Source organism: Coptis chinensis, chromosome 8, assembly GCF_015680905.1.
Source record: "Coptis chinensis isolate HL-2020 chromosome 8, ASM1568090v1, whole genome shotgun sequence".
In the NCBI taxonomy this organism is placed as follows: domain Eukaryota; kingdom Viridiplantae; phylum Streptophyta; class Magnoliopsida; order Ranunculales; family Ranunculaceae; genus Coptis; species Coptis chinensis.
In genome coordinates, this window is record NC_141463.1 from 82,191,177 (window position 1) to 82,263,265 (window position 72,089).

Consider the following 72,089-nt stretch of genomic DNA (forward strand, 5'->3'; position numbering starts at 1 on the left):
TTCAAAACTTTGAGTCTTTCAATCTTTAATATATGTTTTGAAGTTTGAACTATGTCTACTTTTCTTAAAAATTCCCTTTGTCATGAACTATACCATCCATTACTTTTGTATTATGTTATTACAATATTGGCTATTATAATAGTTATATTAACATCCATTGTAAGTTGACGTTGATTCTTTTATACCTATGAAAAATGATTGTATAGGATCTTAATGTGAGCTAGGTAATCTAATTAAAGATTTCTTGGTCAGTATGAGTGCCATCAATAAATTCAAGGATTCACCTGCTGTGGGTGCTATTTACTAAAATTGCATAGAGCAATTCGAAGTCATAGAATAAGATGAACGTCTGTGTCGGAGTCTTCTAGATATTAAAATGATTAATGCATATGTGACCTATTTTCTTCTTCATGAATTGCATGTTATCTATAATGTGTTTCTTATTATGGTAAGGTACGTCTGTAGAGTGCCATAGTTACTTTCGACACAACTCAAGAAATAGACCAATGATCAAGAGAAATACTGAAAATCCTACTTCAATTTTCATTTGCATAATTTCACTTTTCACTTTGTTGTAGTTTGAGATTTTCTTAAAAGGTGAACTATGTTTTCAAATGGTCGAGAATGTTAGATTTTTGGCCACCATCTTTTTTATAGTGTTGAATACTTGAATGCACAACTTGGATTGTTATTTTGTTTGTTTCACATTTAATGAATTGAACTTGGGTAGAACTGTAGAAGCCTTAGTCAACTTTTTATGTATTACGGTCGGTTTTGAGTAATTTTTGCAAACAAGCCTACATAAATAATATAGTGTATTCAAAACATTTGCTATAGTGCTAAAACACTTTCTGATTGGTATGTGTTCTGCCGGTCTCATGCATATTAGATAATTGCCTTTATAGTAAGAGTAAAGTGTATATTTGCAGGTTTTTATGAAGGCATGTCCCTCAGAGAGATCATTCATTCATCTCAAAGTTGAGTTTACAACCTTTCATACCGGCTCCCATCCAAACCTAAGCACATCACTATTAGTTCACACTTGATGTAAATTTCACAATTATAGTTGGAAACAGAATAAACAAAAGATTGATAGTTCATGCGAAGGATTTGCACAAACCAACACACAAACTTTAGCATTACAATTTTTCCTACACTTAGACCTCATAATTTATAGATACTCCCAATTGCAAATCATTCAATACCCACAAATTGTATTGGAAAATGCATTCAAAGAATAAGCACTTGAAGTTAAATTCATGATTAACTAAACCTTCAGCCCATGTCAGGAGGTGCAAGCAAGCCTACCCAATACATTAGAGCATCCATTTTTTGTTTGGTAAGTCATAAGAGCAATCAAACAACCTAGGCATTGGAATCTCATGTTATTTAGGACATTTCAATGCCTGATAGAATATTTTAAATTAGAAACCTCTGTATTTGATCCCTATATGATCATAGGAATTGTTGGGACTTTGTTATAACTGGGGTCAATGTTGTAAAATTCCTATGAGTACGAGAATGTCATAATGAAGATGATATTAAGCTATAAGTTACTCGAGTTGTCCCTCAATTGCAGATACTTGCTTCAGTCAAACGTCAAAGAGATCACACAATGTCTACGTAAACTGTTGGGTTGTAAAAGGGTGACCGAGTGAGAAAGGAGTTAAATTTGACGCCTGCTAGAGAGTTATAATCATTTGATCACTATAAGGCAAAACATGAATCCAATGTCTGATCATGGAGATCCTTGATGGCATATTAAAGTAAAGTGTGGCAGAAAAAGAGATCACCGACCTGTCATTCTGAATGTAGAAAATTAATATCTCAAATTAATATGAATAGTGCATGGGAACGAAGAGAACTGCATCTATACATATGTTATGGCGATCAAATGACCACATAAATTACAAACTTGGGTTGAACTAACTCGAAAGAAAATAATTAACGGAAAATCAGAAACCGTATGCAAATGCAATGAACTTAACTCATCAAAGAATAATTAACGGAAAATCGGAAACTGGATGCAATTGCACTGAGCTAATTACCTCAAAGAAGAATAATAATTAATGGTAAATCAGAAACTAGATGCCAATACATTAAACTAACCTCAATAAATAATTAATAGGAAATCGAAAACTTGATGCAAATGAATTGAACTAACCTCAAAGAAGAATAATTAAAAGCGAAATCATAAACTGGATGCAAATACATTGAACCAACCTCAAAGAATAATTAACGGGAAATCGGATACTAGATGGAAATGCATTTAAACTAGCATCAAAGAATAATTAACATAAAATCAAAAATTGAATGCAAATGTAGTGAACTAACCTAAAAAAATAATTAATGGGAGATACAAAACTGGATGCAAATGCATTGAACCATGCATCCTCAAAGCTTAGTTGTATTATTTATAGTGGGACTGGAATGTCTCCACAAATATAGTTTTACATTTAAAATGGTGTTTATCATATTTCTAATTTTTGTATGATGGAGAATGTCTTGCTATTCAAGTAGATTCAATATGATCTTTGTTTTGTTGGGCATTCTCACAAAACTTCGATCAAACTTATATTATTAAACAACAAAAAATAAATCAAAGGGTTTAATCAAGGATAATGGGGTTTTCACTTTGTAAATATTTTTTTGAATAATTTAATATAACGGCACCCGTTCGTAAGACGGGTTCGAAAACTAGTGTACATATATCAAACCGAATACAACTTTGATACAAATCAGCAAAATGTACACAATATAAAACTTGGGATCAGATGAGAATATTCGACAAAAATTAAACATGCATGTTGGCACATATTTCTCATATCAATTCGAACAAAATCTGATCACCTTCGGCTATTTGGGGATTGTGGATATTGCTCTCCAGTACACTCACTTAAATCAATTCCGATATAGCATTATCATGATGATCAAGTAAAATTGTGCAAAAATTCAGCACCATAGGGGTCTAATTGAAAAGAGATCGCACCTAACATTAAATTTTCGAAGTGGGGAACCATGACTTCTTTTCAGTTAACGAACTTTCAATAATCACACCTATTTCGATTTTCCTCTTTTTTGTTCACACATCTTATTCCTACCCAATTAGTACTCTTGCTCTACCTCGTTTTCTTGTTGATAGTAATAATAGCTTCCTTTCAATTGAAGTGATCAACGGTTGTCACAAAATTATCGACACTTTCCAGGCAAAGATTTAAAGTGAATGTTCGATGCTCCCACTGAAAGTTTGAAATGTGCACCGTTTGAAAAATGGAGATAATGTTTATCCAAAAAAGGGAAAAAAAAATGGAGATGATAACATTTGCTAAGAGTAGATCACTTAACTTAGTTGGTAATTAATAACATTTCCCAAGAGGTATATCACTTTACTTGGTAACGCATACGATCCCGAGTTGGTTACGATTTTTGCATCACAAATTTGTTAACAAGATAAAATTAACTAACTACCGTAATATCAATGCCATGGCCATGAATTACTTAATTCTCCATTTAAAGATGTTCATCCTTACGAAATTTGCAGCTCAGGACTTCCAAGTGGAATTTTATAAGCACCTACGCGCCGAGTTGAACAAGTAGTAATCTCAAACTAATCGAACAAGTCAACTTGCCTAACTAATTTTCTCAACGTCCAAATCTCTCACTTAGCATTTGTTTTGTTCAAGGGAAAACAATTGTTACTTAAACGCGTCGACTTGTAATTTAAATATTAAATTCATTGACCGGAGAAGTAAGAAAAAGAATAACATGTAAATTTTTTGTGAGTCAAGATTTTTAGAGCAGGTGTAATCCAAGTAGTACACTTAGTCGAGGATTACACATTCATTTTCTTTGGTTGTTCGAATTGTTCAACATGCACAAAGACACGCATGGAAAGTGTAATTGGAATATCCAGATCGACAGGATGTCTGGAGGTCACGAAGGGATTCGCTTGACAGGCTACCTAACTCCACACTATCCTTCTAAATGAATCAGTATTGAAAGCGACCAATTGTCAATTTCATACTATTTGGTTAAATTACTTGATCCGTTTTATATTCCTAACTAATCATTGAATATATAGTGATATACTTTAATCAAGCATAGGTTATATAAGTCCACCTTTAACCGAAACTCGTAGACTTGATTGAAAGACAACAGTAAAATAACAAAAAAGAAGTTAATAGACATATTTCAACAAGAGTAGGCTCATAACAACCTGATTAGTACCTATGAAATCAATATAGAATTGAAATAAAATGTGCACACAATAAAGGTAGAAATTGATAGCTTGCGATTAACTCCAATACTCCATTCCATTAGTGATTAAGACCAAATATTTGGTTCGCATCCAACAAGGCAACAAGTTAGTATGTACGTAAGAAATGAGTAAAAAGGCAATAAAGGTAGGGTCCAATGGTCGGCTATAAATTTTGGAGAAGAGCTTCATCTTATAGTTGGTATTTCACAAAGTCTTTTTTTTTTCAAAATTAGATACAATCTATATGACTTTGGAGACTCGTCTTCACTACTTTTGGATGGAATTAGGATTCATGGTGGGAAGTTGGAAATAACATAGAGGATGTGTGACCAGTTTGCATTTGAAAATTACTTACTGGACTGACCACAAGCTAGACCCCTGAAGATTCACTCTTAGACATGAATTGCGTCGGAGAACTTAAAATTTGGACAATTCAGTTACTTTAATTTTCACTTGCCGAAAAGTACAGGAAACTCCCAGCAATGTCGGATTTCAGTGAAAACTCCAAGCTTTGTCAAACTTTCGTGAATTTCAATATTTTTTAGATGGAGGATCCACAGTACACTTGGCTAGTTGACCGTAGCAGATCGAATAATTTAAATTCTATAAACTATCTGATGCCCAATATACAAAGCTTCGATCACCATGCATATTCGTACGTAAAGAAGATGAACGAGTAGTAATATACCATATATGCATTCATGCAATGCGCCACCAGGGACCATTTTGCTTTTTGTAGGTCACAGTCATTCTAGAATATCAAATGAAAAGGTCATATGGCCGGAAATAAAAAATAACAAAGAAAAATATATATACATCTATACGCATCGACTCTTATATAATAAAGTTCGATTCTTAACAAACCTGCTATAAAGCTTTGAACAAGAAGCTATAGGCATATAGAAAATGATGAAGATATTTATTCAAGAAGGAAATGGAACCTTTTGACTCCTCTGCCTGGCATAGTAGATATAGAATTTGCGTTTCTTATTGTATTGAACATGACAAACTAAGTAGAGAGTTTATGTATTCATGCAAAATGTGACTTGAAAAATGACTTTACAAATAATGAAGCCTTTTGAAAATTTTCACCAAATTGGAGACTTCTAAAGCAAGTATTTCTCATGAAATTGTTAGTTTTTGGGAGGCTATCCAGTGGTTGTACCAACTCCTGTGTAGAGTTGAACTAAGTTGTGTTCCAATTCAGACTTTAGAGATCTTGACGCCATATCTCTAAAATACAAGCTAACTGCCCATTTCTAACGACCCCCTCGATCTTCTCTCCTTCTCTCTTTGCTATATATATAGGAGGCTTCTTTCTTACACTCTGCACTACCATCTCAACCTTCATTTAGCTAGCAAGGACTTAATTAATTGTGGAGATGGAAACTTACAGTTATAACATCGTCAACCAATGGTGTTTTTTCGTATTCCTAGGCACTGTTCTTCTCTTCTCACATGCTGCATCACTCGCCAATGCAGAAACTCAGTACCATAACTTTGTTGTATGTTTTGTTATCCTTCTTCCGAAATATCTTGTTTTTGCATTTCTATATGGCTGATTACTCATGTTAGTAGAGCTAATCAACTTACTCTAGTTAAGTATATATATCTGTATATGTACAATGAGAACGATTTTATTCGGCCAAGTTGAAGGTTGATATTATCCATTTCATTTGTTTAACGTGAGTTATCGATGCATAATCCAATTGGATTGAATTTTGTGTATGATAACTTTTAGAACTATTCCCGTTGTGTATTTTAATTTGGAGCTAACTGTTATATTTTCGAATAGGTTCAAGAAACACCAGTGAAGAGGCTGTGCAAATCCCACAACATAATAACAGTGAATGGACAATATCCTGGGCCGACTTTGGAAGTTAAAAGTGGAGATACTCTAGAAGTCAAAGTGGTGAACAAAGCCCAGTACAATGTCACGATCCACTGGTAACAATATTCTTGTGTGATGCGTTTTTTTTTTTATAAATAAATTAATTAACTCATCCCAAAAAGAAAATAGTTTCATTTTGACTTTCTCATATCAAATATTTATGTACTGAATGCAATATACGAAATTCCTGTTTATTCTTTAACAACTATTTTCAATTTAATATATAGTTCAAAACATTCTGTCCCGCGGCATAATGAGCGTTTGCATCCAAAATTTATTTCGTTGAAAATGTTTTCAGTATGATTATACATTTATACCGGCATGTAAGCACAACTAGCTAGCTTCTTGTAGAATTTTTCCATTTTCTTTTCAAAAAATGTATCTATTATTTCCTTCATTGATTGCTGTAATTCTTCTTCAGGCATGGTGTTCGGCAAATGAGAACGGCATGGGCAGATGGACCAGAATTTGTGACCCAGTGCCCAATCCGACCAGGAGGGAGTTATACCTACAGATTCACCATTGAAGGACAAGAAGGGACATTGTGGTGGCATGCTCATAGTTCATGGCTTAGAGCTAGTGTCTACGGAGCTTTAATCATTCATCCCAAGCAAGGAACTCCATACCCTTTTGCTAAGCCCATTAGAGAAACCACCATTATGCTTGGTAATCTCTCTTAATTATTTTAATCAGCTCTCTTATTTTTAAACAATTTACAAAAAACTCTGTCACTTTATAGAAATTAGAATTCACTTCATATTATTTAAAATAATTTAGAAAACTTCTTTCAACCCTTCCTAATATTTTTATATTAGTTTTTAAATTAGAACTAGAATTCAAAAAATCATACTATCCCATAAATATTAGAGCGACAGGTTAAATACTTGAAAAAACACCGATGCGTAGCATGGTTCACGTTATTTCATAGAGTAGTATCACAATTATCTTGTTTAAAATTGTTTATTCCATGAGTTTATTCCATGAGCATTACTCGGTTAACAAGCCATCCACCTTACAGCGAAAAAAAATAAAATAAAATAAAATAAAAAATAAAAAATAAAAAATAAAAAAAAAAAAAAAAAAAAAAAAAAGCCATCCACCGATAATCATATATTGGAGCCCTGACTTTCCAAAATATATCGCACGAGATTTTGGGAAGTATCAATCCGAGAAATTCGGTTCAAGGTAAGTTTGAAAAAAAAGGAGGTAAGAAATTTTAGGATACATATCGGAAAGGTTGATATTTGGAGTTTGGACCCTGATTTTGCAATATATGCCGCTGATACTAATGTATTTGTCAATATTTCGGGATGTTTCTGGCCATGAGCCCAACATGCCATGTTTACAGGGTGTAAATGAACCGGCCTTATCCATTTGATGTTGTATGAGAAAGACCGCATTTTTGTGACTATGTACCATACATCTCACTCAAAATTCGACCATATTTATGTCCTACACTTTGCCGATTAGTGCTCTTTATGCATCCACAAATTCTACCTAGTAGTACTCCTAGTGATAATGATACAATTTTGATGATCAATATTGCTGATAAACAGGAGAATGGTGGGATGCCAACCCTATTGATGTTATAAATGAGGCAAAAAGAACTGGAGCAGCCCCAAATATTTCTGATGCCTACACAATCAATGGTCAACCAGGAGATCTCTACAAGTGTTCCAGCCAAGGTTAGTTCAAGTTATAAAGATTGTTTTGACTTTTTGAAGCTATATTAAAAGGGACCAATAGACTAGGCCGGTAAACCTGCAAATCAACTCAATTACTCTGATCAAATTGTGTATGTTGTATTCTTTTGGTGCAGATACTGTGGTAATTCCAGTGGACTCCGGCGAGACAAACCTCCTCCGAGTCATTAACTCAGCCTTAAACCAAGAACTCTTCTTCTCTGTCGCCAACCACCAACTCACTGTCGTTGGTGTCGATGCGTTATACACTAAACCTTTCACTACCTCAGTCATTATGTTGGGCCCAGGCCAAACCACTGACGTCCTTATTAACGCCAACCAGTCCCCTGGTCGTTACTATATCGCTGCACGCGCTTACCAAAGTGCGATAAATGCACCCTTTGACAACACCACCACCACTGCAATCCTTGAATATGCTTCAGCTAAGAAGTCCAATTCCTCGCCTATACTCCCAAGACTTCCTGATTTTAACAACACCGCAGCAGCATCTGCCTTCACTACTAGTCTTAGAAGTCCTAGGAAGGTCGACGTTCCAACCCAAATCGACGAAAATTTGTTCTTCACTGTTGGTTTGGGACTTAATCCATGCCCAAAAGGTCAAAAATGTCAAGGACCCAATGGAACTCGTTTTACTGCTAGCATGAACAACATATCATTTGTGCTTCCATCCACATATTCGATACTTCAAGCACACTACAGTCGAGCTAGTAATGTGTTCACAAAAGATTTTACAGCAGCACCACCATTGCAATTTGACTACACTGGGAATGTGAGCAGGGCACTATGGACACCAACATCAGGGACCAAACTGTATCCACTTAAATATGGTTCAAATGTGCAAGTTGTGTTGCAAGGTACTAGTATTTTCACAGTTGAGAATCACCCAATTCATCTTCATGGCTATGATTTTTACATTGTTGCTGAGGGGTTCGGGAACTTCAATGCGAAAAGTGACACCTCCAAATTCAATCTTGTTGATCCACCTATGAGAAATACAGTTGCAGTACCAGTAGGTGGATGGGCAGTTATACGCTTTGTCGCTGACAATCCTGGTATATTACTTCATTTACAAGTCTCATTTTCATAATTTGGACTTTCACATAAGTTCGGTATGGCTGCTAATTTCCTACGTGGATACAAGGCCAATTTATTGGTTATTTACTGCTTTGAGTTACTACTAATTTTTGTGCAGCCATTAACATGTACACTATCATGTACTAGTTCTTTTAACAGTTGCAACTTTGTGCGCATCTTTTTCAATGAAATTAACAGTTTATTTGCTGTTTATGTTGCAAAAACAGGAGTCTGGCTGATGCATTGTCACTTGGATGTTCACATTACTTGGGGTTTGGCTATGGCTTTCCTGGTTGAGGATGGGAGTGGAGAATTGGAGACTCTAGAATCCCCACCTGTTGATCTGCCAGAATGCTAGGATCATCATCATCCACTTCAGCAGTGATATAAATTATGTTGCCCATGATAAGGGTCAGCTTTGGTTCTAGTAATTCATTGTATCGGTTCTCTATCGTGATTCTGTCTGCCCACATTGGGGGACCTTGTTCTTGTTTTGTTTTTCTCTGTTTTGGTAGCAAAAGCTGGGGTTGAACTAACCAGCCTGTTTGTTAGTTTGTTGTTTTTCATTTTAGAAATTAGAAACATTATGAGTGAGGAATTTCAGTTTTTTTGAATAATTTTCAGTAACATTTTTAACACTTTCTTATCTCAATTGTTTAGCCATCATTCGTCACTGCCTTAATATGGAGCCATTCAAAAATTCCCATAGCCTAACTCAAGGCCTCAAAATATCGATATCGATAAATATATCGGTGTACCAAAAACCGATATATATCAGATATATCCATTTTTTTTGTGACTAGTCCAATTTATTTAAAATATCAGAAATATCAGATATATTAGAAATATAATATCAAAAATATCAAAAATATATTGGAAATATCGGATTTATATTAAAAAATGGTCCAAAAGTCAACCGATATATCAATTATATCGGCGATATAAAGTTTTATATCGGAAATTTCGATATATATCGAGAAAAAAAATTCTATATTCGGTAGATTTATGTCGGAAATATCAATATCGATATACCAAAATACCAATATATCAGATATATCGGTGTATTTTGGTCCATAGTCTAACTAAGCAGATTGCAGGGCAATCCAAATGCCCAAAACACATACAACTATGCAACATTCAAAGGCCAGGGCAAGGATCATCAGGCCCACATAGTCATATACAACCAAACTTGTGTAAGCAACATTCTAAACCTTATTAATTTGAGTGGTAGCATATACTAAGACCATCACATCAACCATTTCAAATCATATTGTTTGCTGGATTGACGCAGGACATGTTGTTTCACTTGTTTGTGAATACAAGGATCTCGTTTCAATTTGGGCCACAGCCACAACCAACGTAACACCAGACAAAAGTGCACCATATATGGGCCCAAGTAGAGCTCACTGTACTCATCTCTATAGTACAAAATATCTCGATATATTGCGATATTTGGAGATATCTATCCAGATTTCAGAAAAAGATATATAAATATCACGATATGTTCAGAGATATATACGACTGTAAATATCGGTGATATTTCAATAATATTTGCGATATTTATAATATTTTACGATATTTTACGATATTTAGAGATATTTGGCGATATTTTGTATATATAATCATTTTATTTAATATTTACCATTATATTTCAAATAAATCTCAATTAGTAGAGTATACCATAATTAACATGGACATTTAAATTGGACCAACCTTTTTTCTACCATGAAATACCCTTCATAAAATATTAAAATCAATTATTCAATGCCTTTAAGAAGGACTACTTAGTCATTTCAAAATTTACTACCATCTATACCCTTAAAATTATATAGTGACTTAAGGACGTATGTGTAAATTCATGTGGGAAATCAACTATACGCCCCTATTCAATTGTTCGCGACTTACCCAGCATTGATTGTCTAAATAAATACCTTTGGTGAAATTAAAATCGATAAACCAACCGTCTCTCTTCCACTTTACGACTTCCCCTCATTTGCAAACAGACAACACACCTGAGTCTGCAAAATCCATGTCGAGGTGGTATGAAGAAGTTCCCATTTCCCATTCAGTAAATCAGACTTGAGTGTCTTTCACTTGACTCAATGTTTCCAGTTCGTTTGCCATCCCCCTTCTTTTTCTCACTCCAATCTTATCGTTTCTATTCAGATATTGACTCTGGGGCTGTTCAAGATCTTAACTTTGTGGTGATTAAGCATGTTTATTTGTTAATATTAGTGTGTGAGCTCATTGTAGATTGTGTTTTGACAGAATTATTTTAAGTATGATGATTTGTCAGTATAATGATTTCATTTTGATTCATTTGCTTTCATTGTCTTCTAACTTTTGTGAGGCTTATGAGTTAAGCTTTCTCCTTATTGTAGTAAAAACAATTCGATTTTAGTTAAGCTTGGTGAACATGTATTACTTTGTGTGTATAGATCTTGCATTTTAAAACTATTAAGAATCTAACCGATCAATTTAGACTTCGAGGTTTTGAGTTTATTTTTCTTTGTGATTGCAGCATGGTGTTGGGCATGTGGGTGACCCTTTTCATTGTCGTCGTAGTGAAAGAGATGAAACGAAGGATCATTTCCAAAGCCCTCATTCAGTCCTTGGCCCAAAGAATGGAATGTTGTATAAGGTACATCATCTATTTCCTTGGTTTAATGAAGTGGCTAGGTTTGGTTGGGGTGGTGGTGGGTTAATAAGGAATGAAAAAAAAGGGTGCTTCATGGTCTGCCTTTGTGAAAGAAATGCAGGGACGTCCAACCTTTAGGTTGTTCCACTTAGGATATCTTCTGTCCTTGGATTCCCAATTAGAGCGCACATACATTTTTATTCGTTGCATACTATTGATTGGCAGAGAAATGTTTTTAATAGCTGTAAATGTACAATTGTTATTCAAGCTTCTTACTTCACGTATTGTTAACTCTCTTTTTCCCTGATTCTTTTTCTGCAAACTATTTCTAAAAGGAACTAGCATATGCAACAGGTAAACTTTCTCCACTTTCTTTCTCTTTGCGGAACTGTGGCAAGATATTCTATTCTTATCGTCTTTTTTGGTCGCTATGTTCTGCTATTGGTTTTTTTTCAGCACCCTAATTTTATTTTGTGATTTTTGATGTCTTTGCAACAAAATTGTTGTTCGCTTTTGCAACTTTGAATGCTACTCTAATGCTTTGACTATTTGTTATTCTCACTTTGACTATGAATTCATTGAAGCATTGATTGGATGCTCTAATCATTTTAATGAAATTTTTTAATTCACTTTTGCTTTTTCCCGGCTCCATTACCCTTTGTGGTGAATGTTTCTTGACCTCCTCTTGATCTACATCTTCTACTTTACATAATGTTATATCTTCTTCTTCTTTTTGTCATTTTATTTTCGATGTGCGTTGTGCTTTATTTGATTGGTAATATTCAATGCCATTTTCAAACTTAACTTGGGTGGAGATGGAAGAACAACCTCAGAAACCGTTTAAATCTCAATTAGGGCATACTGATTAGGTGGGGAAGGTAACTAGACTACAAACTTGTGTCTCTCTTTTATATTGAGTTTTAGAAATCATGAACTTAGAAGTTTGGTTTAAAGCTCTTACAGGTGAGCTAATTATAAATCTTTTAGTTTACATTTTTGAGAACTGGTGGTTGTTGGTTAATTATTGTGCATGCTTATGCCTTCATCATAACTTTTAATTCATTTTGAGTCTTAAAACTAATTAGAATTTCACCTGTTTTGGATATCTCAGTTACCGGGATCAAATAACATTATGAAAACCAGAATGGATTTCATATATGTCGGTTTTGTCCAACATGTATGACATACCTGATATATTGAACAATCAATCACTTATCTAAGAAGTGCCATGGTTTCTTGGTCAAGAGGTTGTGTGAAATATACTACATATATTGAGTGTGGGCCGCGTGGATATCTTCCTTTCTTTGATAATCACTGTTCTGACTATTGTACAACCTAGCATTTGTTATAAGTATTATGAGAGTGTTATTTTATTTCTCTGTATCTATATACCTACTCACTTGCATGTCCCTGGTTTTTTCCTTTTTCTTTTCAGTTCTTTTATTCCAAAAATCTGGTACTTATAATGTTAAGTTGGCTAACGCAACCACCATTATCACTTATGGTATCTATGTGAGTCATAAGGGAACTGTTGCTACTAAAGAATGAGAAAGCAAGGAAGGTGCTTTCTTGGCTTGGTCTCAAATGCATGTATATTCCTTCTACTTTCTGTTCTTTCACTTGGTCTGTCATCTGTTGGCTGTGTTTTTCGCTTTTGTGTAAAAGCATCTTTGGGATGATCACGCAAACTTCTTCTTCTACTATTTCAATATATTCTTAGATGCATTGTCTCGAAGATATCTTATTTTACTGCTTAGATTCTTAAACTAAAGGAAGGCGAACCGAATCCGTTTCTTAGAGAATTGACAACAGTCGCGGTCGTCGAAGTCAATATTCCTCAATTGCCCGGTTTAATATCCATCGATATCTTTAATACAAAAGGACATGGGAGAAGAGTAAGTTCCTTTTCATGTGCGTTTAAAATGAAATGTTACCATTTCGCAATTGATTGTTTAAATTGTTACCCCTTTTACTTGTAGATATCCCTTGAGTCAAACGAAAGCGGTTGAAAGTTCACGGTTCCAAGCACTTGGGAAATGCATTTCGAAGTCTCGGTGTGCTTTTAAAGAATTTTCTTTGGATTGTTTTAATCATGGTAGTGATGGATATGATAAATTAGATTCCTCAAAAAGCACGAGACTATTGAATTTTCTCGCGGTGACAAAGTTATTTGCACTCACGTAGGTGAAAGAGCTATTAATCCCCCACCTTTTTTCTCTCTCTCATATGTAGTCAAAGTATGTTTTGTGAACTTATTAGTGATCGACTCTCTCTTCGGAGACTTGAGAGGTTGGATTGACAAACAAAAAGAAAGATTGGTAAAAGAGGAAAGGAAGCAAAACTAAAAGTTCTTGCTGCAAGAGATAAGGTAAACAAAACACTACTTTGTGGAAAATTCAGCACTCTAAGATATACTTCTAAAGTTAAGTTGTGTACAGGAACGGTGTTTGAAGCAACATATAATGCAGGATGACATTGCAAAAGAAATCATTTCGAGAAATGGTGCTCCTCTTTCTATATCAGAACATGAAAGTCTTATTTCAAGAATAAAAGATGAAGTAGCAAAAGCGCGTGCAGAGAAACTGGAAGCGATAGAGTTTGGTGCCAAAGTGTATGTTCACCATTTGTTTCCTTTAACTTTCAGCAATTACTTTGCTTAAAATTATTCAGTATTCACCTACTGTGATTTATGCTTGACCAGATATTGTCTGGTAGTTGTTACATTGACACTGTTCACATAGGCGGAACTTTATGACCAATTTCTGCATTTTTTTGTTTCTTGGGGTTCATCTTTGCAATTTCACAATAGACCATGAATGTAAGCCTTTAGTCAGGATTTATGGTTTCTACATTACCAGTTGTCAATCTTTCCTTCTGACCTCTCGAGATTCCTCTTCTCATGACATTTCCAACGACTGCATCCGCACAGATGTCAAGTTCTAAGATCTTAACATCCATTTACACAATAGAAGAATGAGCACAAAGTAAGAGCAACTAAAATGTAGTCTGTTTGGAGGCTCCTTTTTAATCCTTCAATTGCAATTGCCTGTTATTACAAATTGAGTTTCTCAACTATTGCCAACATGAGAATAAAATGAAAATACGAATAGAACTGATGTGCGAAAACATGTTCGGAGGAGTTAAACATCTTGGCGCTTAGTTTTCAGCTTTGTTTTATGTATCTTAGACTTATGCAGGGGAATTTTATTACGATAATAGCTTTGATCATTTATGTATATTACCTTCATGTAAGTGTCTACATCAGATTCTGGGACAATTCCAGCTTGCTTCTCCTTCTTTGAGTAAATTAAACAAACATCAAGAATATTATTTTTTAGAAATAAGTACACTATACTATAGATCGACCATAGTTCAACGTGTACAATGTACATAGTCACATAGATACCTTGAAGGCTTGATGTTACCACTGACATCTTTGAGAATACTTATCTTGCCTTCTTCTAACTTGAAACCAGATAGAAACTACTTTACGCATTGCAACGACCTCCATTACTAGTGAAATTTTGACAAAGTGCAAGATTTGAAAGGCATTCATAGAAATCAATTGGTAGTTGGTAGTTGGTACTATGAACTGAGTTAGAAAAAGAGAATAAAAAGCGTCACATATACAGTGGTGATAATGGGCATCTGGCCGAGCCCGTAGTCCAACAAGGCCCAGAAGCAAGAAATAGATGGATCTCACCCATAAATTGCTTTTGAGCAAAGCCCAAAATATCGAATTCTACAAATATTTCGATGTACCCAAAAACCAAGATATATCGGATATATCGGAAATATATTTTTTTTTTGTTAACCAGTCAAAATTTTGTTTTGTATGTCGATATATCGGAAATATTGTCGATTATATTAGAAATATAGTCAATATACCGGTCAAAGTCAACAATATTCAGTCAAAGTCAATATTATCGGTCAAAGTCAATAATTTATATCAGTTATATTGTATATATCGGTCGATATATATCGTTATATCAGAAATTGCAAAATATATTGGACAAAAATAGATTCAATATTCGGTTGAGATATATCGGATATTTTCATCTACCAAAAAAACAAGATATATTGGCGATATCTCGGATATCTCGGCGATATTTTGGGCCTTGCTTTTTAGAGAGTTCCATAATGTAAGTAGGGGCTTTCCATGGACTACTTTACACTTTGCATCCACTCAAACATTCTCATACCTCACTTCCACTGTAGGCAATTTCACACCAACTCTGCAAGAAATAAATTTGAAAAAATGTTGAACCCGGACACATCTATTCAAAATAATTATATTACATGCATGCTTTGCCGGTATTTACATAGACAAAATATATCATGAATGAATACAATTAATGAAATTATTGCCGCATAATAGTAGTTTCTAACTAGCTTGTGTACTATACAATTGCATCGTCTGTCATTCACATGCATTGTATGTTTCGACTTAAAAACTTAAACAATTTGCATTGCGGTTTGAGTTTCGCAACTTGGATAAACAAAGAGGGAAGTATATAGTAGAAAGGTATGTGCATTGTTTTGAAATTTAATTATTGGTTTAATAAATTTTATTAGTACATTCGAAATGGAATTTTTCTACTTGGTCGGAGGTGCTCATACCTAATGGCGACATCAACTCGATTAATCATGGAGCGAGCTCGAGATCATTTGAAATTGACACGTCGTTGATGTTTGAGAAAGATCAACATGTGTAACACCGCTCTACTCTATAGTTGTAAAGTCCTGAATTATTATTAAGGGTATTTTCGTAAATTTCCTATTAAATCTAGGTCGTTTATGTAAGTTGGTCGTCGGGTTTATATTTCAACCGTAACGTAACTTACTAAAACTTAACTCCGACTCATAAAGGCACTTTAGTAAGCGACTATAGGCGGAAATTTGGCAAAAATGTCGGTTAGCGTTTTTTTCGGCCGAAGCCGGGGCACGAAGTTAACAGCTTACACGCATGAGTGGGTTATTGTCATAGCCTGCGGTGAGATAGAATATAGCAGATTAAATTTAGCGGGATAGGCCGAAAAATAATCAAGACGCTAAGTCGAATTAGTGGGGGTTAGCGTTGATTAGGACCTTAAGCTTAATGTATTGGGCTTGGGCCTAAATATATTGGCCCAACTAGAGAAAAAAAAAAAAAACCCGAAATCGCGAAACCGAAAATCGCGGATCGATTCTCTTCTTCCCCAATTCGCTATTACAAAACCTAGGAGAGAAATCTAAAATCGCCCGGTGATCTAATTGATTTCACCCAAAAATTCAAACACCCAATCACTAACAACACTCAATCAAGTGTGAAGAGTCAAATTGATTGGAATTCCGTCATACCGCCGCTGCCGAGTGAGTTTAACTTCGTTTCAAACAAATTTTTAAAACTTATTTCGATAGTTTGTGATGTATTACTGAAATTAATGGTAGGGGAAAGTTTAATGGCGGCAGTAGCTTGTTTGGAGAGGGAGAGCTTGCGAAATTGGTGGAGGAGAAGCTAGAGTGGAGCGATTTTGGTGGAAGCGAACAAGCTAGGAGGCGATTTTGGTTCGATTCGGTAAGAATCTTCGGTTATTCACTCGGTTTTGAGCAGTTCATGCCAGTTTATAATTGTTTAAGAGTAGGTTAAGTAATGAACGATTGATAAGGAAGACAACAGTAAATATTGCGAGAATTTAATGTGAAATGAATAGTGGAATTTGTTGTTGTTGTCGGAGTCGAGAAAAATCTTAATCGTTATTGAACGCGATATAATTGGCGTTATGGAGCCTGCAGTGGCTCGAAATAGCCCGTAGAGACCGTCAGAGTAACAGTGCCAGAAATGGCCTGTAGCTCTGTTAACGGTAGTTAGATGGAAAGTTATCCGAAACCCAATTCTTAACGTCGAGAATTCTTCTCGACTTACACTAGATAAGAATTCCTCGTTGTTCGATCAATGCTAATAATCGACGTATTTGTATATGCTATTATAGGAATGAATTCGAGTGGATTGGGTTAAGCGGGATTGATTCAGTTAAGTGGGCTGGAGGAGAACGGAGCTTGCTAAGGTAGGAACCTACATACCAATATATAGTCTGCTTATTTTCATGCATGATTTGAGTTGTTTAAAATGTTAAGAAATAGTTTGCGTATCAACCATGCATGTATATATGATATTCATGTTTTTGCATTGTAGTTTTCCTCGATATGAATTAAGTATATGGATAGCTTTAAATTGAAATGGTTTTCTCAGAAAATCGGGGGGTAGCGAGGGATTGTTTTTCGGTTAAAAGTGAAAAACTGGTTTTGGGGAAAAGGTCGCGTCTCTTGTCTCGATAAGGAGACGAGAGATGGATTTTTGTAATCGCGGGTAAGGATTACCCGGTTGTTTGTAACTAGGTGCGAAGTTCTGGATTGGTCCCGGGATGGTCGTGTTATTTACGATGATTCGCCGTTTGGGAATCATCGGTTGTTATTTACTATGACTGGCCCGTTTGGGAGTCATAGGTTGTTACGCTTTCGATTTCGGAAATCCGGGAACTCACACCTATATAATCAACAGTTTTAAAAGAAAAAACTAGATATGTAACTAGAGTATTTGAAAATAATCGGTAATCTGAGTATATATATATATCGATATTACTATGTTTATCACGAGGAGATTTAGAAAAGGAACCGTGAATTCTATAAAAAGGAACCGTTGTCGCATTTCGGGAGATAGGTTAAGCTCTAGATTCCAACGGTGGTGTACACCTTCGAGGTGGTGGGCCACCTTTAAAGGGATGCATCCTTGGATGTAGTCCGGGAATTCCTTTTCTACTTTTTAGATAACCATGCTTGTAGTGTCACATTTGTATGGTGATTAGCTTGAGTGGGGTTAAATGTTACCTCGATGAGGTTTAGGCGAGGAGAGTGAGAGTTTAGTCCACTCACGGATGTGTATGTCGGGATCCTGGCAATCTGCGATCGTCGAACGGTTGACCACCGTAAGTTAGGTGACGACCGTATGGGGGTCGTGGTCACAGGCCCACCCGAGCCCTAAAAGCTTTGGGGATTTTGTGTGTACGAACACAACAACGGCATTTCATCTCCCGCCCGGTAAAATCGGGAAAACAACGGTGCATGGTTCACACCTTTGGGAAGTCTTGAACCGAGATTGCCTGCGGATCGGGTCCGGTACCCGGTCGTACCCTCACCATTCTAATAGGATGCCGCGGCCACAATAGTTGTATGATGGTTGTGAAAACTATATTTTGAATATTAAAGAAGCATGCCGATATGATTTATGCTAGCTAGTGATGTATTTATATAGTCACGATATTTTGATTCGTATTATAAAAACCTGCATGTTTCGAATGATTTCTATAAGTAGAATATGTATTGGTTATGTGCGTTTCTACTGGGCATAGTTGTTTGCTCATCCTACTTAACATTTCAGACGAACCAGTTGCAGATGAGGCTTTTCCTAACCCTAGCGATGAGGGTTATGGGGATTTGGGAGGATTTCCGTATGCTTGACGAGGACAGAGTCAAGTTCATACTTTTGGTTGTATAGAGATAGGCTAGTTCCTTCTTTGCTGTATATATTGAGAGCTAGCTCATTTTGATGTATTTATTTGATGTATTGGAGTGTAGTTAATCTTAAACCTTTGGATATGTATATGGGTATCACGCGTGGTGGTGTATAGGGTGGAGATTTTGTATATATATGGTGGTTGGAAGGGTATTATGAAGAAAGTGGTTATGACGGGTTTATGAGCGGGTTTTAGGGTTTCTTAACGCCGATCAAACAAAGGAAACTCTGCCGAAATTTCCGGTAGAATCGGGATAGGTGTCGGCCTCGAGATTCATTCCACGCCCGGGATGTGTGTTGGGCCCTCAGTGACAATAGTCTAGACTGAATTCTTGAACAATGGTATTTCTCATTGCTATTTTCGGATGATTTTGCACCAACAATATAGATTTGTATACCATTTCTTCATTTTGAATCCATGGATATCCGTCACGATCATTATGCGCTGGTGTATAAGTTGGTAATCGATGAAGAACCTACACTCCATCAAGAACGTTGGAGCACAATAGTCTCATGTTCTACTGAATTGCTTATATGAGCTTTGAATTGGATGTCATACTCCGTGTAATGTTTTGTTTGTAAAATTCTCTATTCTTTTTGGATTATGTAACAACTATTTTAGTGCCAAACTCACATATGAAATTAATATGTAGCAATTATACGACTTTGTAAGATTCGTTATTAACAACATTTTCAAACAAAATAGGTTTGAAAAGTTATGCCCAACTATCAATTATAATCGGAATAAGAATTATTTGTCATACATGTTAATTTTTCCTTTTTTTCGGATGAGTGTATATCTATTACAACTATATGTGTGTTAATATTCACATACTCTCCAATAAGATTTATTTGTCATTCATGTGCAGAGCACGTGCATTTTGCTAGTATAAATAATGTATCACGATATATCAAGAAATATCTACAATATCTACCATATTTGTCGATATTTTGGATATATCTACAATATTTGCATGTAAAACAATATCAAATATCCCAAAAAAAAAAAATATATCTACGATACACATCCAGAAATTGAATATCGATAAATATCTATATCCTGGTATTTTGTACTATGCTCACCTCACCTCTCTTCACTCTTCACCAATATTCTTCAACTTTGTAGTGTTCGAAACTTGGAATTAAAACAGTTCAAACTGACCTACCCAGTCCAAGCCCAACATAATACGTCCAAACCCGACCCACGTCACCATTCAATCCAGCTAAGAAAGTTAGTTGTTTCACATAAACCTTGGTAAACAAGTTTGAATAAATAGTAGCCAAAATGGAAATAAAAGTGGTCACAAGACTCACAACCAAACTAAAAACGGAAAATCTTCAGGACCAAGAAACGTTTCGTTGGTGTTTTCAAGACTCATAAACACCAACTTACCAAATTTAGCGGCCAGGGCATTGCCACGTTGACAAAATAATAAATTCTTGGATATATTTCAAGAATGCTATAAATATCATCATTAAAAGAGTTATTTTTCTTTTCTTCTCCTCCAAGTTTCGCTCTGTTTTCCCATCTTTAAACGTCATCAAATACCACAAAACAAGAACACGTACAGAAACGAGACAGACGAAAAAACAGCAAATAATATAAAAAAGAAAGAAGCTTAGTAGAGAAGGAAACCATTTTCAACGACCACGTCAATGTGCATGTCTTTAGTCGAAAGGTGTTTTAGCCTTTTTTTCCTTTTTTTTCATATGTTTTGTGAATTTAAGTAAAGATTAAATCTTTCGGGGTGTGGTACAGAAAAGGGTATGCGTAGAATTAATTTTCAGAATCATTGTTAATTTAGTTGTTGTTTTTGGTTTAGAAAGTGTTTAAGTAGTTCTTGTAATATTGGGTTTCTTCTAATGTATATATATATTTTTCTCTAATTGTTAAAGTAGAAAGTGAATCAACTTAGAATCTTGCTTTTTCTTCTACGTATATTTTTTCTACATAGTTTATATTCTTACTTGTTCTGTTGGCATTATAGTTTGGAGTCAATGGCAATTTGTATGATGGATAATAACCCTGATTGTTCTTCTTTCAGGAAGAAAAGACCGCGAACTAGTTGTAATGTTGCTGAAACATTGTTAAAGTGGAAAGAGATCAATAGTTCAGACAATGGAAGCACAGGAATTCTTAAGCAAACTGCTAAGGGTTCGAAAAAAGGGTGTATGAGAGGAAAAGGAGGACCGGAGAACTCTCATTGTAATTTCAGAGGTGTTAGGCAGAGAACTTGGGGAAAGTGGGTTGCGGAGATTCGTGAACCGAATAGAGGAAAACGTCTTTGGTTAGGTACTTTTAATACTTCTGTTGAAGCTGCCAAGGCTTACGACGACGCTGCAAGGGCAATGTATGGGATTAATGCACGTCTTAATTTGCCCGAGTATTCTGATTCTGAATTAAAGGATTTGTCCTGGTCTTCTGATAACGAATCCAAGGGTCACATTGTTAAGGTTGAGCCTGATTTTGGTAAAGTGAGGTCTGCAAATTTTAGGCCTGCTATTGATAATGATGTTCTTGCTACTGATTTTGTGAAGAAAGAGTTTAATCAGGATGTGAAGAATATGTCATCTGATGATTTAATTGGTTCTGGATGTGAGCAACTTAACTACCAGGATTTCTCAGTGAGCGACATGATCGATTTGGAAAAACTTATGGATGAAATCGGCTATGGCTCTCCACAAGATGAACTTGGAACGATGAAAATGACTCAGGATTTGAAGAATTATGATGCAGGTCAGTTAGGCTTCAGCTATACAGACCAACTCCAATATGGACTACAACCGTCAGAGCTGTCATATCAGTTACAGAACCCGGACGAGAATGTAAGCTTGTGGAACTTGGAGCAGGCAACCCCAGCCGTGGACTACAGTGGTTATAATATGCTGAAGCGGGACGACAAATTGGCTCATTAACTTCAGTTTCAGTGTTCAGATTTTGGTTCTTAGAAGGTTGATTAAAGGATTTAAAGAAGTAGTATAGTGATGACAGTTACAGCGATTATTACATTGGCTTTTTTATATGCCTTACTTGCATTTTGAGCGGATTCTCTGTAGGATATTAGATGGAGAATACAGCTACATTTCATTCTATGTGAATAGGAATACAATTTTGTGTCTCATACTCTCATGTGTTTCTCTTTGTTAATACAATGAAAATGTTATTACTTGTTTGTTACACAAAAACCAGCCACTTGTTTGTGATTATATAAAGCCATACATGTTTCATGTCTTAGTTGAAGCGGTACTTGATTGTGTAGAAATCAGGAAGGGCGTGGTGCCTATCGCCCTACCGGCCTACCCTGACTCGAGGAAATCTCTTTTTTAATTTTTAGTGTTCATTGTCAATTAACTTGGCTTCCCTTTTGGGACTGTTTACTTGTATATTTAGCTGCTTATTCTGATTAGTTTGGAGATTCTACCTACTTTGTTTGCAGGACAAGGGTGAGAATTTGTAAGAGGATAGATAATGAACTAATGAAGGTTGTGTTTGTGTGAATTAGGGTTAAGATTCTATGGTCTGCTTGGACCAAATAAATCAGGTTGCTAGAACGTTGTTATCAAACATCACGGGGGAAGGTTGAGAACTCTGCTGGAGATCTCAGGACCATCTTGTGGTTATCATTATTTTCTGCCCACTTTGAACAGTGTGACTGTGCTAGTTTTGATATGAAATATTTATTCTATAAATTATACGAGAATGTGTATTCGGTGCCGGCTTAGTCCAGTGATCAGTCCAGAGATGAAATATTTTGATCCTTCAAGTTATTGGATAGAACCAATGTATTAATGCCAGATGTGGAACACCTCCTACTTTTATGGTCTGGAGCTAGACAGCCTACGATGTCTTACCTTGTTTCTTCTGCAGATTGTGGTTTAGTTACTATGAGGCATCCATATTTGGGGATATTTTATGATATTTTGTGTATGTAACAATTTTATTAATATTTACCATTATATTTTAAATAAATATAAATAATGTATTATCAATGATATTTGTATGTGAAACAGTAACAATATTTTAGTAACAAGAAATATCCACAATATCTATAATATTTGCCAATATTTTAGATATATCAATGATATTTGTATGTGAAACAGTAACAACCCCCCGTTGAGCTTCACTGAGTACTAGTTTCTACTGCAATACTATCTCAAATTTGGTAATATGCATTTCCTATCAGGTTTTTCGCTCTCACTGCTGCACAAGCTTCAATTAGTGGCGCTCCAAGTATTAGGAGCGAGCTTTTCATATTAGGCGGGAGCGCTTATCTCGCTTTCAGGTTGCTGCTGTTGTCAGTTATCTTGTTACAGGATTTATTGCTTGTTTTGCGGGGATGGTTGTCGTTCTAGTACGTAAGCAAATTCATTCTCTGCAGGTGATTGCTTTCTAATTTACAGCGCCAGCATTATCGATCTCCAGTGCTTTGAGGCATAGTACAAAATATCCCGATATATCCCGATATTTGGGGATATCTATCCATATTCCAGAAAAAGATATATAAATATCACGATATGTTAAGAGATATATACGACTGCAAATATCGGTGATATTCAACGATATTTGCGATATTTTACGATATTTGGAGATATTTTACGATATTTTGGGATATTTTGTGTATATAATAATTTTATTTAATATTTACTATTATATTTCAAATAAATATAAATAATGTATCATGATATATCAAGAAATATCCACAATATCCACGATATTTTTCGATATTTTAGATATATCCACGATATTTGCATGTGAAACAATGTCAAATATCCCCAAAGAGGGGGATATATCCACGATACATATCTAGAAATTGAATATCGATAAATACCCATATCCTGATATTTTGTACTATGCTTTGAGGTACTAATTTATCATTGCCTGAGTTAGGAATTTCACAACTATTTCAAATTTATATTAATCTGATTTTCTACTATGACAGGATTTTCATACTATGACAGGAATTGCGAAATAGTTACAATATTGCCAAACTTTTGTTGAAGTTGATAGAGATACAACACTGTAAACATAGAGCTAGAAGGAAAAGTTGTATATCAGACGAAAAGGAGGACCATAGAATATAATACAAATTGTATCTCCAGAGTAGTAAGTGGGCCGCGGAGATTCGCGAACCTAATAGGGGAATCGTCATTGGTTAGGTACTTTTATTACTTCAAATAAAGCTACTAATGTCTTACGAAGAAGCCGCCAATGCAACATATGGGATTATTACGCGTTCAACTGTTCTGAATAAAAGGATTCGATGTCAGCGGATTCAAATCCGTCTACAAAGCAGTCAAACTCGTCTTCCGCTGAAGAATCCAAGAGTCACCTTGTTAAGGTTGAGTGTGATTATGGCGACGTGAGGTGTGCAAACCTTAGGCCTTTTTTTTTATATAATAATAATGCTGTTCTTGCGACAGATTTTGTGAAGGAGGCTAACAAGGGAAGTATTATTGACCTGACTGGCAAATTTTGCCCGAGGGGAGCTAAGAAATTCCTATGTGTTATTGTTTTAATTCAAATTTTGCCCGACGCCTGTCACAAGCAAAAGCTATATCTAGGCAAAAGTAATATTCTTATGGAAAGTAACCCCACTGACAACCTAGTCATTGTATTGCCTAACAATCTAAAATTCTCAGTATGTTGTATTAATTGATTCGAAGGCAAAAGGTTACAGCCTGAAATCCCTGAATCAATTGGTAGAAGTGAATATACATCAATAAGCTTGACAGTGAAAATCCTTTCACATCGCCTGCCAAACGTTGCCCAAAAAATGTTTGGACTGGACAGGCAGAGCTGATGCATCAAAAATATGCGAAATGAGTTCTGACTGCAATTAATTTTTGAACTTATTTATCTCAAAAATTACAACTCAAACAAAAAACTATGCGTCTTAACGTAACCAGATGATTCTTGTGACAACAATTAAAAGAATACTTTAGAACAATAATAGATTCCATTCAAATTAATAAGTCCGTTCATAATGCTTAGGAATATAACCTTCAAGTGAAAGACGAGGCCTTCCACTGCTTTCCGGAGACTCACTTTCAGGGAAAAACAATTTGCAGTCACCTGCTAAGGGCACATTCACCCCACTTAATTGCATCAGATGAGAACAAGATCGCGATGACCATATGCATTTTGACTCTTCAAATTCCCATACTTTTTTCAACTTTCTTGTCTCGAGGCTGTAACAAAGGAGCATTCTTGGGAGTTGAATATACATCATTTGCAAATCCTCATCGAAAGAACAAGGTTTGAAGAAGTCCTCCAATATCCAATAAAATTTCATTTTAATGCTACCATAAATTTCAGGATGTTTAGCTATAAATCGCACAAGTTCTGCTGTGTGTGTCAACTTCCAGTTGTCACTATGATTTTGATCCTCTTCAACACAAGCGCTTAATTCGCCAGCGAAATTTTCCTTGATATACTTCCATATACGGAATCCATCTATGTAGCTGTAACAATAATGTATACATCCTTCTGACTCCCACAAGAATCCAGGAATTACCCACTTGTCTTGCGTTTTCTTTGGCAATTCTGTGAGCTTGAAGATATTATTTTCAAAATTGCAGACAAGCATATGGTCCTCCAATATGCAAAGCAGCATTCCGTTCCAGAATATGGGTCGGACTAGATACATAACTAACACATCCCTAGTTAATAAGAGTGAAGAGTTCAAGAATCTTGCTGTATGCTTTATCCATACTCCAGTATTAGATGAAAATATTTCAAACTCTATGTACCCAGTTCTGTTTACTTCATCTCCCCTATACGCAAAAGGGTCTGCTTTTCTATATATAAAAGATACCACTTTGTAATGAGAACCATCAAAGGCAAGTCCTGATACAACATATCCTTTGAAATCGGGTGCATAGTGCCTTAGAGGAAGGGAAACCCATTGGTTAAGCGTGGGATTACACACAAAAGTACGAACTTGAACAGGATATTCATTATATTCGCAGAAAAGAAGCAATCCATTAGACGATCCCATGCATTTCATAAATCTGCTCATAGAAAAGCCTAGAGAATTATGCTCATGGACTTGTTTTTCTCCTCCTTGTTCTCTCGCGTTGAGAAATATTACCTGCTTGTCCGACTGGAAATCTATCTCGTATAAGTAAATCAATGTTGAAGCACTTGTGCGAGTACTTAATTGTCGAACGCGTGAAATTAAACTACGCCAACCCTTCGAGACACACTTCATCCTAACCTGTGCTTTGAGTGGAATACGGTCGAATATTTCTACTACTAGTTCTTCACACAAGTCACCGAACTCCACCTTTTCAAGACCACTCATCTTTTCTTTAGCTTCTTAAGTCGGCTAGAGTTAGAGATGAAATACTGGATCAGTAGTACACCTCGAGCCAAAACCGCGGCCTGCAAAATTTCTACGCTTTGTTGCACTTTTATGTATATGACCTAGGGAGCTAGCGGTGCCACTTTTTTCTGAAAACCTGATTTTTCCAAATTCCTATCCGATATTTTTTTCAAATTTTGCAATGATATTTGTGTTCAAATATCCAAAATTCCGATATCCGATTTTTCTAAAAATAATTGGATCGGAATTGTATATCAAAATCCGATCTTATTTCCGATTAATTTATGAATTTTAACATATAATCGTCTATTTCATATAGTTACTAAATTAAAATTACATATAGTTTACAAACCAAATAAAAACTCTAGAGAAAAGTAGAACATTGTCTCTCTCACAATTTCAAGAAATCAATATTGTCATTCTAGTACGTGTCTCTCTTTCTCCTATCTTCTTATTTACTGAATTAATGCAGAAAAAATTTGTTGAATGAATGCGTTAAAATGTCTATATTGTTTACTGAATTAATACTTTTCAAAATGATTACTAAATAAATGTATTAACTAGATAAAAAAAATGGTTATCCTAAATGAGAATCCGATTATATAATTCAAAATTCTGATTTACTTCCGAATTTTACCGATTTTGAAATTTTTGAAAATTTTCCAATTTTCAAAACTTTTCGAATTTGGACAAGAAATTACCATACGAAAAATAATTGGATCGGATTTGAAAAGAATATTACCATAAAAAAAATTGGGAAATTTTCCGAAAGTCCTTAATCCGATCCGTAGTCACCCCTGTAAGTACCCTCCGTTCTACACTACAGCACACGTGTCCACACAACAGGACGTTCTACTTCAACTCATCCCACAACATCAGATCGTACTAACGACCCAACACCCAGGTCGTCGTCAGCATCAGTTACAGCCATTTAGGGAAGGATATCAACTAGCGTAATCTTAGAGCTCAATCAACGCCACAATCAAGAAGTCAGTAACTTTGTAACAACAGAGTAATGGCGAATCATCAAGATAGCACACAAGGTGAATCTACAACTCATAACGGTCCAAGGACACATCTATAAATAGAGAGAGATGAACTACGTAAGGCTTGATTCAAGTCGACCTCGAGAAACTTGATACGTAGGCAACTCTTATTCCAAGAAGAGTGCAGTCATTTCCTACCCAACAAATTATCAAGTCGTAGTCCTAAATAAATCAACATCTACATTGGCACCGTCTGCCGGTTCGTTTCCTTAAGAAAAGAACAACCACTCTTTTCTCAAGCCCACGAAGCTGGTTAGAAAAACCACAATAGATCCCAACCTACAAGCATTGGCAGACTAGATGAAGACACTCCAAGAAGCTTTCATCACTTTGCAACAAGAAAACCAGACAATGCGAGAGCAGGCCAACTCCAACGCCAACAATGGCACCCGCGAAGGAAGCGGGGAGCACAACACATTTCTTAACCAACCAACACCACCAATCAGCATTTAGAAGACTTCGCGCAAAAATTAGAGAAGTCAAACAAAAGAGCCAGCGCGATCCAAATTGCTCAAAAGATGCTAGAAACGTACAAAGCATCACCATTCATCCAAGATATCAAAGACAAACAACCTCCTTCAGAGTTCATCCAACCAAAGTTCCCACTGTACGACGGTACCTCTTGCTCAGGTGAGCATGTAGCTCGCTTCAGTCAAATCCTTGCACTCTACAGCCATCCTGACTACGACTACCTGAAGTGCAAACATTTTCCAGCCAGTTTAAAGGACGGAGCTATAGACTGGTTTTACACACTCCCTCCCGATTCGATCAACAACTTCGACTGACCTTTGCGACATTGGCGAGCGAGTTAGATCCATAACGTAAAGAAGCGGCGCCCGACACGGATTCCTTATTTCAGCTCAAGCAAGCTCATGGCAAAACAATCCGAGCCTTCCTAGGACGTTTTAAGAAGGACCTTCTCTCACTGGAATCAGGACTCAGTGACAGTTTTGCAATTTCTGCGTTCACAAACGCCTTATTGGACGACTCCGACCTAGCAGGGTCCCTCATGCGCAACAAGCCAGATACCCCAGCCGACCTATATCATAGAGTCGACAAGTACATCAAGTACGAAGAGTGGATGGCCAAGCGCAAAGGAAAAGAGGTCCTCGCAGTTAACAACGAGCCAGACCCCAAGGAAAGCAAGCAATATTCAGCCAACAACAACAACAAAAGATCCAGCTCCAGCAAACCCTCATACACGAAGAGAGAATTCTCCAACTTCTCCAGGACGCCAAGTCAAATCCTGAAGAAAATATATACAGCACCATACTTCAAACCAAATATCAACATGGTGATAGCCATACCAGAGCGTCCATACTGTCATTTCCACAAACTCCACCACCACGACACCAATGATTGCTGGAGCATCAAGCACTACCTCCAAGACCTAGTGGAGGAAGGCAAATTAAAAAAGTTCTTGCCAGAAAGCGACCTAAGGCACAAGCTAGATGCTAAACGCCACAGAAGCAGGAGCCGCAGCAATGAACGACCTGCGAACAATAGGAACAGAAGCAGGAGCAGATCAACCCGACGATCTAAATCTCCAGGTCGGTCAAGGCACAACAAGAGACAGCATTCCTCCGACCAAGATGAGGACAAAGTAATCAACATAATTACAGACACTCAAACGGTGAAACCTCAGGTCGGGAGAAGCGCAGAAGAGTGGGAGCAATCCAAGAAATCTACCACCTCTCACACAAAGCCGAGATGATCAACCCCACCGACCCTAAGAGGACAACAACAATTTCATTCACAGAAGAGGATCTAGATAAGGTGTGCCTACCTCACAATGATGCCCTAGTAGTGCATGTCAAAATCAACGGTTGGATAGTCAAAAGAATCCTTATCGATCCAGGGAGCTCATGCGACATACTTTTCTATCAAACTTACAAAGACATGCACCTGCCAGACTCGGTGATCATAGAGTCCAATGCACCGCTCTATGGGTTCAACGATCGTACAGATGCCATTGGAGACGTGATACTATCAATCTCCATTGGCGAAAAGGAGGACATGGTCAAAACTTCAACACGCTTCAGTGTAATCGATGTCAAGTCGTCCTACACTGCCATCCTAGGACGTAAATGGATCCACAAAATTCAAGCAATTCCATCAACCCTATACCAAGTCCTACGATTTCCCGGACCACAAGACATCATGGAACTCAGAAGCAACCAACTTGAAGCTTACAGATGCAATCAGGTCAGCACAACGACCTCAAGCAAGCCGCAGGTCATCGAAGACAAAAACGTCCCAAAGAAACAAGATCCTCAAACGTCCAGCCCTCCAACACCTGCAACAGACAAGCTCAAGGGGAAGCAAGCTCAAATAGAACCATGAGAGAAAGTCAATTTGGGCACAACTGATAACCCAAAATTTGTCTATGTAAGGGCTGATTTAGACCCCAAGCTCAAGGAGGAACTTGTCAAATTTCTCTCTCTCAATAAAGATGTTTTTGCTTGGTCGTATATCGATATGCTAGGAATCGACTCTCAAGTCACTTGCCACAAGTTAAATGTTGATCCAACTGTCAAGCCTATCAAACAACAACCTAGGAAACTAGCACTCAAGTTTCAAAAGGCCATCAACGAAGAGATAGAAAAGCTCAAAAATGTTGGATCCATCAGAGAAGTCGAGAACCCGACCTGGCTAGCCAACATTGTAGCCATTCTAAAGAAGAATGGTCAGGTACGACTCTACATAGACTTCACCAACGTCAACAAGCACTGCCCAAAAGACAGCTTCCCCCTACCAAGGATCGACATACTGGTAGATCAAACTTGCGGCCATGAGCTTTTGTCATTCATGGACGCATATAGTGGGTACAACCAAATACCAATTGCAGAAGAAGATCAGGAAAAGACGTCCATCATAACCGAGCAAGGTACGTTCTGCTACAACGTCCTACCATTCGGCTTGAAAAACGCAGGAGCGACCTACCAAAGACTGGTCACCAAAATGTTTAAAGACTTGCTAGGAGACACTATGGAGGTCTACATAAACGACATGGTGGTCAAAAGCGAAAAGGCAGGCGATCACATCTCCCACCTACAAGAAGCCTTTGAACGACTTCGACAAAACAAGATGAAGCTCAACCCAGCCAAATGCGTATTTGGAGTAGCCTCATGGAAATTCTTAGGTTACCTCATTTCACAAAGACGTATTGAAGCAAACCCAGAACAGATACGAGCTCTCCTTGAAATGTCAGAACCAACGACAAAGCAACAAATCCACAAGTTATCTGGCATGGTTTCAGCCCTCAACAGGTTCATCTCAAGAGCATCTGATAAATGCAGACCATTCCTGCAAATACTCAAAAAGGGAGCAACATTCACTTGGACAGACGAGTGCCATAAAGCCTTCACCGACCTGAAAGCTTATTTATCAACTCCACCCGTCTTGTCCAAACCAGAAGAAGGAGAAACACTAGGGTTGTACCTTGCAACTACTGACTTCACAATCAGCTCAGTTCTCTTTGCAAGCATGATGACGTCGAAAAGCCAGTCTACTTCACCAGCAAGACGTTGGCAAATGCAGAAAAGCACTACTTTTCGATGGAGAAAATAATGCTTTCTTTACTCTACGTACTCAGCTCGAAAGTTCTGACCTTACTTCCAATCTAACAACATCAAGGTCATCACTAATGCACCCATCAAACAGATATTGAGTTCTAACAACAAAAAAGCCCACATGGCCAAATGGGCTGAAGAACTCGGAGAATATCACATCAAGTTTGTTCCCAGAACGTCTCGCAAAGGCCAGGTTGTTGCTGATTTCTTGGCAGATTTCCCCATCGAAGACATTAACTGGGTACCTGAGCCCATCACTTCACTCCATCAACTAGCCACCCCAGACACATGGCACCTCCACGTAGATGGCGCATACAATAACAGTGGTAGTGGACTGGGGGTTGTGTTAACGTCACCAGAAGGAGCCCAACTACAAAAATCAATCAAAATCGATTTTGCAATGTCCAACAACGAAGCGGAATACGAAGCATTGATCACAGGTCTCCGCATGGCACAACAACTACAAGTCTCAAAGCTTAAAGCTTACAACAACTCCCAGCTAATCGTCAAGCAGATCACCAAAGAATATGTCACGAACGGAGCAAACCTGGCAAAGTATGCTCAAGTCGTCTATGATATCATTAGCTCGTTCAAAACATTCTCCTTAGAACATATTCCTCGAGAGGACAACAGACATGCAGACAGCTTGGCTTTCCTGACATCCAAAACACAAGAGGCATGTCCGACCACAGTCTACATTGACATTCTAGAACGACCTGCTTACCATAAAGAAAGTATCAACAGCCTCACAGATTTCCAGCCCTCATCCGAAAAAGAGATCAATCAATCATGGATGGGCCTATTCCTCAAGTTCATCTTACATGGTGAGATCCCATCAGAAGCAAAGAATGCTCGTGCAATACAATTCCGAGCCCCAAGATACACAGTGATCAACGAAAGACTGTTCCGCAAATTAGCAGGAGGACCCCTCCTAAGGTGCATAACTCCAAGGGAGGGACAACTCATTTTCAACGAAATCCACAAAGGTGAATGCAGCAACCACGCAGGAGCAAGATCTCTGGCATATAAAGCAATAGCCCAAAGGTATTATTGGCCAGGCATGCATATTGAGGCAAAAAGGTATGTTCTTAAATGCCTCCAATGTCAAATTTTTTGCCACAATCATCCAAGTCCAGCAAGGGAATTGATCAACATAGCCAGCCCATGGCCTTTCCACATGTGAGGGCTAGACATCATGGGACCATTTATCCCACAAAAGAAATCAGGACAAAGAAATCAGATACGTCCTAGCAGCCACAAATTACTTCACCAAGTGGGTTAAAGCAATCCCACTAGTCCAAGTCAAGGAAGTCAACGTAATCAACTTCATCTGGACCAATATCATCACTAGATTTGGTCTACTAAACATCCTTGTCATGGATAACGGAACCCAATTTGCCGGCACACAAGTCAAGGCTTTTCTACAAAAATGGCGCATCACTCAAGCATTTTCTACACCTAGATATGCACAAAGCAATGGACAAGCGGAGGCCACCAACAAGGCAATCAAAGAAAACCTCCAAAAGAAGTTGGAGAGCAAGAAAAGTCAATGGCCAGAGCAGCTCGAGAACATTCTATAGGCATACAGAACAACAGCCAAAGCTAGTACAAATGAGTCTCCTTTCACACTTTGCTTCAAAACGGAAGTGGTGATACCATCAGAACTCACACTCACAACCACACGTTTTGACATAGTCGAGTCAGGAGACAATGACAGCATTTTGGCAAAAGAAGTTGATCTCCTAGAGGAAAAAAGAGAAACAGCTGCAATATCCCTAGCTCGGTATCACCAAACAATCCAACGATCTTACAACAAGAAGGTCATCCCAAGATCTTTTCAAGCTGGGGACCTAGTCCTCAAAAAGACACTAGCTCCAACCAAACTCGACCCAACATGGGAAGGCCCCTACATTGTTGACAAAGTCGTTGAAAATGGCATATACTGGATCAAAACTCAGCTCGGTGATAGGCTTCCCCGACCTTGGAATACAGCTCTCCTAAAGCAATTTTATCAATAAGTTTTTCTTTTCCTCTTTCCAAATACATAAGTCGATATTAATAAAATTTCAACAACATTTCAAGTACTTATGTTATTTTTACATTACTCAAGTACAATGCATCTCGCACTACGCAGCCCGACCTAAGATATCACAATGTCAGGTCGTACATCAAAGGCGGAATCCAGAACGACTCAACAACAACAACAGCCACGCAATGGTTAATTTTCAATCAATTCAAACCAAGGTCCCCCAAAAGGACCCTAAACAAACTTAACACCAACGCCAGGGTTAAGTATGGTTCAACTGTAGTTGCCAATCAAAGGCCAATTATCAGCCAAATTCAATCAAGGGGACACCCAAAAGGACCCCAAGTCAACTTACGACCTCACAAATGGTTTAAGATAGACTAAAATATAATGGCCACTCAAAGGCTAATTATATCAATCAGAAGTTCCCCCAAAGGGAACGAATCAGGGCGTACACCTGGGGACAAGACGAAGCATAGGTGCCAACTACGCAAATACATCAGGTCGTACTCAAACGCTCTACGACCTATTACAAAAAGACGACCTAGCAAAGTCAAGCAGTTCATCAGGACTAGTACTATGCAGCACAGGTCGTCAAACAACAAATCAATAGCAACAAAAGCAATCACATGCATACTTCAAGCCAACTTTAACAAGTAAGTAATTTAAATATTTCTACTTCAATACAAAATCGGTTAGATACCGAGGCCCCCAAGTTATCATGGGAAAACGACCTCAGTATCCCCATAAAAAAAAATATTGTACCAGTATCAAGAACAAAGAGTTGTTTAAATATTGTTCAACGGCCTCCCAACCCAAGAGCAAACACAAGACGTTCAGAGTCAATTCACACAAGGAAGATTCTCCACATTTAAAGGGTCCAGATCACCACCCTCTACAACACCAGAACCATTAGCGTGATCAATAACAACTTCAGAAACATCCAAACCAGAAACAACGGGAAGAACATAAGGAACAGCTGGAGCAACCGGTGGCACAACAACTTGGTTAGATGGCAGATCAGATGGTCTACTAGCATCTACACCAGCATCTATAGCAGACACTGTTGCAGCCCCAATGTCAATAGACATCTTAAGGCGATCATACGTATCCAATACTTCAATATAATCATCCATCAGCACGTAAGCATCACCACTCTCCACCAAGTCCACCAAGCCGTTATATGTAGTCTTAGCTCGTTCCACAACGGAACGCAGCCTCTTGCACTCAGCGACCCATTGCTGAACCTCCAGCTTTGCAGAGTCCAGTACGGGTTGCAACAGAGCCACTTTGCCACCCAACTGTTGCACTTGATCCCTCAGCCCTGCAACCTCAGTTCTCTCCACTTGCTATTCAGCCACCAACCTGCTACAAGCTTGCTTGCTGACATCCAGCTCCTTCTTGTAATGATCGGAGATAGACGTTATCTCTTTCAACTTCCTATACATTGCCAGAACCTAACAAACAAGATAACAAATATAGATATTAGAGTAGATCAAAATCAACAAGGCCCAAAAGGAGCAATCTCAGAACGAAAGAGTACTCACATAGCACAACGACCGTTCCATCTCCACCAAATTCACTTCCAGACCCTTACTATCCAGCTTGCGCCTATCCCCGTCAAGCACAATACTCTCCAACAACGACCCACCAACCAACTTGGACTTGAAGCTACAATCACCATTCTCAACAAACTTCTTCAGCCCACTATAGGGGTCCTCATACATAACCATCCTATCAAGGACAACACTGTCACTCTTCTTACTTGGGTCCGGACTTCCTGACCCCTTCCCATGCTCAGCAATAGGCTCAGTCTCACCAACTTTCTTCTTTCCACGGGCCTCAGCTACCCCATCATCAGCAGCCAAATCAATCAGGTTCATCTTCTTTAGATGACCCCGATCTGAAGGTGGTGTACGACCCTCACCAGTACTAGGTCGTTCCTCAGACTCAGTTCGGGCCCTCTTAGCCCCCTCCGACTCCACCACTTCGAAACGCCTCTTCAGATTAGGCTTCTAGAACTAAGTGGGAGCATCACCCTCCCCACCAGCACTTCCAGCACCCGTATCTCCAGAAGAGAAGCAAGTGGACGCAGAATGATCTGCATCACCAGAGGAGAAGCGGTTGGATGCAGAACATGCCACATCCCCCAGCTCAGAATGTTGGGAAGCCGAGCGATTTGCGTCACCCAACTCAGAGCGTCTGGATTGCATCACTCCTCCAGCCATCCTCACCGCCCCAGAACGGTATTCAGCAAATCCTCCAGCCGACCTAGGCGCCCCAGAACGGCTATCACCAGCACCTCCAGCCCTTTTTCCCTCCAGAAACAGGTGCTTTCTTTTGGCTCTCTCTCTCCATGGAAGATTCCGAGCTAGAATCAGAGATAACAGCCGCAGATTTGCGAGCCCTCGCCTTTTGCTTCAGCCTCTTACGGTTGATCTTCTCTCTTCCACGCCTCTTAAAATAATGTGCAACCTCCCCCAACAACGCCTGTTTATCCTCAAAACTCAAACAAGCGAACCTTTCAATAACATCGGCCTTAGTACTAAAACAAATATTGATCTCTGCAAAAACAAACGTGTAGCGTCTCAGTTTTTCAGACAATTGTAGCGTCTCGGTTTTTCAGACAATTGAATATTCAGATAAAAGAGCTCGATCCAAATATTCAACCGTCTAATAAACCAAGACGTGAGTCCAAACTATAACTAAAAATAAACCCCCTTTTGAAAGCGTCAAAGAAATTTCGTGAGTCAATTTCTAACATTTCATAAATTTACAACCTGCTCTAACCTGAAAAATCAAATAACACACTTCCATTTATCATATTAAGACCTCAACCGTAAACCCAACTACTAAAGATATTGATTCGTGGCACCGACTACTTAACCATCTCGACAAATGCCAGTTAAATCAAGTAGCTGCAGCGCCCCGAAACAAATCTCATACCCCAGATCGGTCTTTCACAATTGACGCTAATCCATGTCCTAGTTTCTAACTAATGGATTCATTATTAAAGACAATAAAGAAATACTAAATTATTACAAAACAACTTAAATGAATAAATTTATAAACAAGAAAGAGCTAAAAGAACCGCCTTAGCCAAATCCGAGTGCGCTTCACGTTAAATTGTTCTTAATTTACCCGTACGCCTTTTCTTGTCTTATGGGAGCACCTGTGAAGATACTCTAACGCTCAACGTTGGATACGTAGTTAATATATAATAATCCACTTGAAATGAAATTGAAACAAAAGACGAGGTTAACACATACCTTTAGCTGCTTAATACCACTTACCGTTTCCTTATTAAATCCTCGTAAGTGCATTGATTAACATACTCTCAAGAAAAACATTAGCATTCAATATAATTCCATATATCCATGCATAACACGTCCAATATAATTTAGCCATAGTTTATCAATAATAAAACAGATTAAACACTCGACTTCTTTGTACAAGGGGTAGGGGTTTTCCTATGGAAGCGGCTGAGCCGGGTGGCTGCCTACGTACCCTTTTAAGGGATCAAGCCAATCGTAGTTCTCCTAATGAGGTGTAAGGTTCTATGGGAATGGATTAAGCCACTTCCGATGAGGAAGGCGGTATGGGTTCCTCACTCATGTTCTAATTAGGTGACGTCTCCTAATTAACCGATTCTCAACCTTGAATCAGTATTCTACCGGGTATGTCCCTTCACTTCTACTCATTCAAGTTTTTCCCGAACCCTCAGTCACCCGAACAAAATCTCAATACCAATAAAAGAATATTAATCCATACTATCCTAACTAAATATAGTTACGCAAGTAAATCAAACAATACATTACGCGTGGCCTAGCCTTGGCCCTAGCGATATAGCATATAAGGGACTTGGATGCTGCCTAAAACGGACTAACCCAGCCTGGTGATGGCCTAGTGCGGCCCGGTGATATGGCTCGACGCGACCTTGCTGCGGCCTTGTTGCGGTCTGACAACGGCCTAGCACGGCCTGATAGTTTGTTCGATCTTAATAACTTATATATATCTAAACTATATAAAATCTTAATCTGTTACAAACACCGGATACACAGAGTGTCGTGCTACTTATCGAACTTCACATAAACTCGAAATTTAGACAAAACAATGAATAGTGCCTCAAACTACCAACCCCAGTTTCAAGGTTTGGACAAACAATCTTTCCAAATAAATTTCAGTAATAAAAGATGAATCCACTCACTTAGTTTACTATTAAACAATGACGTCCATTGCTAAAACGATTTAAATGAATCCACATCACATTCTCATAATTGATCTGAATAGTAGTAATCTAACAGCCTAAGAATCGACAATTCAGTAATAATTTTCCAAATCAAAACACGAAATTCTACTGAATAGAATCAGCTCTACCCCACTCATATTGAGATCGATCTCATGACAACTACTCAAATCAAAGATCAATCTAAACATAATTCAAATAAACATATCTAAATTATAGTTTTAAAACATCGAAGCTGAGTTGAAGAAATGAAAAAAATTGAATCGATGAAGAAGAAGTTTGTTTCCTTCACTTAGTTTATCAAAAAAAAACTCGACGCCTCACAGAATTCCCAAGTTACCGCCGCTAGTACCCCCCCTTTTTGTTTTTCCATTGCATGCAACTCTCTTTAATCATAAGATACTAAAATAACTAAGTTAATCCCTTACCTGAACTTACCTTCGATATACCTAACCTGGTGGCGCTCAAAGTGAGGGCCAGAGATCCCCTATTCCAAAGAGCGAGAGAGAGAGAGAGAGTCATCCCCAAAAATCTTCAAAAATCGATAACCAACGCATTTTTCTTTCCCAAGCAGGAGGTGTTTTCCGCTTCTCCCTCCATAAGCTCCGTGTCGCTCTAACAAAACGGGCCCAAACATATCTAGCCCACTCCCTAATCTCCTAGGTCCATTATACTTAACAGGCCCACTAACATAAAAGGTGGCCCAATAATATAGAGCAAGCCCAATAATTATCTAACAGCCCAACAGAATAACAAGCCCACTACAATAACCAGGCCCAATATAAAAATAACCATTAATGAAAAACCCCATATCAATTAATCAATCCCGCCAAATGATAAATGTTCAACCTCGCCATATACGTAATTACCTAGAGTGGCACTGAGCTAACATGCAAAATGACCGGTTTACCCGTAGTTAAAATTCCGGGTCATTACATCCAACCCTCCTTAGAGAAATTTCGTCCGCGAAATTAAAATATATACAAGCACAAGACCATATATAATGCAAATACTAGTATTCACGTATTTAAAGTACAAACAGAATATTCACCCAACAAACTTCACACACTACTTTACAACTAACAATCTCAAGTACGCATCAAATTTCACACTTACACACACACTAAAGACAAGTTGCAATGCAACGCTTACTTGAAGCTTAATGCTCTCCACACAGTTCTAATACACACATTCCTACATCACAATAATACTAGAAGTCTACATCATTGAAATTACATGAACAAAATATTCACGAGTTACACACAAACCAAGACAACCAAACACTCATTGAACATATCCAACAACCACGTATTCCAATTACAAGACACTAATCACTTGGCTTAAAATTAGAAGAAACCTACACCAAGTCAACACACATAATTCATATCCCACAAACTGTAGTGAGACTAATTCACACATTCAAACTCTCAAGGTAGACATACCAAAATTAAACACAAAACTTTATAGAAAAACGAAAATAGTAACTATCTCCGACAACACGCGCCATCATATTTCATTTTAAATTAAAAGCAAAACAAACGAACTCATTTAATTGACCATTAAGTTAAATTAAAGTTAAAGGTACTAACCTCCTTGTCCGCTTCCGATGTCTAAAACTTAATAAGAACTCCATTTGCTGGTGATATAATCTGCCAATTTTATAATAAGATCCAATAATAGATGTAGACGACTTAATGAGCTGAAAAGCTTTAAGCATACGTCAGATCCGCATACATCAGCTCCATAGTGCCCAGAAGTTCTAGATGAAAATAGGAAATATGACAGAAGTCATATCAACAGTGCCAAGAACAACTCCAACTTGCATGAAGAGAAGATATATATCAACGGTGTATCTCGCAAAATCCCAATGAAGAAATATTAGTCTTTGCCGAATAAAAGAAAATGAGAGCAAGATAATACGCCAAATGATAGCCATCGTCATATAGTCCAAGAATCCAGCTCCGATAGGAACTCCAACGTCCGAGATACCGGAACCAATACCCAAATATAAAACGCAAAGAAATAACCAGATAATCAAGACCCCATCAGAATACTGCAGCTGATATATCCACACTATCCAACCATACACAAAGACGGAACCCCCAATAAATAGAAGCCATTCGTACCGTATCCGGAGAATAAAAGTCCCACCACACTCGGAGCAAGGAAACAAACTCTATCACTTAACATAAATATTGGCATCCACCATATAGAAAACCAATCATCCTCACAGTACAAGAGGTTCACGAAACACCGACTGTCGAAACAATACCTGATGCACATCTTGCCATATGCAGCACGCAACATGAAATATGCATATACTATATAGCTATAATATCTACCTAATACAATCATCATACCAATATTGTGGCGCTGCATCCTATTAGAGAGGGAGGATACGACCGGTAATTTCGGCCAGCCCGGAGCGAGGCAATATCTCGGTTCAGTACTTCCCAGTGTGAACCATGCACCGTTGTTTTCCTGATTTTACCGGCAGGGAGCTGAAATGTCGTTGTTGTGTTCGTACACACAAAATCCCCAAAGCTTTTAGGGCTCAGGTGGGCACCTATGACCACGACCCCCATACGGGCTGTCACCTAACTTACGGTGGTCAACCGTTCGACGACTGCAGATTGCTTCGGTACCTGAAGTCAATCCAGGAGTGAATCTATATAACCACCCCTCGCGTCTAAACCTCATCGAGGTAGCATGTATCCTCCACCAAACTAAGCAACAGACAGCGTGCCACGTACAACCAGGGTCACCTAGAAAAGTAGAAAAGGAATTCCGGACTACACACCGCGGATGCATCCCTTTAAAGCTGGCCCATTCACCTCGAAAGGTGTACACCACAGTTGTAACTCCTAGAATGAACTGCCGTCGCCGGCATATGACAACAACTCATTCTTTGTAGGAATTCACAAATCCTTTTCTAAACCACCTCGTGATAAGAATAGTAGTATATTATTGTATTTCCGGTTATTCCAAAATAATTACATATATATAGTTTTATGCAATTGGTTCTGTTCACTAACTGTGCCGTAAGTTACTTTACCTGACATGCGTTCATTACAATATCATCTATGACCCCCTCCTATGACTCCCTCTGTCGGGCTCAGTCATGATGTACTAATCCAACCATGTCCAGATCAAAGAAACTTACGCATCCGACTATATAGATTTTAAGAAAACGGTTTTTGTTCATTAACTGTGCCGCAAGTTACTTTAACTGACATGCGTTCATTACAATATCATCTATGACCCCCTCCTATGACTCCCTCTGTCGGGCTCAGTCATGATGTACTAATCCAACCATGTCCAGATCAAAGAAACTTACGCACACAAATCATACAATCGGAATTTCTCCTTCCGCACACAAAATCCATCTCATTTCTATCACAAGAAATGGGATAACGAACCCATGAACATGCTCTGAATAATTTAAATTCACCCAACACTAAACCCCAGTTTTTTGTGAAAATCTGTTTTCACACACAAACTTTCTGTTTTTGAATGAATAACCAATTATAATATGTTGAAGAAATAAATAGGGAAGTAAGGCATACCTTTTGTGTACTTTCGTTATTTACCTCATACTATGGACGAGCGATATCCAAGATGATTCCAACACGAATATCCAGCTTCCCCATATCGTCAAGTACTTTAGTAAAAGCCTAGCTGATCACGAATCTTAGAACACATAAAAATATCAAACAAATTTACAAAGTAATATTAATAAGAAAATCCTTACTGGCACCCTGCCCAATTCGGATTTAGAGCCATGCTCTGATACTACTTGTAGCGTCTCGGTTTTTCAGACAATTGTAGCGTCTCGGTTTTTCAGACAATTGAATATTCAGATAAAAGAGCTCGATCCAAATATTCAACCGTCTAATAAACCAAGACGTGAGTCCAAACTATAACTAAAATATAAAAACCCCCTTTTGAACATCGCCTTCAAAGAAATTTCGATAAAGTTTCCTCTGTATTTCTAACATTTCATAAATTTACAACCTGCTCTAACCTGAAAAATCAAATAACACACTTCCATTTATCATATTAAGACCTCAACCGTAAACCCAACTACTAAAGATATTGATTCGTGGCACCGACTACTTAACCATCTCGACAAATGCCAGTTAAATCAAGTAGCTGCAGCGCCCCGAAACAAATCTCATACCCCAGATCGGTCTTTCACAATTGACGCTAATCCATGTCCTAGTTTCTAACTAATGGATTCATTATTAAAGACAATAAAAAAATACTAAATTATTACAAAATAACTTAAATGAATAAATTTATAAACAAGAAAGAGCTAAAAGAACCGCCTTAGCCAAATCCGAGTGCGCTTCACGTTAAATTGTTCTTAATTTACCCGTACGCCTTTTCTTGTCTTATGGGAGCACCTGTGAAGATACTCCAACGCTCAACGTTGGATACGTAGTTAATATATAATAATCCACTTGAAATGAAATTGAAACAAAAGACGAGGTTAACACATACCTTTAGCTGCTTAATACCACTTACCGTTTCCTTATTAAATCCTCGTAAGTGCATTGATTAACATACTCTCAAGAAAAACATTAGCATTCAATATAATTCCATATATCCATGCATAACACGTCCAATATAATTTAGCCATAGTTTATCAATAATAAAACAGATTAAACACTCGACTTCTTTGTACAAGGGGTAGGGGTTTTCCTATGGAAGCGGCTGAGCCGGGTGGCTGCCTACGTACCCTTTTAAGGGATCAAGCCAATCGTAGTTCTCCTAATGAGGTGTAAGGTTCTATGGGAATGGATTAAGCCATTTCCGATGAGGAAGGCGGTATGGGTTCCTCACTCATGTTCTAATTAGGTGACGTTCCCTAATTAACCGATTCTCAACCTTGAATCAGTATTCTACCGGGTATGTCCCTTCACTTCTACTCATTCAAGTTTTTCCCGAACCCTCAGTCACCCGAACAAAATCTCAATACCAATAAAAGAATATTAATCCATACTATCCTAACTAAATATAGTTACGCAAGTAAATCAAACAATACATTACGCGTGGCCTAGCCTTGGCCCTAGCGATATAGCATATAAGGGACTTGGATGCTTCCTAAAACGGACTAACCCAGCCTGGTGATGGCCTAGTGCGGCCCGGTGATATGGCTCGACGCGACCTTGCTGCGGCCTTGTTGCGGTCTGACAACGGCCTGGCACGGCCTGATAGTTTGTTCGATCTTAATAACTTATATATATCTAAACTATATAAAATCTTAATCTGTTACAAACACCGGATACACAGAGTGTCGTGCTACTTATCGAACTTCACATAAACTCGAAATTTAGACAAAACAATGAATAGTGCCTCAAACTACCAACCCCCAGTTTCAAGGTTTGGACAAACAATCTTTCCAAATAAATTTCAGTAATAAAAGATGAATCCACTCACTTAGTTTACTATTAAACAATGACGTCCATTGCTAAAACGATTTAAATGAATCCACATCACATTCTCATAATTGATCTGAATAGTAGTAATCTAACAGCCTAAGAATCGACAATTCAGTAATAATTTTCCAAATCAAAACACGAAATTCTACTGAATAGAATCAGCTCTACCCCACTCACATTGAGATCGATCTCATGACAACTACTCAAATCAAAGATCAATCTAAACACAATTCAAATAAACATATCTAAATTATAGTTTTAAAACATCGAACCTGAGTTGAAGAAATGAAAAAAATTGAATCGATGAAGAAGAAGTTTGTTTCCTTCACTTAGTTTATCAAAAAAAAACTCGACGCCTCACAGAATTCCCAAGTTACCGCTAGTACCCACTTTTGTTTTTCCATTGCATGCAACTCTCTTTAATCATAAGATACTAAAATAACTAAGTTAATCCCTTACCTGAACTTACCTTCGATATACCTAACCTGGTGGCGCTCAAAGTGAGGGCCAGAGATCCCCTATTCCAAAGAGCGAGAGAGAGAGAGTCATCCCCAAAAATCTTCAAAAATCGATAACCAACGCATTTTTCTTTCCCAAGCAGGAGGTGTTTTCCACTTCTCCCTCCATAAGCTCCGTGTCGCTCTAACAAAACGGGCCCAAACATATCTAGCCCACTCCCTAATCTCCTAGGTCCATTATACTTAACAGGCCCACTAACATAAAAGGTGGCCCAATAATATAGAGCAAGCCCAATAATTATCTAACAGCCCAACAGAATAACAAGCCCACTACAATAACCAGGCCCAATATAAAAATAACCATCAATGAAAAACCCCATATCAATTAATCAATCCCGCCAAATGATAAATGTTCAACCTCGCCATATACGTAATTACCTAGAGTGGCACTGAACTAACACGCAAAATGACCGGTTTACCCGTAGTTAAAATTCCGGGTCATTACAAAACGAAATAAATCAGAATGTCCAAATTATGATATACCATACACACATTACGACCTAAAACCAACGACCTACCAGGCAACTTTATAGCCCGATTTTCAATCTCCAAACCAGGAGGACAATATCTACCCGCAGCCAACAACGGCCTACGACTCTAGTCCTCCTTACTCACCCCCACGATAACAGGAGATTTCCCCTTATAGACATGAAAACTTAAATTCATAGCACCCGACCTCCTCACAACAAAGTGCTCCATCACATCCGATAAACAGATGTTATAGCCCATGTCATTCAACAAGTCCAACACATGGAGAATCCTCCAGCTGTTCTCCACGAACTGACAAGGGGCTTTCCCCAAAAAGTTCAACACCTCCACAGTAAGACGGGAAAAAGGCAACCTCATTTCAGCCTTCAACTGTCCATAGCAAACAACTACTCCTCCACCCCAAGGAACGTAGTCACTATGAAACAAATTCCTCTCTCCCTCGTGTTAGGTATGATGGTCGGACTCCACCCAGCCAAACTCCTCCCTCAAAGCTGCATAGCAATCCTCCGACTTAGGCTTCCTCACATCCACCATCTCCAACGATGAAGACGATGAAGCCTTATCACCACTACGAACCCTCTCCTCAACTTCTTCATCACTTACCGTTCTCTCTCTCCATTTACCAACTTCAACCTCACCACTCAAACTATCACTAGTCATAGACATTGCACAATCAAAGAAAGAAAGAAAGCTCAAATTTTAAGTTGAAAACACGAACCTAATGGCAAGGGATGAGAAGTTTTTCTTTGCTTTGCTTTCTTTTTCTTTGGCTCTCGATTTTTCCTTTTTCCCTTTGGTTGAAAAGTGAACAAACAAAAAACTTTTACAAGTCAAAAACCCCTCAACTGCTCAAACACCTCGAGACAATCAAAATATTTTGTGTTCCCAAAACCTAAATCATTACTTCTAAGCCACAAATCGCCAGAAACTCGGGCCCCACGAATCCAACCCAACCGGTTCCCCGCGATATTCCCGAAACCTAAATTCAAAACAAAACAGATGTCAGACACATGCTTTCAAACTTTACTTTTTAAATTGTTCTTCTTCCACGCAACAGCCGTCCAATGAACGAATAAAAAAATAAAGGGGGCTGTGTAAGTACCCTCCGTTCTACACTACAGCACACGTGTCCATGCAACAGGACGTTTTACTTCAACTCATCCCACGACATCATATCATACTAACGACCCAACACCCAAGTCGTCGTCAGCATCAGTTACAGCCATTTAAGGAAAGATATCAACTAGCGTGATCTTAGAGCTCAATCAACGCCACAATTAAGAAGACATTAACTTTGTAACAGCAGAGTAATGACAAATCATCACGATAGCACACAAGGTGGATCTACAACTCATAACGGTCCAAGAACACATCTATAAATAGAGAGAGATGAACTACGTAAGACTTGATTCAAGTGGACCCCAAAAAACTTGATACATATGCAACTCTTATTCCAAGAAAAGTGCAGCCATTCCCTACCCAACAAATTATCAGGTAGTAGTCCTAAATAAACCAACATCTACAACCCCTAATATGACCACCATGCAACCTATAAGGAATTGTGGGACTCTAATAATCAGAATCGGCATTATACCATACTACCATAGTACACAGTTTCCTTTGTGGCAAGAATTCAGTTAGTCCAAAACCGAAACTTCAGTAAAATATGGCAAATACACCGTAAATATATGCCTATAACCTATATTTTACAAAATATTGTGTTACTGAATACGGTTGTCGAGCGGTTTGATGTAAATGCAATACTATCTCAAATTTAGTAATATGCATTTCCTACCAGATTTTTCGCTCTCACTGCTGCACAAGCTTTAATTAGTGGCGCTCCAAGTATTAGGAGCGAGCTTTTCATATTAGGCGCTTTGGGAGCGCTTATCGCTTTCAGGTTGCTGCTGTTGTCAGTTATCTTGTTACAGGATTTATTGCTTGTTTTGCGAGGATGGTTGTCGTTCTAGTACGTAAGCAAATTTATTCTCTGCAGGTGATTGCTTTCTAATTTACAGCGCCAGCATTATCGATCTCCAGTGCTTTGAGGTACTAATTTATCATTGCCTGAGTTAGGAATTTCATAACTATTTCAAATTTATATTGATCTGATTTTCTACTATGACAGGATTTTCATAGTAGAGAATTCTACTATGACAGGAATTGCGAAATAGTTGCAATATTGCCAGACTTTTGTTGAAGTTGACAGAGATACAACACTGTAAGCATAGAGCTAGAAGAAAAAGTTGTATATCAGACGAAAAGGAGGACCATAGAATATAGAGTCTCTAGAATATAATACAAATTGTATCTCCATAGTAGTAAGTGGGCCGCGGAGATTCGCGAACCTAAGGGCATCTCCAATGGGAGGTATAAACCGTATAGAGTGGAAATTTTATATTCCAAATATAAAAAAACTCTCTCCAATGAGAGTGTTATACCGTAGGTAATAGTGTATTAGCTAATAGAGAGGGTGGGAAATTCCCCCTCTCGCTATTAGTTAATAAAAAGTCCGGGCGACACTCGAACTGACGTCTGAGTGAAATAATTTTCGGACGTCACTTGGAGTAACGTCCCTTTCTAATTCTAAAGTAATTTTTTAACTCGGACGTCACTTTAAGTGACGTCCCAATTTAAATTAAAGAGAAAGTGACGTCCGAGTTTAAAATCTATTTTTTTTTTACACTTCTCCATTGGGGAGTATAGAGAGTGGATATTTATGAACTCTATAATAGTATATGTAGAGGAAAAAAAACGAGTTTTTCCCTGTTTTCACGCTTGAGGCGCTGCGTTGAGTGAGTGAAGCGACTTCGCTCATGGTCGATGTTTTTATTTACCCTTTCGAGTCCTTTTGTGGGCTTCGCCATAACAAGGCCGGTTTTGGTTTTTGGGTATAAAAACAAAATCAGTTTTTTGGAAAACCTAATTTTCCAAAACCAAGAAAGAGAGAGATTATAAGAGAGCAATTCTTTGTGAGTTGAGTGTTCATTCTTTGTGAGTGAATTGAGAGACTTGTAATCTGTTACTCATGATATCTAGTAAAGCTTAGAACTCGCAGTGTGGAAGTAGGCAAATTGCCGAACCACGATATATCTCGTCTTGTGGTTTGTTCTTCCTTTACATTAATTGTTTTACTTTATATGCTTGTTATTTGATATTGAGAAGTGTTGGGATATTGCCTGGAGGGTGTTGAAGTCTTGTCTAGTGTGAAGGATCGATCTTTGTGTAGGATTGATCCGTTTGTTGTGGATAACGTTGTTTCCGCACTTATATATTCACAACAATTGGTATCAGAGCGTAGGTATACGACCTAGGATTTTGAGTTTAGTGCTCAAAATTTGTGTAGACAAGGTGTTCGATTAAATTCCGAGGTGAAACTGTTTCTTTTGAGTTATTGTGTGTAACTTGAAAGATGCTCCCAAGATGTCAAACGCAAGGTTTGAAGTAGAGAAGTTTAATGGGAAGAATAACTTTGGGATTTGGCAAGTCCAAGTAAAGTACATCCTCATCCAACAAGGTTTGCACAAGGCCTTAAAGGGGATTAAATCTAAGGCGGCGAGTATGAGTAATGATGATTGGGAAGAGTTCGATCTTCAAGCTTGTTCATCTATCCGGTTATGTCTTGCTAATGAGGTTATGTATAGTGTGATGGGAGAAAATACCGCTGCCGGTATTTGGCTCAAACTAGAGTCTATGTATATGACCAAGAGCATAGCCGAACAAGATGTACCTTAAAAGCTCTTTATCGGTACATGATGGTCGATGGTTCAACGATGCAAGAGCACGTTAGTGAGTTCCGTCGACGTCTAGCGGATTATTTGAATGTTGGTATGAAGATGGATGATGAGGATCAAGCGGCATGTTTAATATTCTCCTTGCCAGAAAGCTATGAGCATCTAATGACTACATTCATGAACAGAGAAGTCGTCGATCTTGACGAAGTTCAAAGTGCACTTCTTTCTTATGAGTTGATGAAGAAGACACGTGTAGAGAATAGCATTGATGCAGGTCAGGGGCTAGTGGCAAGAGGAAATTCTTATGAATAGAATTATTCAAGTAATGAGAATTCTAGGTCCAAGTCAAAGAAGCCTTTAAAACATGTACAGTGCTACAATTGCAATGAAAAGGGACATTATGCAAGTAATTGTCCTCACCCGAAGAAAGAGAACAAGAGAGATGGTCAGAAGAAAGGTAAGGCAAAAATTGAGGCAAATTATGCTTGGGGCTCTCGAAGAGGATAAGTTCAGTCTCTGTGTGTCCACACAAGACTATATGACCGAAAAGTGGATTCTTGATTCCGGATGTTCCTATCATATGTGCCCGAATAGAAAGTGGTTTACTTCTTATGAAAGCATTGATGGTGGTTCCGTTTTAATGGGTAATGACGTTGCTTGTAAGATGATAGGAATTGAAACTATACGGGTCAAGATGTATGATGGTGTAGTGAGGACTTTAACCGATGTGAGACATGTTCCTGAGCTAAAGAAAAGTCTTATTTCTCTTGGTACCTTGGATTCGAAAGGCCACAAGTTTGTGGGCGAAGGTGGAGTCCTAAATATTGTTAATGGCTCTTTAGTTGTGATGAAGGGTCAAAAATATGGAACCTTGTATACTCTGATAAGTAGTACGGTGATAGGCGATGTAGTAGTGAGTGCATGTAGTAATGATTCTGAGTGCACTAAGACATGGCATATGCGTTTAGGGCATATGAGTGAAAAGGGTTTGTCTGAGTTGTGCAAGCGAGGGTTCTTGAAGAACTTGAAGAAGCCAAGTATGGGGTTCTGTGAGCATTGCGTCTATGGGGGAAGCGAAGTGAGTCAAGTTCAAGTCAAGCAAGCACACGACAACAGGCATCCTTGATTATGTGTATACGGATGTTTGGGGACCCTCCAGGGTGGCTTCCAAGGGAGGTAACCGCTATTATGTCTCATTCATTGATGATCATACTCGCTATGTGTGGGTGTATATGATGAAATCGAAAGATGAAGTGTTTGAGACATTTAAGAAGTGGAAGGCAAGGGTTGAGAATCGCCTTACGAGATAGGAAGGTAAAGACATTACGGTCGACGACAATGGTAACCGAGTATACCTATGGACCTTTCAAGAGTTAAATCTTGTAACGAGTGGAATTGCTAGACCTTGGACGGTCGGGGGCACGCCAATGAGAATGGAATGGCAGAGAGGATGAATAGAACTTTGCTTGAAAGAGCAAGATGTTTATTGTCTAATGCGGTCCCTAGGCAAAAAGTATTAGGCGGAATCGTGTCCATGGCGTGTTACTGTCTAATAGGTCACCGATACCGACCATAGATTGCGGGACACCTTATGAGGTGTGGTCGGATAACCCGGTGATTATAGTATTTTGCGAGTGTTTGGATCGACAGCTTACTACCATGTGAGGGACAGCAAGCTAGATCCTAGAGCTAAGAAGGCCATATTCTTAGGCTTTGTAAATGGGGTAAAGGGATACAGATTGTGGTGTCTAGAAGACCACAAGTTCCTGGTCAGCAGAGATGTAACCTTTGATGAGACTTCCGTGTTATCTTTCGAGTAAAAAGAGGAAGTAGTAGTAATGCGAATGGTGAGTCTATAGAAGTTCAAGCTAATGAGCTTGAGGTTATGCGATCTGCCAGATGACTGGTTAGATCATGATGAGGTACCAAATCATGGAACCACACAAAGAATGAGGAAGAAGAGCAAGAACATCCGCGAATGACTTGTAGTGGTGACCCCTAGGCCACGAGAGAGAAGTTAAAGAAGTGCACAAGTATGGGCACGAAGCCCGGTGAAACACTATGGTGGGGTGGATTTAGTGGCATATGCCTTTGAATATCGAAGATGATGAGCGGATAGCTTCAAGGAAGGCTGTTAGAGATGCTCATTCTGAGAGATTGGTTGGTAGCTATGCAAGCGGGGATGGAATCTCTTGATAAAAATCACACATGGGACCTAGTTTTATTGCCAAAGGGCAAAAGGACTATCGGTAGTAAATGGGTGTTCAGAAAGAAAGAGGTCCTTCCCGAGTCCCGAAAAAGATCTTGGGTACAAGGCAAGAGTGGTAGCAAAAGGGTTTTCGCGAGAAGGAAGGAGTTGACTACAATGAGGTATTTTCCCGGTGGTCAAACATACGTCCATTCGTGTGTTATTAAGTTTAGTTGCTCACTCAACTTGGAGTTAGAGCAACTTGATGTGCTTGCTTTCTTGCATGGGGACTTGGAAGAAGAGATCTATATGAGACAACTGAAGGGTTTGTCGTTCTTTGAAAGAAGATTATGTATGCAAATTGAATCGGTCACTGTACGGGTTAAAGCAATCTCCCAGGCAATGGTACAAGTGCTTTGACACATTCATGATGCAACATGAGTACACCCGAAGTAAGTATGACTGCTGTGTCTACTTTAGAAGGCTTCGTGGTAATGACTTCATCTATCTCCTGCTTTATGTGGATGACATGCTTATTGCTTCCAAAAGCATGGTGGAGATAGACAAGTTGAAATCTCAACTTAGCTCTGAGTTTGAGATGAAAGACTTAGGTGGAGCCAAGAAGATACTGGGCATGGAGATTGACAGAGATAGGAAGAAGCGACGGATAGTTGTATCTCAGAAGAAATACATTCAGAAAGTAATTTCTCGATTTGGTATGGAGAATGCAAAGTCGGTTTCTACACCTTTAGCTGGGCATTTTAGGCTTTCAGCTAAGTTCTCTCTTAGTTCGGTGGAGGAACAAAAGCATATGGCAAATGTTCCTTATGCAAGTGCCGTGGGTTGTTTGATGTATGCTATGGTGTACTGCTGCGGACATTTTCAGGCGGTTAGTGTTGTCGGCAGGTATATGGCAAATCACGGGAGCGGCATTGGGAGGCGATGAAATGGGTACTAAGGTACTTGAAGGGTACCTTGGATGTGGGATTAGCTTATGGTGGAGGCACTTGTTATGTCAGTGGGTTTGTGGATTCCGATTATGCGGTGATCTAGATAGACAACGATCGACTCTTGGTTATGTGTTTATGATGCATGGTGCACCGGTTAGTTGGAGGTCTATGCTACGAGCTCTGATTGCTCTATCTACCACCGAGGCAGAGTATATGGTAGTGGCGAGGCGAGTGAAAGAGGCACTATGGCTTCGAGGTCTTCTAGATGATTTGGGTATTGAAAGCGTAAACGGTGTGTTCTTTGTGTATTGTGATAGTCAGAGTGCTATTCATTTGGCGAAGAACCAAGTTCATCATGGTCGAACCAAGCATATTGATGTCCGTTATCACTTTATACGGGATGTCGTTGAGGATGGTGATGTTGCACTTGAGAAAGTCGACACCCATGACAATCCTGCTGATATGCTGACGAAAGTTGTCACCGGAGTTAAGTTCCAACACTGTTTGGACTTGCTCCAAATCCTACATGTTTGAAAGAGCCCTGTGTGGGCATAACCCTTCGGGGCAGTTGACTGCAAGTCTTCCTTGCTGGAGGTGTTCCTACTGGATGTGTTCAGCTTGGTTTTATGTGTTAAAACCTCACCGAGGTGGAGAATGTAGAGGAAAAAAACGAGTTTTTCCTGTTTTTCACGTTCAGAGCGCTACCGCTTTCGAGTGGGCTGACTTCGGGCTCATGGTCAGTGTTTTTAGCGACCGCTTCGCCACCAGCGCTCAAAAAAAGCGCCAGGCTTCGAGTCCTTTTTGTGTGGGCTTATACAAGAACCGCGGTTTTGGTTTTTGGGTATAAAAACAAAATCAGTTTTTTGGAAAACCTAACTTTTCCAAAACCAAGAAAAAGAGAGATTATAAGAGAGCAATTCTTTGTGAGTTGAGTGTTCATTCTTTGTGAGTGAATTGAGAGACTTGTAATCTGTTACTCGGACATCTAGTAAAACCTTGGAACTCGCAGTGTGGAAGTAGGCAAATTGCCGAACCACGATATATCTCGTCTTGTGGTTTGTTCTTCCTTTACATTAATTGTTTTACTTTATATGCTTGTTATTTGATATTGAGAAGTGTTAGGATATTGCCTGGAGGGTGTTGAAGTCTTGTCTAGTGTGAAGGATCAATCTTTGTGTAGGATTGATCCGTTTGTTGTGGGTAACGTTGTTTCCGCACTTATATATTCACAACAGTATACAATTAGAAGTGTAAAATCCTAATGGCACCTAGGTGGCGCCTATGTGGAGGTGTAATTGTACACCCCCTATTAGAGATGCCCTAATATGGGAATCGTCATTGGTTAGGTACTTTAATTATTTCAAATGAAGCTTCTAAGTCTTACGAAGAAGCTGCCAATCCAACGTATGGGATTATTACGTGTCCAACTGTTCTGAATAAAAGGATTTGATGTCAGCGGATTCAAATCCGTCTACAAAGCAGTTGAACTCGTCTTCCGCTTAAGAATCCAAGAGAGGTGTGCAAACCTTAGGCCTTTTTTCTTTATAATAATGCTATTCTTGCAACAGATTTTGTTCCGAGGAACCTAATCAAGTGGGTAAGAAGGCAAGATTCCTGAGCAAATGTTGGGCTGATCTCACTAATCCTTGTAGTGAGACAATTGAAGTGGGTGAAACTAGTATCCCAATGCAAAGTGTAAAACAGTCTACTGGTACTAGATCCAAACTTAAGGTGCACCTTAAACCCCCACTCTTTTGGAATGCTAGTGGTATAAGGAAACTTGTAGCCGTTGATAGAATAAAGGAGTTGGTTAAAGTTCATAATCCAGAAGTCTTCTACATTGCTGAACTGAAGATCAAACCCAATTTTAGAAATATTTGCAGGCTGGGGTTTACTCAGTTTGAGTACTCTATTTTACACAATAATTCTGATGAGCACTTGGGCAACCTTTGGATCTTTTACAAGAAAGGAGTGCAAATAAGACACATCTTCAGCTCTAAATAGCATATCACACTTCTCTTCAATGGTGTGATCATCACTTTTGTGCATGCTAACTGTGCAGTCAACATTAGAAGAGGATTATGGACAGATATGAAAGCAATTCACTCTTCTGCCCCATGGCTGATCCTGGGTGATTTTAATGCCGTACTCAGAGGGGAAGAGAAAATAGGAGGCAAACCCCCTCTTAGAATTGCTGTCAAAGAGTTCTTTGAAACAGTAAATTTTTGTGAACTCTTTGAAAGTCCCTATGTTGGGCTATCCACTACTTGGTGTAATAACCAAAAAGGTGTGAGGAGAAGGTACTGTAAACTGGATCGAGCTTTCTTCAACAAAGCTTTTCAGAATCTTTTCCCAAGTTGGAGTTACAAAGTGGGTGCCAGATTAGGCTCGGATCATTCCCCAATCCTCGGCAAATGCATTTCTGTCCCGAAACCAAATAATATTCCATTTAGCTTCAATCACTGCTGGCTACAACATGAATCCTTTCTTGAGTTGGTTAGAATCAGCTGGAACAAGGAATTATATGGCGCACCTCTTTATTTGGTCATGCAGAAACTCAAAAGACTGAAGCAAGACATCAAGGTCTGGAATAGAGTGGTATTTGGAAACATAAACATCAACATTTCTAAAGCTCAAAAGGAACTCTTAGAAGCTCAGACACTGGAAGAACAAGATCCGATGAATGAGGGATTAGAATTGTAGTCCATTGATAAGGAACTGGCATTAAACGATGCACTAGCGACTAGGGAATCCTTACTTCACCAAAAAAGTAAAATCAAAGGTTATGAAGAGGGTGAAAGGAATTTTAGCTATTTCCATGCCATGCTGAAAATCAGACATGAAGCATCCTTCATAACAACATTGGAATCAGAGAATGGACAACTCATGGAGAATCAAAATGAAATCAATGCCTACATAGTTCAATTTATTGAAGGCAGATTTCAGAAAAAAGATGTTGAACTGGATGAGCAGATGATGAACTTAATTCCAAAGTTGGTATCTGATGAAGATAATGATATGCTCACTTCACTGCCATCCTTTCTGGAGATAGAACAAGTAGTTTTTTCTATGAACAAAGACAGTAGCCCAGGTCCGGATGGGTTCCAGGGTTCCTTTTATCAACACACATGGAAGGTGATAAGATATGATGTATGTAGAGCGGTTAAATCATTCTTTGTGGAGTGCACTTTACCGAATGGCCTAAACTCGATTTTTATTACCATGGGACCCAAAGACAAGAATTCCAGAAATATCACTAAGTTTAGGCCCATCTGTCTCAACAATTTCCTTATGAAAGTGATAACTAAACTCGATCGATCATGCAACTTCGGCTGAACAGAATCATAGAGAATTTGGTTTCCCCATAACAAGCTGGTTTCATTCGTGGCAGATGCATCCAAAGTAATATTGGTTTAGCATCAGAGATGGCAAATGAGTTGCAAAAGAAGAGACATGGGGGAAATCTTGGCATAAAGATAGACATCACTAAAGCATATGACACAGTGGATTTGTCCTTTCTAGAGGCAGTATTGATGAGGTATGGCTTCTCAGGGATATGGATTAAATGGGTTCTGACTACAATTAATACAACAAAATTCTCTGTATTGATAAATGGAGGCCCATGTGGTTATTTTGGTATTGGCAGAGGACTCAAGCAAGGAGACCCTTAACTTTGTCCCCATTACTTTTTGCCTTAGCTGAGGATGTTCTTAGTCGAGGCATAAATTTCTTGATGGACAGTGGACATACCAAGCCTATGGTGGTGGTAAAAAATTTAAAAGGGCCTAGCCATCTTCTTTTTGCGGATGATATTCTCATATTTCTCAATGGCAACATTTGAGGAGTGCGAAACCTAGCCAAATTACTCCAAGCTTATGAAAAATCATCAGGGCAATGTATCAGCAAAGAGAAAAGCAGAATTCTGGTAGGTGGCTTTACTGAGACAAGATTAGAGAGACTACAACAAACTCTCGGCATATCAGTGGGACAATTTCCTGAAGTTTATCTTGGAGTACCTATAGTGCAAGGAAGGGTTACTAAGAGCACCTTATCTGGTATGGTGGATAAAATAAAAAGGAGAATCACAAGCTGGGCTGGAAGGCATCTATCTTTTCAAGGTAGATCGATCCTCATAAAATCAGTTCGGTCGAGCATACCCATCTACAACATGTCCATTTACAGATGGCCAGCCTCTCTCATTAAAGAGGCAGAAACTCTACTCAGAAATTTCTTATGAACTGGGGATCTGTGCAAAACAAAGGCAATTACAGTAAGCTGGGATAAGGTCTGTAAACCAACTGATGAGGGAGGGCTTGGAGTGAAGAGACTGAAGGAGATCAACAAGAGCATGAATATGAAGCTTGCGTGGCAAGTTTTGAATGGTACATATGCTTTTGCAAAATTCATGAGAGCTAAACACTTCACCAAAGCAGGTAGAGGCATATAATACTATAACTTCTCTTCGATATGGACAGGGGTGAAACAAGCTATGGAGGAGATTTACCAAAAAACACAGTGGATTGTGGGAGATGGTAAAAGTATCGATCTATGGAGAGACTGCTGGATGGGGAGTTGGTCTATTCAACAAGTTCTAAATCTACCCGACTCTTCTATGAAGGGAGTTTCTGCTACTGTGAACCATCTCATTCATGAGGGACAATGGAGTCTTCCTACAGACTTTATTCAGCTTCTACAAACTCACAATATACCAATGGATGCTTTCCGCAATCCTGTGACTATGATGCCAAATCAGAGAGTGTGGTGTCCTGGAAAACATGGTGACTTCACTGTTGCTTCAGCACACGAGGAGATTCGAGCCAAGAGGAACAAGATAGCATGGCACAAAACACTCTAGAGTAAACATATCCACCCAAAAACAACAGCGAATTTATGGAAAATAATGCACAATTGTGCAGCTACTGGAGAGAAAATGCAGAGAATTGGTATTTCGTCTGTGACGAGGTGCTGTATATGTTTAGACGCATGTGAAAGCCTGCAGCATCTAATATGGGAGTGCCCAAATGCTCAACAATTGTGGATCTAGATGGCAGAAAAATTTCAGGTTAGTCACAACTTCACTTCTCTCAATCAAGCTATCAAAATGGCTAGAAGCAGAAGCTCATTTATGCAACACATTTGGGAATAAGTGGTTTGTGGTGGAGTAGTCAGTCTATGGCTACACAGGAACATGATTTACTTTGAAGAAGTCAAAGTGAACTTGAGGTTTTGTAAAGGGTATGTCTTTTCGCAGATTAAATGTGCAGCTCATATGTCGAAAGGCTTCTTGAGGGATTCAGACCCAGACAAAAGACTTCTCATTTCATGGGGAATCAATTGTAAACTTGGGCGTGCGCCACAGATAAAGCCTTGTCAATGGTTAGCCCCTTTCCCCCATATGATGAAAGCAAATACTGATGGCTCTAGTTTGGGAAACCCGAGTCGAGCAGGGTGGGGAACTACATTCAGAGATGCAGAAGGAGCTTTCAAACTGGTATATAGTAAAGGCCTTGGGATAAGTGATAGTTACTTTGCAGAATGCTCGGCTATACTGGGCAGTATGGAGTTGGCGATCGAGAGGAACTGGAGACACTTATGGATTGAATCTGACTTGCAAGCTGCCATCAAGCATTCACTTCAGATAACATCCCATGGCAAATGCAAAATAGATGGAGGGGATGTAAGAGGATGTTTACACAACTTTTTTCTCACACTTGGCGAGAGGCTAATTTTGCCGCAGATGCTGTGGCCAAAATAATGGCATCTTTAGAAATGAATGGGGTCTTAATGTACGAGGGCATCCCCCCATATTCGCATAAATGGGAGAACCCAAATGCGGTGTACTTTCGTTTCGACTAAGTTGTTATCTGTTGCACTAGAGGGAGATCTAGTGAATAGATACAAACCTTGTAATTCTTTATTTTTATAATATATTCTGCTTATCTAGCCAAAAAAAAAATGTGACAGATTTTGTGGAGGCTAACAAGGGAAATGTTATTGATCTGACTGGCAAATTTTGCCCGAGGGGAGCTAAGAAATTCCTACGTGATATTGTTTTAATTCAAATTTTGACCGACGCCTATCACAAGCAAAAGCTAAATCTAGGCAAAAGTAGTATTCTTATGGAAAGTAATTCCATTGGCAACCTAGTCATTGTATTGCCTAACAATCTAAAATTCTCAGTGTGTTGGATTAATTGATTCGAAGGTAAAAGGTTACAGCCTGAATCAATTGGTAGAAGTGAATTTATAACAATAAGCTTGACAGTGAAAATCCTTTCACATCGCCTTCCAAACGTTGCCAAAAAAAAATGTTTGAACTGGAGAGGCAGAGCTGATACATCAAAAATATGTGAAATGAGTTCTGACTGCGATTAATGTTTGAACTTATTTATCTAAAAAATTATGCGTCGTAACAAGATGATTCTTGTGACAACAATTAAAAGAATAATTTAGAACAATAACAGATTCCATTCAAATTAATAAATCAGTTTATAATGCTCAGGAATATAACCTTCAAATGAAAGACGAGACCTTCCACTGCTTTCCAGAGACTCACTTTCAGGGAAAAACAATTTGCAGTCCCCTGCTAAGGGCAAAGATGAATATTTGTATATAGACTTTTCAAAATCTCACACTTTTTTCAACTTTCTTGTGTCGAGACTGTAACAAAGGAGCATTCTTGGGAGTTGAATATACATCATTTGCAAATCCTCATCGAATGAAAAAGGTTTGACGTCCTGTGATATCCAATAAAATTTCATTTCAATGCGACCATAGATTTTAGGATGTTTAATTTAGCTATAAATGCCACAAGCTCTGCCGTGTGTGTCAACTTCCAGTTGTCATTATGATTTTGATCCTCTTCAACACCAGCTTAATTCGCCAGCTAAATTGTCCTTAACTTCCGTGTGTATATATATATATAGAATTATATGCACAAAAAATTAGCCTAATCTTTTCTTTTTTTTTTTTTTTTTTTTTTTTTTTTTTTTTCAGCTAATCAGGCCTAATCTAAATCTTTAAAATGTCATAATAGTCATGAGTTTGTTTTCATGTTTTCATAATATGTCCCTAGAACCCTTTCTTTATTTTATTATTAATTTTGTTTCTCGACTTGTGTTTTTTTGCACTAATTCTACACTGACACAATGACATGGAGGATGATACCAAAAAGTGGCTCGAGTCTTGAATTAGTGCAAAAATTATCTTGAGTCAACTTAAATAAATGATGTATATTACTTACAATCATCTTGAATCAACTTAAGTAAGTTTATTGTATCTTGATGTATATTACCAAGTTAGCTATAAATCTAGGTTAGCATAAATCTAATCCATACGTAAGTTTTGTACTAGAGGCCGAGATGCGGCCTTTTATGTGTGTGTTTCATCCATTTTGAGCCTACATGCTTATTCCAATTTTTTCAAAATAGGTCCACAAATGAAACACAATATACAAAAAACAAAAAACAAAAAACAAAAAACAAAAAACATGTTGACATATGGGACTTATAGATGATTTTCTTGAGATGGAAAAATTGGCGCGCTCTAAATAGCTAGTAAATTCGTGGACGGCAAAAGTTCGATACGACAATTATTCGCCTAAGATTCGAAATTTTCAACAATAATACTTTTAAATATTCGGTCCAATAAAACGCTAACGGTAAAAATACGATATACGTGTTTTAAACGGGTATAATACGAATGCATTCCTTTAAAATTCGACTATATATTTTACATTTAAAATTTTGATATATAAGTATATAAAGTTTTTATTTTTATTTTTACAATTTTATTCATGAAAAAATAATATAAATGTCAAATTTTTTGTTCAACTTACTATTACTAACACATTTATTTTTGGTTCCAACTAAGGCCCGGCCCAACCAATTCGTGAATTAAACCATATCATTCAAAAATTTGCCGAATTATTCATTTTATTCGCCAAACCTTATAATTCGCGAATAATTCGGCAATTATAAACCCGGCCCAACCAATTCGTGAATTAAACCGTATCATTCAAAAATTCGCCGAATTATTCGTTTTATTCGCCAAACCTTATAATTCGTGAATAATTCGGCGAATTACTAGCTATGGCTCTAAGTGGACCAGTGGACATGCTGCGATCAGAATCTGCTAAAAAAAAAAAAAGGGTTTGGGCAATAATAATACCTAATTTCTTCTGACGAACAATAATTTGATGCAAAATTGAATAAAAACATACTTCATCTATGGTTTGGACAGGAAAACCTCCAAAAGCAATAATAACATCACCAGGATAAAAGTGAGCACAACTTCCTAGAGAACGTTAATAAATATTTGTGAAGATTCCATATTATTTTATACTTATTTTTGTTTTTGTTTTTTGTTTCCACCAAAGCTGAAAAAAGATGGATGGACCTCAAAATAATATATTTGGAGTCTAACGATCTCACCAAATACTTTTTCTTTTATAGAAAAAGAATATTGTGGAAAAAAATTATTTGGAGAGAAAATTAGATAAAGATTTATTTTTTATTAATTAGAATTAACCAATAGTTGAAAAGATACTGGCCCAAATATGTGGTGGAGATGTGCTTAGGAGACTTTTCGCTTCTAAGTGGGTACGAGCAAATTTTTTCTCGGCTATAACACCACGCCCATCTTCCACAGTCCATATCCATTCGTGGCAAATTAGCCGGGTTCTTGGAAAAATCAACAAGTACTCTCATAAAAATTTCTACCATAACCTTTTTCGATATTATTTTGTCAAACATTACTTCTACAATGCCACTCTCCACTACTTATTGCTGCCCGTTTTTTGAACTCTTGCACCACAACTCTTGGATACAAGAAATTAAAACTTTAAGATCTCCATTACGCTTGGATTCATTAAGTAAAACGGACTGATCATTAATTGGAGAACATTTAACGCACTCATTATCATTTGTTCCCAAAATGTGAATCCCCAAAGCACCCTACCTCTTAACTTCCAAAGTACTGTTGATATATATATATATATATATATCTTAAAAATGCATATTAGTGATCCAACCACAAAAGTTATGTAAAATCAAAACATGTCCCATGATGTCATAAACTCAAACAAAATGACATTAGAGTTTTAAAGTAAACATGTCTCATAATCATCTAAACAAACAAAAAGATAACATTATGACTTATGAACTACTCCATAGGTCTCTAATTCTTCCTCTCCATATCTTTCCACCACTCTCTCTCCATCAAATTCAAACTCGTACTCTTCATCTCCCTCATCTCATCTGATACAAAATCTTCTTCATAAAATTCTCTAACTACTTAAGTCTTTGTATCCATGGATTTCGTGCCTTTTTGGATTTTTTTTTTCAAAAAAAATAATGGCCCGACTATCCCGATAAACCCGCCTGGACCGCCCACACGACCCGCCTAGTCGGTCCACCGATTTGTCCCCCTATTATAACCTTAGGCGAGTCGTCTAGGCACCACGTAGGCGGTAGCCGCCTAGATCGATTTTTAGAACACTGCTTTGTACTATAAATTCTAGAATGTCTTCTCGGTTATCCTCTTCAAAAAGTAACATGAATACTATAGTTTTGATCACATCTTCTTAAGACTCATGATCTTTAAAGTTTGAACACTCTCATTGTTTCTCCTAAATGTCCATAATTAACCAGGCCGAATCTCCTAAAGTAGGGTTAGTCTTTAGAAAGTTGGGAAAGAACAACCACTCTTTGTTTCCGGGTGACTCTGGTTTTGGCAAATAAGGAATTTATTAATGCTTTGTGAAAATTGACTTCGCTGGCAGGAAGTTCTTCATCAGACTGCTTGGACATAAGAGGTCTAGGAACGACAATCTCCTAGGTCTTACACCACTTTAGTATCACTTCCATAATATTCTTTGAAGACCCAATAATGAACCAGTCTTGAGGCATCTTGTTGAAAAATAACTACTCTCCAGAGTCCAGTCTACACTAAACCAAATACAAGTTAGTCTATTATTTGGAAGCATAGTTGAAACAATATTTGAAACAATACCAAATTACCAACCTCATCAGTCACAAATGGCTTTAGATCTTCTTTTTCTTTACAGGCTTTTTTTTTTAATAAGATTTGAGGTTAAGGTAGACCCATACCTATCTCATTAAAACATTACATACCTTCTCTAAGAGTGTACTTATTAGAGGTATGTACGGTATACAACAATTTCTAAGGCTTCGAGCCTAGCACAAGTCACTCTTCAAAGTATAACATTACAATGAAAGTACATCACAACTACTTCATGTTTTTAAATTGCTTAACTAAAGTAGGATAATCTTTCCAAATATGCCTTTGGGTTTTTTCAAAATCTTAGAAGAAACTGCAACAATGGATGCAAGCAAATGTTGATCCCATTGAGTCATCCCAAACTTCCTTAATGTAACCATCAAGATGCTTACTTTCTTCTTTGCCAAAGAGGAAACTCTTTTCATCATAGCGATGGTAGGATCATTAATTTCATCAGGAGAGTGTTGAACCTGCTTTCTAGCTTTCTTTGGTTTCTCAAAAATCCTCCGTTCATCACGTACCTTTAATCAAAGGTGTTGTTACCATATTTTCAGAGCCAACCTCAATAGTTTGAGAACTAATGCATATATATATATATATATCCTCATCATCAATGGCATATGTATAATCATCTTCACTTGTATCCACAAGAGTTTCATACATATGATGGCGATGGTTCTCAAGAACAGGTGGACTATCAAAGAGATTGTCTTCGGTTTCTACAACAGTTACACAATCTCCTAATCTGGCAGCAGAAGGTTGGACCCCAACAGCAGTTGTGTCATTTGCAAGTGCAGCAAATTTGTTATCTTGTGTACTTATAATTGTAGTTGATGGCCTACCGTGGGATCCATTTGCAGGCTTAGAGCTGCTTCCACAAACTTGCGCATGCATTGCTTGCATATTCCCTTTCAAAGCTTGATCAACACCAACATATGAGTTTGAGTTTTTCTTTCTCCATATGGTTTTCACATGTCTCCACTCTGAGGGTTTGTTTACATTGTTGTTGTCTGGTTCAGCTTTAGGCACAACTCTAGGTTTGTACGGTGGAGATGATGTTGGTTTACATTTTGTTGTAGCATGACCGAACATCTTACACTCAATACAAATCAATGGCTTCCATGGATATTGAAACTCCACAGTAGCAACTTTAGAGGATCTAATTCTCTTCTGTATTTTTGTCCATAAACAGCGGCTTACCAATTGTGCTTGCAATCTTACTTAGGAGAGGGAGGGAGGCGGCCATTTTTAAAGTTTCCCATTGTAATTTTTAAAGTTCTGTGTTTGCATTTCTTTTCCTTACAGGCTTTGATTAGGGCTGTGGTATTGAATGTTGATGGCTATGTCATTTCGATGGGTGTATCTCAGATATACTCTCGAGACGAACTTTGAGCACAGAGCCATAGATGCATCGGATGTGTTTTCATGGCTAAATTGTTTGGGACCTCTTGGCAAATTTTTGGCGTGTATTTAGGGGGATTTTTGGTCGTCCAGGTTGAACGTGGCGGCACTATGGATAAAGGGGCTGAATCAAATTTTGGACAACTAAGAATTTGTGATGTACATTTACACTCCTTTAATCAGTACTCGTATAGGATCCAAAATAAAGAGCGAGTAGTGTAAAATTTATAATTTAAAATTGTTCAACTGGGATATCAGATTTTTTTTCGATAATTCCATCATATATATTAATATTAAACTCGAACTACATCAATGTTATGAGGGAGTGATATTCTCATTCAGGAATATCAAGCACGTGCTCAGCATGGTGGAAATACCACACCAATCTCTGACTTACTTCTCCGACCTGCTTCACTAGCTCGCATCCGCGAGCTATGAGATCGCTCTAGAATAGATCATATCACCACGCAAATCGTTCCAAATCATGACTCAGCCTATCTTCTATAAGCAATCATGGCTTAAGCTGCACTTACACAAATCACTGCCACAAGCTATTAACCACTGCTGCAAGCTACTAACCACTGCTACTAATCCCCATCATTACAGCATGCCTACCAACACAGTTCTCACATGCCTTCATAATCTCCACCCTACTTTTGTGTTGATCTTTACACGTGTTGGGTTAAGATTCACTTTCACCACCTATAAATACCTCACATATGAACTACGCCAGACCTGATTCTTCTCTCCCCAGAATCAAGAGAAAGCTACATAGGCAGTTCGCTCATAGAACGAACTCGGTCTGTCCAATAATCAATCTCCTTTCTCCTCCCTACATTGTATGTAAAGGAAGACCAAAATGCTCCTTTACATTGGCACTGTCCGTGGTCTCGATTTCTTGAGAAACCACTTCACAAATCCCAAAACCAAAAAGACAACTTCTCAAGCCCACGAAGCATGGCAAGCGCGAAGCTCAAATCCAGAGCCTAGCAGGTCAGTTAGGTACGATGAATGAACAGATCACATTGCTCAGGCAGGAGAACATCACACTACGTGCGCAAGTCGACACGCAAAACCCACCAGGTACCTTAGTAGAGGACGACATCAACGAAGTTAATCAACAGATTAACGAACTGTCACAAAGGATCGAACAAAGTGCAGTGAAAAAAGACGTCACTCAGATCGTGCAAAAGATGCTGAAAACATATCGCGCATCACCGTTCGCTGCTGAAATACTTAACAAAGCTTCTCCTCCAGACTTCATCCAGCCAAGTTTTCCAATGTATGATGGTAGTACATGTCCTGGTCAGCACATTGCTCGCTACATTTAAAACCTTGCACTCTATAGTGCACTGGAGTTCGATCACCTCTATTGTCGTTTGTTTTCTGCCAGTCTCAAAGATGGCGCGCTAGATTGGTTCTTTTCACTCGAGCCAAACTCGATAAAGACCTTCGAGCAGCTCACCGACTCGTTTGCTAGTCAGTACGTCCATAACAAGCGTAAAAAAGCTGATCTTGATTCGCTATTCCAACTCTCACTGGGCGAAGACGAAACTATTCGTGAGTTTCTAGGTCAGTTCAAAGCTGAACTACTGTGCATGGAAATTGGTCTCAAAGAGTCATTTGCCACCTTGGCATTCTCCAACGCTTGCCGCGTGCGCAACATGGCACTCGCCAGATCGCTGATGAAGGAACGCCTCGAGACGTTATCCGAGCTATACGCTCGCGTAGATAAGTACATTAAGTTACAGGAAGGCCTGAAGCGTTGGCCTACCAGAAGAAGAGGTCGCAGCAATATCAGATGACCCCCCAGCTTCAAAAAAGTGACCCCGACAGCAAGAACGAAAGTCGGGAAATAAAATGAACAATGACCGCGAGTTCCCTGTTCTCACACGATCTCCCAGTTACATACTGGAAAAGATCAAGAAAGCCGCATATTACAGACCTATTGTACGACAGCCAGAAGATAGATCGGGCAAGCCTTATTGTGCATTTCACCTAGCCAAATGTCACGAGACCGATGTGTGCTGGGGGCTAAAGCATTACCTTCAGGACCTCATCGAAGCAGGACATATCAAGCAGTACACCAACATCGCTGATGGAGATCTGCACCATAAACTTATGGCTCGCAGGGTGCACAATAGAACTCCACCCCGCCATGATCGCCACAATGTTCAAGCTCGCTCCCACAGCAGAGGACGTCCCAGGACCATTCCCGCCATGAGCGACGTCAGCACTCGTTAGATTGCAACAATGACAGAACCATTCATATGATCACGTTTCCAGATGATTCAGTAACATCGTCCAGAGAGAAAAGAAGGCGCGTAGGCGCCCTTCAAGAAGTTTACCACTTCTCTTCCCAAGCCGCACCTGCTCCACGCAGTTCTGGTCGCAATTCAGGTGACATCACTTTTACGGAGGCCGACCTCAACAAGGTTTGCCTCCCACACAATGACGCACTAGTAGTCCATGTCAAAATCAGTGACTGGACAGTCAAGCGTGTTCTGATAGACCCTGGTAGTTCGTGTGATATTTTGTTCTACCATACCATCCAAGAGATGAACTTGCCCATGTCAGTCTTCATAGATCCAATCGCTCCCCTCTACGGGTTTAATGGTTCCAGAGCCGACCAAATTGGTGATATCATACTCCCAGTCTCTATGGGATCTAGAGAGGACAAAGTCAGCTTCAATACGCGTTTCAGCTTCCTGGACATTAAGTCGTCCTACAACGCCATCCTCGGACGGCGTTGGATTCATCAAATGCAAGCCATACCGTCAACACTGCATCAAGTTCTCCGTTTTCCAGGCCCTATGGGCATGATGGAGCTTCAAAGCAATCAGCTCGAGGCTTATCATTGTAACCAAATCCTCTCAGGGAACAAAACCACTACCTCACCTATCAGCACATGGAACGAGCCCACCAACTACACAATGGCCAAAGACTTGGTCACTGAAGTAAGAACCAAAGCACCAAAACAGAACGCTGGGGGCTCCAGCAAGAAGGTCTATTCGTCTATACATACCCCAAAGGTTGCTAAAGCAGTTATTGATCCACCAGTCAGGAGCCCAGAAGTCGCTCCAGTAGTCGTTGCTCCACCTGTTAAGACCCCAGAGATCGCCCCACCATGTCTTATACAACCAATACAGCTTCAGAAGGTCACACCAGACCCTGTTGTCGTCACCACAAAATACGCTCCAGTTTCTATGGCCACTCCCATTATTCATCAGATCGACAAAGCATCTCCAGAATGCAGTCCCCCAGAGGATGCTCAACCACCACAAGCCACAGTACAAGCTGAAGAAAGGCAGCGAGTGAACTTAGGAACCGAAGACAATCCTAAATTCGTCTATGTAGGGGCTAACCTTGATCCTACACTCAAGGCCCAGCTTGTAAACTTTTTATCCATGAATAAAGATGTTTTCGCTTGGTCGTATATTGATGTACCAGGTATAGATCCTAATGTTGCATGTCATAGACTAAATGTCAACCCTAATGCTCGACTAGTTCGACAGCGACCTAGGAGACTATCACTGCAGTTTCAAAAAGCAATCAACGATGAGGTCGACAAACTCAAACAAGTTGGTTTCATCCGAAAGGTCGATTACCTCGAATAGATTGCTAACATAGTAGCAGTTCCAAAGAAGAATGACACAATTCGCCTTTGTGTTGACTTCACCAATGTCAACCAAGAAATACCTAAGGACAGCTTTTCTTTACCTAGAATCGACCGACTTGTGGACCAGACCTGTGGCCATGAGCTCCTATCCTTCATGGATGCATATAGTGGGTACAACCAAATACCACTCGCTGAAGAAGACCAAGAGAAGACGTCATTCATTACAGAGCAGGGAATTTATTGCTACAACGTCCTCCCGTTTGGTCTCAAGAACGCTGGAGCGACTTATCAACGGCTGGTCACTGACATGTTCCAGGACATGTTAGGGGATACCATGAAAGTCTACATTGACGACATGGTCGTCAAGAGCAAGAAAGCAAGTGACCACCTCACTCACCTCGAGGAAGCGTTCTCCAGATTACGCTGAACTCGAATGAAGTTGAATCCAGAAAAATGTCTTTTTGGAGCGTCTTTCGGGAAGTTTCTAGGGTACCAAGTATCACAGAGAGGGATAGAGGCTAACCCAGACCAAATCCGAGCGTTCTTAGACATGCCTGATCTACAGACAAAGAAGCAAATACAAAAGCTATCGGGAATGGTTGCAGCGCTTAACCGATTCATATTCAGGGCATCCGACAAATACCGACCGTTCTTACAACTCCTTAAAAAAGGTGAACAGTTCTCATGGAACGACCAGTGTCACCAAGCGTTCTCCACCCTCAAAGAATATCTGAAAACATCTCCCGTCCTAGCCAAACCCACAGATGGGGAAACGCTGGGGCTGTATCTAGTAATACCAGACTTTGCTATCAGCTCGGTTCTCTTCAAAGAAGACAGCAACTCAGAGAAACTGATCTACTTTACAAGCAAGATGCTAACTCCAGGTGAAAAGAACTACTCTTACATTGAAAGAGCGGTACTTGCATTGTTATATTCTGCAAGGAAGTTAAAGCCTTACTTTCAAGCGCATCCAATCAAAGTACTCACCGACCTCCCGCTGAAGAAAATCCTTCATAAGGAGAACAAGACAACTCGCATGGTAGTATGGGCCGAAGAACTCGGAGAACACCACATTGAGTTCGTCCCACGCACTTCTCAGAAAGGGCAGGTCGTTGCAGATTTCCTAGCAGATTTCCCTATCAACGACCTCAATTGGGAACCAGAAATAGATATACCACCCACAAAGAAAAATGACAAGACATTCTAGTCTCTCTTCGTCGATGGTTCTAGCAACCCTGGAGAGAGTGGAATCGGAGTCATCTTAGTCTCCTCAAATGGAGCTATGGTGGAGAAATCAGTTCGCATCAACTTCGCGACCTCCAACAACGGTATGAAAGTCTGAAGCACTAATCATGGGACTTGAATGGCCTTACGCAGATCCTCGGTGTCTGAGCTTAAACTTTTTAGTGACTCACAACTGGTTGTTTGCCAGATTGCAAAAGAGTACACTACCCACGAAGGTAACTTTTCTAAATACCTTCAAGTCGTTTATCATTTACTTCCTTCTTTTAAGAAAACCACCATACACCACTTTTTGCTTGACAAGAACCGTCACGCAGACAGTTTAGCTTACCTGCCTACTCAAACACCGAACTGCGTCCCTAGACAATTACTCATTGAAGTAGTTGATCGGCCTGCTTACCAAGTGGAACACGTCCTAGAAATCAACGACCTGTTCCCACTTTCAGACAATCAGATAAGCCGCACATGGATGCAGCCCATCATATAGTACATCCAGCACGGTACACTCCCAGAATAGCGTACCAAAGCCAAACAAATTCCATATCAGGCACGCCGTTACTGCGTGGTCAATAACAAGTTATTCAGAAAATCTGCTGGCAGACCTCACTTGAGGTGCATAAGCCCAGAACAAGGTCAATTGATTTTTGCTGAAATTCATGAGGGGCTGGAGGTCGTTCTTTGGCCCACAAAGCGATCTCCCAAGGATACTTTTGGTCTCGAATGCAGATCGATGCCAAAACATATGTCCTCAAGTGTATCAAGTGCCAGACATTTGGCCACAACATCATCCAACTAGCTCACGAGTTGATCAATCAATTTAAAACAAACTAATTAATTGAATGTGAAAACTAGATCTAAAACAAGTTATTGGAACTAATTAATGGAGTCTAACCTAAGTTTCTAATCTAGATCTAACTATCCTTAAGAGCCAAGTCTTCTCCATACAAATGGAGGAGACCATATCCACTTTTTGTGCATGGGATGAGGAGCCATGTTTTGGGCCGGAAAATCGAGCCCAAAACCCAATTTCTTCAGTCCACAAAGGTCTTTTCAGCTGAATTTGACTTCAACAGCCTTTTTGTCCACTTTTACTACTTTGATTGGGTCAAAGCTTAGACCATTAGAAAGCTCGTTCCGTGCTGGTCGTTTTGACATAAGGTAGGCCCAATTCTGATGTCTAAGTTCAAAGATACGGCTTTCGGAAGTTCTACTAACTTTTTGTGCTGTTTCTGCCCGCGTTGACTTTGACTTTTCAGTTTTGACCAGGCTTTAAAAAGGCTTTTTCTCCTTTAATCTTGGCATTTAATCATAGAACTTCTTAGCAACCAACCTTTGCTCTTTTATCTCGCAAAAGCGACGCATTTCTGCATATATTCGACTCCAATGACTGAAATACACAAAAGCATGATAACAGTACTAACTCTTACTTATTAATCACATAATTGGTCTAAAACAATATTGTTAAAGAGGTTAAAACTACAGTTTTGGGCTCTTATCAAACCACCCCCAAACAGCATTTTGCTTGTCCTCAAGCAAATATGAGAAATTAGAATAAGTGACCAAAAATAGAGTTCTAACTAATCTTGTTTTGCTGAGTGCGATTGCATTGACCATATGCAACAAGGCCTTAAACCACTAGAAATTCCCTAGTGGACGAGTTATAGCCTCGTGAGAGTTTTCCAGTGAAGGTACTCACAAACTTCATCTATACTATAACAACTAAGAAATAAAACTATTGTTTCCTTATTTATGTCTCAATGATCTATACATCTCACTAGTGTTTAAACAAGAATTATCATTCTAAAACTTAAACTAATACATGCATAATAATCAAATTATCTTAAGATAAACAACTATATAATGAACTATGATATGAAATGCAATGGCAAGTCCGTTTATGAAACTTTTAGGTAGCGTGCCTAAGTAGGTTCTCACAAGGAATGTGTCAAAACACATAACACTTTGATTTTTCTCCCTCAAGTTTGCTAACTCCAGTGTGCAATGGGCACACGTTTCCTCACAATCTCAATAACAATCCAAGAAAGCCGAGGTTAATCAAACACATTTACCACTTACTATCACACCAACCTATTCCTAATTGAGCTAGATGTCTTTATTAGGTGATACGGGGAGTAGGTATTGGTTAAAGAATGAAGGAATTGGATATTCAAAAAGACAAGTCTGAAAAAATACGGTATTCATATTATGTAACTAGAGAAAACTTTGTTCTTTTGCTTCTACACTTTGTTTCCATCCTTAGCCTTTTTATTTTGGCTTTTTGACTTTTTTTATTCTATTTTTGGAGTTTTTTTTTTTTTTTTCTTTGGATGGAAACTTTTTGTTTCTTTTCTGAAGCAACTAATTAATTTTTGTTTACACAGGTTTTTCTCTTTTCTTTTCTTCACTCATCCTATTTCTCATACTTATCCAGATAGGTAGGCTGATTTTATTTTTTATTTTGTTTTATTGGGTAAAGGATTTGTGGTTTGTGAACAGGCTAATAAAAGGCTCAGTGGGGTGACTAGCAGATAATAAATTTCGTATAGGTGTGAATTTCTGGCTATATCGATCAAAAGAGGGCCTAAATTCTAGCTTAAGATATGGTATGGTGATCAAGCAAGTGGATGTGTGATTTATCTATTCAAAATTTACTTCTCCCTTGTGTCATCACTCAGATATTTCACTCTTATGAGGCTTTTAGGCTAGATGCTCACAGGATATGTATTAAGTACTCTAACCTAGGTCTCTAAAAAATACTGCCAAGTACAATCAAAGATGCTCATGCAAGATGTTCGTGAAAAGATGCAATGACTATTACCTACGTATTAATCTATGTTTCAAAAATTAAATCCTAATTCAAGTACTACGTGAGATTTCTAGACTAATATCATCATGGAGAAGGGAACAATATCATTATCACTAAGTGCCTAGTATAAACAATATTTATGATTTTTAATATTTTATAAAGAAAAGTGCGTAATTTACATCCTAAAAGTGCCTAATTTTTGTAAATATTTCTATCCTACCCCCAAACAATCGAACGCTTTGTCCTCAAAGTGTAAAGAGATAAGGAAAGAATTTACCATAGAAACGTGGCAAAAATTGGCAGTACCTGTAACATAAATATTGTAAAGATGATATGATAACATGTAGCACAATTAAAATGTTACGTACTAACTAAATTGGAGTAAACATGACAGACAATGGGTGGCAAAATGTTTTGAAATGACACTACACCAAAACAGCTTTTTTGTGATGCCAAAATAGCGTCACAAATAATTTTAGTGATACAATTTTGGCGTCACAAATATAGCAACACAATTTGGCGTCAATTCTTTTTGTGACGCCATTTTGGTATCACTAATTTGTGACGCCATTTTGACGTCACAAAATAGTAGGCGTCACAAATTTTGTGACGTCGTTTTGGCGTCACAAAATATATTTTAAAAAAAGAAAAAAAATAATTAGTTGTTATACATCCATTGGTGGATATATAGCAACCAATTATTATTATTATTATTATTATTATTATTATTCAAAATACAACTAGCTCTAGCCACCACCAGTTGCTATATGAACTAGTTAAGATACAACTCTTTTAAAAAATAGTCCATTCCATAAAATACACAATCACACCGTCAATCCCATTCAATAATAAAATATTCATTCTAACACTCAAAATTATCAAGTCACTTGTAAACAGCAAGTACTTCAATTTTCCAAACAAAAAAGTACATTACATTATGCTTACAACTAGCTAGAAAGAAAGTCTTCTTATTAGAAAGTGTCCAAGTGGCAATATCCACCTCCATCCTTCAAGGTCGGCAACAAACAAATGTCACATGCATTACCTGTTTCATTTAACAAAAGAGTTTAGATAGACTTCTACCTTAAAATGTAACGAGAGATATATACAACAATAGGTTCACATATACTAATGAAAACTAAGTGACATAGTTTCTAGTCCACCAAATTAGTAACATAGCAAGAAGGTAACCATGCCACTAGGATATCAAAAAAGCTATAGGCCATTACTATTTGACAACACAACACTAATACACAGTAAAACACCTATGGGAGCCTCTTTAGCCCTAGAAACTATATGAACAACAAGGTGATATATATACAACTAAACGGGTACTGCCTCTTCCTTATAGTATATAGCCTGGCTTCATATGACATGGAAACTAGCTTACATTATAACAAATTAGAGTGGCATAAGTTCCAACTTCAACGTAGAAAACGAAACGAATAAATAAAGCAAAACCTTGAGGTTCAACTCAATAAAAGAATGCACTAACAAACCATCGGCACTACTAACAGTAAAACAATCCTAAACCACTTTTTTTTCCTATTCTTCTATTATCCAAAATATAGAGTTACACAGTTAACCACCACATCAGTTTTCCTCTATCAAATTCAAAGACAACTAACAAAGATTAAATAATGTTGACTTGTAAAGTGTATTCTACCGGGAAATTGGTTGTGGTAGTGGGACCCCAATACTTCAAAGCAGCTAGATCATAAACCCTTGTTACTTTATCTTCGTTGTCATATCCACCTGAAATATACAACAGAAATAAGTACAACTATATTCAATTTCTATAATATCAAGTACTTAACAATTGAACAAAGAATATAATAAACCACTTAGGCAAATACATTGCAAAGCAAAAGTAAAGATCCCACCATTATCCAACATGTTCAAGCAAAATCAGAGAAAGGAGAGAAGTAGCTAGTTAAAAGCATGTCTCCAATTCAAGCCAAAACAACAGTCAAAGAAGCAAAACCAATAATTTAAAGTCACTTTAATTTTTAATTTCACATTCTAAACAACAAGAATGAGCAATGAGCTTATCAACAAGTGAATTATGTTATTTCACTTAATTTTTTTAATTAAAAAAGACAATAAAATAACAGACACCCCCACACGCATCTTTTTTGGGGTTTGGTACACATTGGATTTCAAAAAGAGAGAATATATGTTTCTCTCAGTCTTCCCCAACAACCCTTTTTTGTTACTTTGTCAGGACTCAAACTTTGGTGAAAAGCGCTATCATTCAAGTTGACGTTGCACCACTTAGGCAATGGTATCTTCAGCGTTATGGGTGATATGAAGGCATTACACATAAAATTAATGTGGATTTGATGAAG

The 72,089-nt window shown here is 38.4% G+C and overlaps 3 protein-coding genes and 1 long non-coding RNA gene across 5 annotated transcripts; 3 read left to right on the plus strand and 1 right to left on the minus strand.

Moving 5' to 3' along the window:
- The first annotated feature begins 5,561 nt into the window (after window positions 1-5,561).
- Window positions 5,562-9,572, plus strand: LOC147483507 (laccase-12-like). Its single transcript, XM_086579118.1, has 6 exons — window positions 5,562-5,763; window positions 6,054-6,205; window positions 6,571-6,815; window positions 7,706-7,834; window positions 7,969-8,904; window positions 9,154-9,572. Exons 1-6 carry the CDS (start codon window positions 5,641-5,643, stop codon window positions 9,282-9,284), a joined length of 1,716 nt encoding a protein of 571 aa, XP_086435244.1. The 5' UTR covers window positions 5,562-5,640; the 3' UTR covers window positions 9,285-9,572.
- A 7,950-nt stretch (window positions 9,573-17,522) lies between these two features.
- LOC147483508 (uncharacterized) lies at window positions 17,523-19,248 on the plus strand. The gene is made up of 2 exons (XR_015203522.1): window positions 17,523-17,611; window positions 18,982-19,248. It is a non-coding gene; the product is annotated as an uncharacterized LOC147483508 (long non-coding RNA).
- Window positions 19,249-20,636: 1,388 nt separating this feature from the next.
- LOC147483509 (dehydration-responsive element-binding protein 2A-like) lies at window positions 20,637-22,302 on the plus strand. Of its 2 annotated transcripts, none has more exons than XM_086578039.1 (2): window positions 20,637-20,795; window positions 21,162-22,302. In XM_086578039.1, exons 1-2 carry the CDS (start codon window positions 20,773-20,775, stop codon window positions 22,030-22,032), a joined length of 894 nt encoding a protein of 297 aa, XP_086434165.1. In that variant the 5' UTR covers window positions 20,637-20,772; the 3' UTR covers window positions 22,033-22,302. The 2 variants fall into 2 exon arrangements, with proteins under 2 accessions (XP_086434165.1, XP_086434166.1); XM_086578040.1 differs by having other exon boundaries at window positions 20,768-20,881.
- A 2,735-nt stretch (window positions 22,303-25,037) lies between these two features.
- Window positions 25,038-26,470, minus strand: LOC147483510 (F-box protein At5g07610-like). Its single transcript, XM_086580896.1, has one exon. The coding sequence runs from the start codon at window positions 26,418-26,420 to the stop codon at window positions 25,083-25,085; it is 1,338 nt and encodes a 445-aa protein (XP_086437022.1). The 5' UTR covers window positions 26,421-26,470; the 3' UTR covers window positions 25,038-25,082.
- Window positions 26,471-72,089: the final 45,619 nt, after the last annotated feature.

Coding starts and splice junctions, on each gene's coding strand:
- LOC147483509 (XM_086578039.1), top strand. CDS start 20,773: ATGTGCATGTCTTTAGTCGAAAG. Junction 20,796..21,161: donor TGCATGTCTTTAGTCGAAAG/GTGTTTTAGCCT, acceptor TTCTTCTTTCAG/GAAGAAAAGACCGCGAACTA.
- LOC147483507 (XM_086579118.1), top strand. CDS start 5,641: ATGGAAACTTACAGTTATAACATCGTCAACCAATGGTGTTTTTTCGTA. Junction 6,206..6,570: donor TACAATGTCACGATCCACTG/GTAACAATATTC, acceptor ATTCTTCTTCAG/GCATGGTGTTCGGCAAATGA. Junction 7,835..7,968: donor CTACAAGTGTTCCAGCCAAG/GTTAGTTCAAGT, acceptor CTTTTGGTGCAG/ATACTGTGGTAATTCCAGTG.
- LOC147483510 (XM_086580896.1), bottom strand. CDS start 26,420: ATGAGTGGTCTTGAAAAGGTGGAGTTCGGTGACTTGTGTGAAGAACTA.